The sequence below is a fragment of the Cavia porcellus genome, unplaced genomic scaffold (genome assembly GCF_034190915.1).
Source record: "Cavia porcellus strain 051 isolate PalLab524CR breed Dunkin Hartley unplaced genomic scaffold, mCavPor4.1 scaffold_10, whole genome shotgun sequence".
In the NCBI taxonomy this organism is placed as follows: domain Eukaryota; kingdom Metazoa; phylum Chordata; class Mammalia; order Rodentia; family Caviidae; genus Cavia; species Cavia porcellus.
Window position 1 is genome coordinate 72,830,278 of NW_026947493.1, and position 72,089 is coordinate 72,902,366.

At 36.0% G+C, this 72,089-nt stretch overlaps 1 protein-coding gene across 3 annotated transcripts; it reads right to left on the reverse strand.

The window, feature by feature from the left end:
• Positions 1-3,542: 3,542 nt before the first annotated feature.
• Rnf19a (ring finger protein 19A, RBR E3 ubiquitin protein ligase) lies at positions 3,543-54,634 on the reverse strand. Of its 3 annotated transcripts, none has more exons than XM_003479858.4 (10): positions 54,397-54,634; positions 33,531-34,297; positions 23,111-23,319; positions 18,089-18,233; positions 17,143-17,305; positions 13,982-14,096; positions 13,383-13,544; positions 8,003-8,216; positions 6,656-6,799; positions 3,543-5,880 (listed from the first exon to the last, which is right to left on the reverse strand). In XM_003479858.4, exons 2-10 carry the CDS (start codon positions 34,109-34,111, stop codon positions 5,193-5,195), a joined length of 2,421 nt encoding a protein of 806 aa, XP_003479906.3. In that variant the 5' UTR covers positions 34,112-34,297; positions 54,397-54,634; the 3' UTR covers positions 3,543-5,192. The 3 variants fall into 3 exon arrangements, with proteins under 3 accessions (XP_003479906.3, XP_063113690.1, XP_063113689.1); XM_063257620.1 differs by lacking the exon at positions 54,397-54,634 and adding an exon at positions 54,063-54,184; XM_063257619.1 differs by lacking the exon at positions 54,397-54,634 and adding an exon at positions 54,042-54,063.
• Between the last annotated feature and the right edge of the window lie 17,455 nt (positions 54,635-72,089).

Genomic DNA, 72,089 nt, shown 5'->3' on the forward strand with positions numbered 1-72,089 from the left:
GAGGGAGCAACAAATTCAAATGCTTCTTCCCCACAAAAAGACAAAACATGAAAATTCACTGGTCAGGAAAATATAAAACCAGATAATGGCTACTACTTTATACTCAAAAGTTTAGAAAAATTATCAAGCCCTAATAATACCTATTGTTGAATAGGAATGAGAAGACTCATGCATTATCAAATTATAAATTGTGACAGCCTTTTGGGGAAGAGATCTGGTAACCTCATTAACACTGCAAATACAAGTTCGCTGGCTTAGCCATTTGATTCCTATTAATCTATCACCTATAATTAAAAGCGCCAGAAAGTAAGGACTTGGTGGACTAGGATGTTTCTTACAAGTGTTTTGTCATGAGGAAACAGTTAAACAAAAAGCTAACACCATAAACAGTCATCAATATGTGAATATAAGCAGTATACAAATGAACTGTGCATAACTGTATCAACATGGGAAGAAAAATATACATTCTACAACAGTCATTTGCACTGGCCATTGGGGAGTTTAATGTGGGTAAAGGGAAAAAGAGAAAGGGGGAGAAAAAAGGAAAAGAAAAAAGGGAATGGAAAAATGAATTCTTTTGTGGGACACATATTCTTCAAAAGGCTTTCAGAAGTAATCACCTCTAAATTATCAATTTACGTTACCCCCAAAGCATCCATGATTTCCCTTTATCTACTTGTATTACGTTTTCTTTAAACAAGCAAAAAGATATAATACCCCCAAAAGCAAAGTTAAAATGCCTGTGCCTTACTTTTCTCTTAATGCTGGGACAAAATACCGGACACCCAAAATTGAGGAAGGAAAGGTTTACTTAGCTCACAGTTGGTGGAGTTCAGTCCATAATCAACAGGCCCCAAGGCAGGGTGCCATGGCACAGGGGCAACACTTCCAGGTGGCAGAAGACAACAAAAGCAGCAAAAGGGGTGAGAGCAGGCCTCTTCTCTCTCATATTTTAAGCAGGCTACCACTCCCTAGGGTGGGTACAGCACTCACACCCTCCCTGCCCTCCTCTGGCACAGGATGAGGATGTTCACAAAGAAAGATTCCTGGTTCCCCTGCCGGAGTTGCTTTATTAACTGATTAAACTTCTCAAGTTGACACAATATATCAACCATTACACCTGGGCTATAGGAATCCTGAAAAACTATGTTCCAATGGCTATTGCTTATTTTATTTATTTATTTATTTATGTGGGTCCCAGGGATCAAATTACCAACCTTGCACTTGTCAGGCAGGCACTGTGCCACTGAGCTATGTCCCTGGCCCTATCACCTATTTTAGAACATTTAAAACCATACTGTATTTAATATGAAATCCTGTTAAAAAGTGACTGCCTCTGCAAGTACATTTGTTCCAAATAATGTACTACTATGGGAAGAGACAAGCCTCCAACTCTTAAGTCACAAATATCCTCATCCCCTTTACTCAGTTATTTCATCCCACCATAGCAAGTTTATCCATTCCTGCCCTCAAAAATCTAGAATTTCTTTAAGATTTAGAAGTTTAACTAAGAGACCCAGCAGGGGTAGTGGCCTGTGTACAATATAAAGGGTGAAAAGAGGCTTGTTCTACCCCATTTTACTGGCTGCTGCTTTCAAGTGTTACCCTGGTGCCCTGCCACTCTGTCTTGCAGGCAGCTGATTATGGACTGAAACCTCTACAAACTGTGAGCTAAGTAAATTCTGCATTGGGTGACAAACATGACTGTGGCCATCTTTTCCAAAATTGTAGAACAAGTTAAGTTTGTGACTTTTAGGTACCACTGTGTATGTTTATTATTTTTGTCTTTCTCCCAACTATAACAAAGTCAGAATGTTTATTTGGTGCCATGTTGTATTTCTATGATCTTTGATACTTTGCTGAATGCATGGCTAGAAGTAACAAAAATTTTGACTAGCACATGAAGTACATATCACAGTGATTCAATTAGAACTGTTTGCAAACTCACTATTCATCTATTAAACAATGGTTAACAAAAACAACAACTCTAAGTTTAACAAAGTCAACGAATTGTGAACATGTATATATGTTATGTTTTAAGTTTTTTGAGAAAGGGTCTCGCTATGTAGTTCAGGCTGGCTTTGATACTGGAGATTTAACTCACAACCTTGCACTTGACAGGCGCTTATACCACTGAGCTAAATCTCCAGCCTTCAGGATGGCTTTGAACTCACTTTGTAGCCCAGGCTGACCTCGAACTCAGGACTTCTCTTGCCACAGCCTCCTGAGTGCTGGGATTAAGACGTGTGCCACTACGGCCAGCTAACCCTAACTTTTAATAGCTCACACTTAAAATGAGGGAAATAATCAAAGAACATATTTCTAAGGGAAACCATATGAAAATGTGAGAATATTAATGACTCTGAGTAGAAATAAAAAAATTTATGGAACAGGAGTTTTTATTTTGCCTATGTCATATTGGAACTATTAGCTCTGATGGTTTGCAACACTTTTTTGTTTGTTGGTTCAAGTCTACATTTTAGTTAGACAACATTCCATGCAAAGTTAGTATCTGCAAATTAATCCCATTTCCAACATAAATAAAAGTGATAAACTATGCAAACAATATAAAACAATATAAAAAGCTGGGAATGTATACATTCAAGAGAATCTACCATAGGATATACTATCAGAATCTTGTTGAATCTTTTGTGATTTTTCCATACGGCAAAGCAGACAGGGTTTTTAAAATATCTTAAGTGACTTATGATTTGTCTTGAATATCCAGAGGATTTCTCTTGTTGTAAATAGTGGAGATTTAAGCTCCAGGAGATAGCTTGGTCCTTATGTTAATTGTCCTAAATTAATCTGAGTTTGAAAGATCCATAGATGAAGGAACTTTTGAAGCCAGCTGAAAAGTCTAGATCATTTTTAAGGGGAGAACGAGGTCCCAACAGAAGTGGGGCCAGTGGCATAAAATGAACGCGATGACTTCCCTCACAACACCTCTTTTGCTGTATTTCTCCAAAGATCATTTCACTTTCTAATTAATCTTTACTCCTTTAAAGAAATGTCACGAAGACAGTCAATGTATTTGCACAGAGAGTTTTCATTAGTTACGTACCAGGAAAACAAAACAAAACAAAAAAACCCACTTACACACTTCATAGAAGCTACAAGAATGGATTACTATTTGTTTGAATTTTAATACCCTCAGTTTCAAAACCCAATTTTGCTAGATGATTGTCTTAGTCTTTTAAGATCTTTTTACTTTTCTAAGACAGAAACTTATATATAATACTGATCTATTTTCACAATTTAATGACAGGCTTATTTTACTCAAGGTAAATTCAACCAAATGAGTTTTAAGAATGAATTATGTTGATATAAAACATTTTCTTTAGGAGGAAAGCAGAAATTAAACATGAAGAAAGGATAGTTCCTGACATTTCTGAAAAGTTTAGCAAGTGTTTCCACTTGGGCTGACACCAGAGGGCAGAATCAGCTAGTGGCTTGTAATATTTATGAATATTATTACCACACTGCAAACAAACATTCTTGTTTTTATAAAAACATTTGTGCACACACGCAAAAGGCAGCAATACATTAGTATTTACATTTATTTCATGTATGTAGTTTAACACTCATTACTGAACAAAACTGGAATGCAAACAAATATACAAATACCATAATAAGCATTATCAAATAAAAAGAGCTGGCACTAGTGTTATAAGCATATTAATGGACCTGGTGAGGAAAGTGATGGAAGATTTGCAGCCAGTATTTCTTTTTTTCCAAAGGAAACGCTCAGTAGCACCATAATGGTAATACTTAAAGAACGCACAGGATGGATCATTTTAACTGCCATCAGTGAGGTTAAACTGCTTTAACAGTGATTTATACAGGAAGTTAACAGTACAGGCAGTATTTTGGCCAACTTCTGCTTATGTCAGCTGAACATCTTCCATAAACAAAGCGAAAGTATATAAAGCCAACCATTCACGAACCTTTCATACTTGGTACAGTCTCTGCACCATGCTTTGATTTCATGGTTGGAAAAGATACAAATGTGTTAAAAACTGAGGTTATGTAAAGTTTTTCACTAAAGCCTGAGCATGTCTTTGGTAGGCTAATACTTCTTCAGCACTGTTATTAATCACATTCATTTTACTTATGGCCTATATTTTTCTATATAATCAAGGGGACTAGACAGGACAATACAGATAGCAATACAGCAAAATCTTCCTATCAGTAGGCCCTTGCCCTTAAAACTCGGTCTATCCCAAAGGCACCAAGAATCAGTAGGGCACAAATTTCCCCTTAATAAAAGGTGACTTGTTTTGGTTAACACTTACAACCAAATGGTATTTTATTCTGCTTTTTTTTTTTTTTTGAGACAGTCTTGCTGTGCAGTTCAGACTGGCCTTGAACTTACTTTGTAGCCCAGGCTTGTCTTGAACTTGCAATGATCCTCCTGCCTCAGCCTCCCGAATGCTGGGATTACAGGAATGCACCACCACACCTGGATATTACTTTACAGTTTTATATATCTTACTTGTTGTTATCAGTACACTTAATTACCTACCTTTACATTTTTCTTTTAAAATGGCATCAACAATGTTCAAGATAGAGTACCAGATATTTCTATTTCAAAGTTGTGCAAAAACTGCCGCAATGTTGCTCAATGTGTCTAAGTATCCAATGATTACAAAGGGCTGCAAGAAGCATTATGTATTTGCATTGTGTAGGAAGAAAAAAAAAATGAAATTTTAGTCCAGTTACAAATAGAAATGTTACAGATAGTATCATATACTGAGAGTAACCTGATACATTCTTTTAAACATATCCCTTAGTGGTTTCAATAAAATGTCATTAACCACTTTTCCCTAGCCTCAAGTTTTCTTCGTAAGAATGCTGTAGAACTGCATTAATATTTTATATTGATTATAAATTAGCCAAATTTCTAAGTACACAGGTATGTGCATCAAGCAATGTTTTGTGATAAGCACACAAAACATGCTTTATTCTTAAGATTTATTTCTCTTATAATAATGCACTTTTAAAGCCTTCATTTCATAGTTTGGTAATTAAGATTCGTATGAAATACAATGCTTTGCTGAACACAGAAAATTTATCTACATTATGATTATGATAATGGCGTTTGCTGGTAACTTGAAATCTTAGTCACAGATAATTCAACCAGCTCCATACAAGCTTGTGCAGTGGTAATTATTTTTGCAGCATTTATGGGCCTAAATTTCAGTCTGAATTGCAACTTTTAATTCCAATGTCTGATGTGAGTGGTTGTTATTTGTTTCTTTTAGTGCATCACCAAAATACAAATCACCATTAGGTTTTATTCCACTGTTACCATGGTCTTCAGCAATATGACTCTGCTGTGGTACTTCTGAGCATGAAACAGTTTTAGAAAGCAGAGAAATGCTACACTGATGTGGAGAATTTTCCAGACGGTCATTTTCTACCTCAGGAAGAATGTTAACAGTAGCAAAGCGGGTATGATAATCACTGGAACCATGACTGCAGGAAGTTTTCATGCTTTCTAGGTCAGAACAACTAAATTCAGAAAAATGACTAGAGTGGGAATCTGCTACAGATGGCACACTGTCACTGAGGGATGGCGCCTCAAATTCACTTGAGTTCGTGCTTTGTTGTTCTAACAACTGTGCATCCATGTCCTCTCTGGTCTCGTTTATCTTCATGTTACCTTTTTTCCTCAATTTGCCACTTTTTGATTTTTTTCCTGCTGTTGCTTCTTTGGACCACTTGGTGGTGCTGGATTTACCTTCAGGCAAGCCTCCGGATGAACACGCATGGCTCCGGGTAGCACTGCCATCGTCCACACTACTGCTTCCACTGTTGTGCCTGAACTTGGATGGCTTTGATTCGATATCAACTTGCACCTCCAAACTGTTGCCTTCTCTGGAAGAGAAGAGTAACAATTACAAACAATGTCTAGTCTGCTTTTATTTTTATTCAGATGATAGTAAATGCGAAGAGGTTTGTGCAATACTGGATCTCTTTCATACTAGGCAAGTGCTTTACTACTGGGTTACATCTCCAATTTTTTTTTTCCTTTTTGGAGACAGGGTCTTGGCTCAGCTTGCATAGACTTTGCGATCCTCCTGCCTCAACCTCACTACTAGCTGGGGTTATAGGTGTCTACCAGCATGCCCAGCTGGGAAGGAGTATTTGTATGAAAAATCCAAGAATATATGTAAAACTTGTCAGGACATGTAAATGTAGGACAAATCCTACTAAAATAAAAAGTATATACTTCAGGACTTTTAATGATTCAATTCTTCTTAATAGTAGTAGATATATTTATTGCTTATGCTATAATAGGTATTTTGCCAGCTCCCATTTTTTTGATACAGTCTTACTGATAAGATATAAATACCACATTTACTTTCCTAAAGTGCAAAATTCCATGGTTTCTAGTTTCTTCAAGATCTGTACAATCATCATTAGCTAACTTCAGAACGTGTTCATTATCTCCAAAGAAACCCTGCACTCATTTTTCCCTCCTCCCAGCTCAGGGCAACCACGTCTACTTTCTATCTCTATGGATTTGCCTGTTCTGTACACTCCACCTAAAGAATTTAGCAGTTCATCATCATTATTCACTGGAAATGTCATCCAAAGAGAGGAATAATTCTTTTAAAATTAAAATACTTTGTAACACAATTTTCCTTACTTGTCCAGGGGGATATAGGAATTCAGAATGGATCCTGCCATTGCTTTGGTGCTGGCATTATCACTGACCGTTCCCAGGCTGACTGTGCCAGACTCTCCACTTAGACTGTACCGTTCTTTCTGTACATCTGCTTGTACTTCCAACCTTAAAGGGAAAGGCATCAGGTCAAAACCAAAATTATATATAATTCAGCACTACCATAATAATATGCAATTTTAAGTAAGTCACTTAAGAACCTTGGTAATAAGAAACCATTTTAAAAAGCTATTTTTTGTTCATTCCTTCTGATTTGATTATTCAAATTCTATTCCAGCACATAGGACAGTACCAGTCATCAAACAGAATGAGAAAAATTAGCTGTCTGCCAAGTGAGGCAGTAAAAGAATAACACAAAAAGGACACAATGACCTTAACTTAAATATGCACCATTATTTTTTAGTCAGCATGTGGCATTTTATTAAGTTTCAGAGCAAAAACACAATCATAGTACATTATCAACCATTAAACAGGACAGGTCAGTGAAATGAAAAAATTCTATAATAAAGAAGGTTCTACAAATAACTTCTGACTTTTTATTTATGCATTTCTGCAGTGCTTGGGATTAAACCCAGGGAGCCGTATATGCTAGGCAGGTGCTGTACAACTGATTTAAATCCCCAGCTCACATCGGATTTATTTTTAAGAGATAATATATGCCACTAAAATTAGGAGTTTCTGTTCGAATGCAAACTAGCAACGAATTTATTTTTGAATTTGGATGTTTTTCTCTCCATTAAAAAACAAGGCTAACGAGTGAGGAACGTGAATCAAGGAAGGAACAAAGGACGATAAAGACACGTTAATGTCTTGTACTTATCTATATGGTTGTTGCTGAGATTCTGTGAAAAGTGACCTTTCCTACCTCAGGACACAGGTCAACGAATCTGGCCCCAGTTCATGCACCTCCTGATGTCCCAATTCCTTTTCCCCAGGCTTCCTCCAAAGTCCCATCTAATATTTAGCTGCTGACATTCCAGAAGGAAGACCTGAGTAAGCATCACCTAATACTGAATGAAGCAGCCCAGCATCAACTGATTTAGCACATAAAAATCTGACACATACAATGAACAATTGGAAGAACGCTATTTGACTTAAGTTGTTGTCACATAATGGGTATACTGTGACAGAAAATTCAAATAGTAAAAATCTACTGTATCTTTTGTATGTGTTGTATCTATTGTTAGAAATAAATTTCATTTTTAACATTGCTAATAGAATCATCACCAAGGTTTGTGTTCAAAATTCTCATTTAATTAACATTCTATACTTAACAGGAGATAGAAATCAAGCAAGGCCGAGTACTCTTACCTGTTAAAACAGTTTACCATGGCACTTCCTGACAGACTCCCTGTTATGCTCGCTCCAGCAAGGGCCATGGTGCTAGCTGTTTCACTCAGGTTGTCTCGAATAGCTCCTATTCGATCCATGTGGCTTCCACTTGCACTCAGACTGCCAGTCAGGCCACCAACACTTCCCTCTCCTATGCTAGGGTTGTGTCTTGCTTCTGCTACTGATGTTGTGTCTAAATGTAAACAAATTAAACATGAAAGATTATTCATTTCACCTTCTTGAATTCTTCCATGCTTTCAGACAGGCTATTTTTATAATGTAAAAACCACACAAGAATAGAAAAACATGTAGGGAGTCAAGGACATATAACTACGGGCTAAGAGTAAAGAAAAATACCTCAGAAAGTACAGCTGGAAGAGGGATTTGTAGTCACTATTTCTTTTAATCCAGAAGATTTAGGAATTCTATAGTAAACTCATTATTGAAAAAAGCAGTTGATTTTGTACAAAAACAACATGACAGTTTTCAATAATGGTATTATCTGAAGATGATCTTAAGTCTCTGGAAGAATGGGTCAACTACTGGCTTCTAGATAAGAGCTCAGTCCCAACTGTCTACTAGCTACTACATGATTGGATAACGCCGACAGTACTTTTCACATGTTTTGTATGGAACAAATCATACAAATTTACTCATATCAGTACTTGAGTTCCTATTAGAGATCCAACCATATGGTGATAGAGGTTATTAAACAAAAACAAAAATAAAGGAGAACAATAACAAGTGCATGCTAAAGTACCATTTTATACAATGTAATCAAGAAATGCCTCTTTGATAAGGTAACACTTATAGAGACTCAAAGAAGTGAGCCAAGAACTTATCTGGAGGAAGAGTATTCAGGAAGAGGGAGGTGTAAGTTTAAAAAGTTAGAGCAGGGCAGAGCTAAAGATGGTGGATCAGTGAGCAGCAAAATACAGAGCCTCCCTGAGAGAAACAACTCAGATGCCAGAATAAAACATCCTGGAGAGGACCAGACAGAGGGAGACAGATCCTTCTGACCCAGGAAGTAACTAAAGGGAAGAGCTGGTCCTGGGGCTACCATCGGAGTAATTAAGATTAGCGGCCACAGTGCTCTTGCTGAAGCTGCCCATCGCACCGCAGTGGCTTGCTGGAGCCACAGTTGCACTGAAGTATGGGGTCAGCAAGCCCAACAGAGAAAAGAACCAGTGTGGAGACCTGCACTAACCCATCGTGAGTGCTTGGAATAAGACCCTCCCATGGGAAAGAGGCGACCAACTGGAAGACATGTTGAAATCAGGCAGGATGGGCATGAACAAGGAATGGCAGTGACTTCAATTTGTTGCTCTCTACTGAGAGCAGATTGGTAGGATCTGCTTGGCCTGGGTCACGCCCCTGGCCAGGACCCCGTAAGTCGTCCCAAACCAATTCTGTATGTGTGGCACACACTAACACGGTGAAAGCCCCCGCAGGTTGATTGGTTCGGCAGGGGGCAGCATACATCACCCCTGCTTGCACCTCAATGACCAACAGCAAACTGGAGAGGGCAGAGATCCCTAGCCAGCATGCATCAGAAGAACCATAACCAACAAGGAAAGGGGATGGGACCTCTACTATACATCTGTATGGAAGAAACCAAAAACATGGCAAGAGAAAAAAATAAGAAAAAGCTTCCATTCCCAACCCTGAGAATATTGATCCAGTAGTAGCAAATACAAAAGAGATTGAGACCAGCAAACACGCAATATCAGACATGGCATCAGTGGATATAAAGCGATATCTTCATGACATCATAGACGAAATACTAATTCAAGTAAAGCAAGATATAAGAAGATTAACAAAAGAAATGTTAACCATCTCTCAACAACACACAGAAGACTGGAGGAACACAAAAAAAAAAGGAGAAAAATGTTTCATGAAGAATATAAAAAAAACCTAGAATACATGAAACAGATTCAAAGAGATTACCAGGAAATGAAAAACTCCATCAAAAGCTGGAAAAATTGCCTGACAGAAACTAAACCTAGATTAACAAAACCTGAAAATAGGTTTGCAATGTCTGATTGTGAAAGGAAAGATCTCTTAAAAATAACAAAGAAACAGGCAGGAATAATACAACGGCTAGAAGACGACAAGAGGATCTGTAATTTAAGAATAAAAAAAGTTGAATGAAGAAACAGGGTAATTACAAAGGCTATTCACAGAAATAAACTTCCCAAGAATAGAAAAAGGAAATGATATTCAGATGTATGAGGCATATAGAACTCCAGCCACCTACAACCCAAACAGAGCTACACCCAGACAAATAGCAAGATCCCAGAAATCCATTACAAGAACAGAATATTAAAAACATCAGAGAAAAGAAACAGATCACCTATAAAGGAAAACCCATCAAAATCACGCCAGACTTCTTGACACAAACCATAAAATCAAGAAGTTGGAGCAAAGTATGTCAAGCCCTGAAAGGAAATAACCTCCAACCCAGGTTGATGTACCCTGAAAAACTGTCTCTCAAAATTTATGGAGAAACAAGATGCTTCCATGACAAAGAGGAACTGGAGGGATTCACGACCACTAATCCAACCCTACAAAAAATACTGAAGGACATTCTAGAAGAGAGAAAAAAATACCAAGATTTCAGGAACAGTGGTAGAGAGGCTTCGATGACTGATAGTATCAAGTCTGAGAGTATAGGCAACTATACTGAGAATGACAAGATTCACCAGGATACCCACGCTGGTTTGATTATTACTTTTGAAGTCTTTTTTTTTTTTTTTTTTTTTTGCTTTTGAAGTCTTACAATGTCTCCAATGTTCTGTTTTTATTAATACTTGTTATGTACTGCTATATTCAGTTATACTGTGCCTAATGACATAGACAACTCTATTGAAGATAACAAGAGACATCATAGTAACCATTGTAGATCACCTTGTATTGTGGTTTTATATGACTTTTTTGTTTCATGTTTTTCTAAGAATTTGTTTTGTTTTGTCTTACTTTGTTTTGTTTTTTCCCTCTAATACAGAAAAGATAGATATACATGTAGACTCATGCATGTACAGAACTTATAAACAGTTTATGAGAACTGATTATATAATGCATGATGAAATGAACAACTACTCTGAAGAAAAAGACACATTATAATATCCAGTGCTGATTTTGCAGCATCATGATGTGAAATCCAGCAATACAATTATTCTTTGTTCACAGTGATTTTAGTTTGTTTTGTTTTGTTTAATTTCAACATATAGTAAAGGTATGGACAGCTATTTTGAAGAGAATGAGAGACACTATGACAGCCATTGTTCACTTCCCTATTGTCTGGTCTTGAAGACCTAAAATGACTTCATCATCCTGTTCGGACCAGTTTTATACTATGTTGTTTCGTACGAATTCACTGTATGTGAAGATATGGACAACTATTTGGAAGAAAACAAGAAACAGTCTGATAGATAGTGAAGATTTCTGATGTCTTGCTTTAAAATTTATGTTTTTTACATTGCTTTCTTATGTTCTGTTTTGTTGTGTTTAATTTTACCCTCTTTTTAAAAAAAAGAGCAGAAACAAAGTTGGCATCCTTGAAAATCAAGGGGGGGTGGTATGAAGGAGGAGGGTAAAAAGAGGAGTTTGGAGACACAGTTAGGGTATGTCATATGAGGTCTTATGGGCCATAAAAAGGATTTTGGATTTCCTCCCAATTCAGTTATAAATCATTGAGAAAGAGTGAGCATAAGAAACATATGACCTAACTTCTGTTTTTGAGAAGTAACCAAAGCTACATTTTGAAATAGTAAGTGAAAGCTAAGAAACGGATAGATCAATTAAGAGACTATAACAGTAGTGGAGAAAAGAGAATAGTACCTTGGAATAATGCAATAGCAGTGGAGAGGTTAAGAAGTGGTTGGATTATGGTTAATATTGAGGGGTGCAGCATAACTGCTGATGAAATACAGGATATGTAAGGGGTAAAGGGAAGTCACTGTAAGTGAACATTTGAGACTCGTGACAGAAGAACGTTACTTACTGAGGAGAAAATGACGAGAGGAGAACAAGTTTTAAAACTTGGTTATAGCAAATTAAACCTGAAATTGTTGGGGGCTGGGGATTTAGCTCAGCGGCATAAGCGCCTGTCTTGTAAGCAGGCAGTCGTGAGTTCGATCCCCGGTACCAATAAAAAAAAGGAAAAAGACAAAAACAAACAAAAAAAACCCCCTGAAATTGTTGACATCCAAGGGCAGAATAAAAGGGAGAGTTAGATATCCAAGTTTGAAGTTTAGGGGAGAGCCCAGTCTAGATGTAAATGTATATGTAGCCTATGTATTTTTTAAAAAATTCACCTTATTTTAAAGAGATAAAAACTTCAAAATACATCAATCAGGGTGTATTTTTTAATAGATGAGATCACATAAGGAGGAAGTGTAGATAAGTAACTGAAGTCCTAGATAAGCCCTGGGAAAAATCAAACACTCAGAGGTTAGGAGAAGAAAATGAAACATCAAGTAAGACTGAAAAGAAGTAGGCAGAAGATATGATTAGAAGTGATGTCCCAGAAGACAAGTGAAGGAGGAGGAGCAGCACACGGCCTACCCCATCAGGTACACTATTATATTAATATGAGGACAAGAACTGACCACTGTATTTGGTGCCATGGAAGCCACTGGGACTCTGTTTTAGTGTAATGGTAGAGGGAAATTCTGTAGCAGTAGGAACAAAATTCTGATTGGAACTGAGGTAAAGAGAGAATAAGAAGTAATAAAGTGGCACTGTTTTTTATACATTTGCCTGGTTATTTTCCTAAGACAAATTCATGTAACAAAAATTGTTGCTATACAGACATACACTTTTTAAAAAGCTTATTAACTAATACCACGCTGGCAATCTACAAACATCTTTTTCTTAATTATTGCCACGGTTATTGTTCTAATTTATGTTTCTTTGACTAACACTAGTTTGAAGGTATTTCTGACTTACTAGCCATCTGCATTTATTCTTTTAACTGATTTTCTCTTCATATCCTTTTGTTTAGATTTTTAAGACATTACATTCTCATTAGAAGTTAGGTACCAAAACTATTCCAACCTCTTTCTTTTCTTTTCTTTTCTTTTTTTTTTTTGTCTTTTTCATTTTTATCGGTACTAGGGATCGAACTCACAACTGACTGCTTGCAAGGCAGGCGCTTATGCCGCTGAGCTAAATCCCCAGCCCCTATTCCACCCTCTTTCATCCAGATAAGTTCCCTTAACAGTTAATTTCTCATTGCTGTTCTGCATGAACATTATTAGGTCTCACAAAACAAAGCAAAGAAAATTCTGTTATCTATGGCTGCCCCTACTTAAAACTATTAATGAGCATGATTTCTTCCTTTGTTTAAAGCACTTACCTACAGCTGTGTTGGTGCCACCAACATTTATATCATTTTCATCATCGAATTCAATCCTCACTCCTTTTCCATTGCCTGCTGAAACTCCACAACCTCCACTTCGGCACAGAGAGATCGGAACAACGCCATAGACATAAGCTAACATAATAGGAACACCAATGCCTAAAGAGAAATTAAATGAGTCATAATACACAAAAGCATGAACTTTTAGAAAGCCTTTTTGAAAGAAGGAGATAAAGTGATAGGCTTCTGATTCGGCTGGAACACCTGCCAAAAGTGGGTTTACCAAGCTAAGAGTACACAAATTCCGGGAGGGAAACAGATAGCACAGAGGAATGTTTTTCTTTTTCAGTGCTAGGCCTCTGAATTGTATGGACTGACTCTTGGCCACTAAAAATTTATCACATACTCTTAAGTCTCTAGTATTTTTAACCAATAGTTACCGAATGAGAGACTTTTTATAGGCTCAGCTGAAATTACCCTTAAGCAACATTTAAAATTTATCCCCCTCTTATTTTCAACAATACAGTATTTTAAGGGACCCTTCCGACAAAACTTCTTGAAATGTGGGTAATACGTATTCTGAAGTGTTTTCTTACCGACAGTCACTGCAGCTACTACTGGAGACACGATTACAGACAACGTTACACCACCTGCTATGGCCAGATTCCGTTTGTGCTTTGAAACATCCTTGCCTTCGTATCGATTGTGAATCTTGAAATAAAAATACAAATGAGGGTAGGGTATTAAAGAGAAAATATATTACATATTTCATTTAGATGAAACAGACCTACATGTGCTAGAAATTCAAAGCAATTTCTCACATAATTTCATAATTGAATGTTCTAATTCAAAATAAACCCATTACTGTTCTGAAAAGTCTCACAAATAATTTCTTTCTTAAAATACATTTTTCACAGGAAGACAATGATTCAATAGATGTTACTTTGTGTTAACTTTGAAAAGGTCCTTGAGTAAAAGAAGGGTTTATAATTTTATTTAAGAATAGTATAATGAAAAAGAAATTAAGAATATTATTTGCATCATAATTATGGGTTGGATGTTTAATAAAATACTTTTAAGAAATTCAGCAAGTCACAGGTTTCTTCGTAAACAAGATTCCTTAAATGGCAAAAATCAGCCCATAGGGGTAGTTTCCATAATCTTCTTAAAAAATTGACCTTAAAAAGTAGTGCTACTAACAGAATTTTTTCTCAAATCTCTTTTTACACCAGAAGAAATTTACAGAATATTAACAGGTAAATCAAAATTCTGAGCTCTCATCTGCAGTTCAAAGTAAATGGTACAGAGAACAAAAGGAGAGTAAGTATTGGTCACACCAGGACAGGTCATATCCTTCTATGGTACTGGTGTTAATAAACAGAATTTAGTATGATTATATGAACTATGGGAAACAGCTCAGCATCTTTTTCTCAGGGATTGTATGAGCTAAAGCTTACTAATAAAGCATATTTCCTCATCTGTTTCAAGAGACATTCAAAACGGCTTCAAAAGTGTACAGGCAGTCTCTTAACACAAAATACTTGTTCTACAAATACTATTAAAGACTATTAAAGACAAATAATAAGGGGCTGGGGATTTGGCTCAGCAGCATAAGCCCCTGCTTTGCAAGCAGGCAGTCGTGAGTTCGATCCCTGGTACCGTTAAAAATGAAAAAGACAAAAAAAAAAAAAAAAAAGACAAATAATAATAAAATAATCTATGAATATGTGGTTATTCAGAAGCTGTAAAATACAATGTTGATTAAACAGTAAAAAGCAGAAGTGGGGAAGTACAAAAAGCATGTATGAGACAAGGAACATTTCTACTGCCTTAGTCAGAATCCTGTTGCCAACACTAACTGTATGATCCCAGGGAATGGGACCCTGCACATCTTTACAGACTCTGCGTAGAGTGCAGATCTTCCCAAAGCCCTTTTTATCTTCTTTTAGTACTGTAGCTAATTCTTGCTTACTTCCATTCCTCCTCATTCCCACTCCTAGGAAATTGATACAGAGTAATACAAATCATCCTCAGGCCAAAAGAGCAGACTTGCAGAGGCAGATCGTCAAGAGAAGGGAGGATTTCAGAACATTTCTCATCTTTAAGCATCAATGTTAACTCAGTGATTATGTTGCTTCATTATTTCTGGTTCAACTTAATTGTTTCTGTTTGCTATTTTTGCCACATCTTCCATTTTTAATTACAAAAAAAGTCTCAGCTTTTGGGCACTTCGTTGACTTACTAGGTTTCCATGACTGGTTTGGATCTCTAAATACCGTAAATCACTGTTTCATCAGCTTACAGCCCTTAGGCACATTTGAAAAAAAGCATCTTGTAACTGCACCTGAGACAGCAACAATTCAACAAATAATCTCTGTCTACAAATTATATGTAGGCATGAGCAGTGTATCAGTTTTTCTTTCCTAAGTATCTGAACAGTTTTATTTAAAAACAAATCTTGCTTTGAATAACATGAAAAATTATTAGCTTCTATACTCATTGGAGATCTTTTAAAGTTCAAGTTTATGTACATAAAACCTTCTGAAATACACATCTGGCTTGTGAGTGTCTATGTTAAACATTAGCCCCAAAACTGATGGTTTTGGTTTGTTTTTGCAGGGCTGGAGATCTAACCCAGGACCTCCTGGATGCTATTCAAATGCCCTACCACTGAGCTACATCCCAAGTCCTAAAACTAATTTTTAAAAGATATTGTATGTTAGTATGTTTCTGATTATAAAACCTGTTAAATATTAAAAAAAATTGGATGTTACATGAAAAAGGATCTACCTTTTCTTGAGTTTGGTCCCAGAAATCGCAAACAGAATTAAAGGAAGTAAATTTAAGAGAAACAGAATCTAATAACATAGTAATTTTCTGACACTAGTCATCTGACAACAGAATAGACTGCCTCATGAGTTGGTGGTGTCTCTACCATTAATGTGTCCAAACAACTAAACTGAAAATTATCTGGGATCTTACAAAAAGAATACTCATCTGATTAAATTTCAGCTCATTTTGCTGTATAACTGAAGACAGATTACATATGCTTTTCTAAACTTCACTGTTCTATCACATAAAGACTAAATATACCTAGTTTGCTACAAGGTATAAATGAGTACATAAAACATCTTCAGTTCTCTTTAAAAATTGCTATCCTTTGTTCCACTTCAGTACAAAGTTCAGATTAGATAATTTCTGAAGGCTCTTTTAAGTTCTGAGAATTGCACTTCATAAATTATCTCATTAATATGTCAAAAAGAATCATTTGCCTGTGTAATGAAGTATAATTCAACAATCAGTAGTGTGTTTGACCTCAAATTGTTTCACTCTACAAAGCAGTGTGTTTACTAACAGCAGTAATACAAAGGAGGAAAAATGCTGAACAATGTAGAAAGAATGAAAGCACTTGCTATTTTTGCTTGAGGGCATGTGTTAGCTACCAATTTTTATTTAAAAATCTCACAGTCCTGACTTTCCCAGGATATACCCATGAGAAAAATGTCAGTATGCCAGGCTTTTTAATGCAAATGTACTAGTTTTTCCAGATAGTTTTAAAACAAAACTGCTTTCCAAGCATACACAGTGGCCTGTTAGAGGTATATTAAACACTAGAGGTATATTATCTTATGAAAAACAGTAATCTGTTTATAATGAAAAAACTAAAAAGTAACTTTGTCTAAAAACAAAGAAAGGAAAAAAAATTAAAGGGATATGCCTAAAGATTTAGAATAAGCTAACAAGTCTGCATTTTTACCTTCCGGCCAACATACACAGGAATGCCAATAATCATTGCAGGGATAGCAATGCCTGCTATTAAGGCGATTCCTACAGGAGCACCAACAAGGGTTCCCAGCTGCCACAAGATTTTCTTCTTTCGGCTCCAGGGTTTCTTCCCCCAAAAAGTACACCCTGATGGACTAACAGGAAAAATTGTAACATAAAATAATTGTTGCAAAACATCACAACCAATTAGTACAATACACTGAAGCAATGCTTAGAAGAGGAAACTTCTCATAGTTTCCTTACCTTTGAATTCTAAGTTCATTTAAAAGCCAAAAAATGAAGATTCACTGTAAGTTATATTAACAGAATACTGATATCTGGGATTCAAAATTTATCCTTAGTACTCAATAATCTTCAAAACCTTAAGATAACTTTTACGAATACATTAATGTAAGACTCACTTACTTTATCCCTGCTTTAGATATAAAATTGTATCTGATTATATCATAAACTCACTTTGTGGCCTAAATGAGTAAATACAAATATGAGAAAATTAAATGGAAATATTCATGATTTACTATAATTACACAAGATACTAAATACTAGCATTCTACTTCAGCTAAAAAAAAAACAAAAGGAAACCTCCATCTCCTATTTTTAATTTTTATTAATTCCAAATGGCAGCATAAATTGGGTGTGGTGACTGATACCTCTAGTGAGAGGCTGAGACAAGATGACTTCCATTCCTGAGTTCCTGACTAGTCTGAGTAACAAGTGAGACCCTCATCTCAAAACAATAAAACAAAACCCCGAAAGACTAATAATCTGGTACCACTTAAATTTATGTAAGTACATCAAAATTCAACTTTTTAAAGTATTTTATCTTGTGTTTAGAAGTGCCTTTAGGATACTTTTTCCAAACCATCTTATAATATAAAATCGTATTTTCATATAAGTAACTCCCTTTATAAGCTTACCTGAGATAATGTAAATCAGAGATTTCTTTCATACATAACCAACAAAACTCACAACCACAGACAGCACACGTCATGTGATTGCAACTTCCATCATTCATCTTTATTATATAGGCAGCACATCGAGGACATGGCTTTATGTCATCAGCTATTGGGAACACAGAAACATGTGTTAAGTACATAAAACTGGTCTAAAAATAATTTCTATTGTATTTTCAATTGTAGCAAAGACATTAATCCTACACAGCTTCAGTCTGCTATTTTTTCTTTCCTTCTGAAAAGGAATATACTTAATTTTAAAATTTTAAGTTGTAAACATTTTTAAAACATAGAAGCAAGACAAGACGATAACAAAAGAATGAAAAGAGAAAGGAGAACCAAGAACAGCCCAACCCAAAAGTTTGTCTTGTTCGGAACCCACAGCTATGTTCTTTTAGCTCTTGGTTCCTTGGCTCTAGAACTTCTCTGATTACTCCACTTAAATGCAGACATTCTGTATGCTATTCCTTCAGTGAAAAGGGTGTAACAACCGCTACAGTGGTAGCTCAATTTAGGAATTTAATTCTTTCCATGATGCTGGTTGGAAAGCTGATTGGGTAAGAACTAAACCAAATTTCCCTATAAGGTCAACATTGAACCTAACCACTGAATTTGATTTGGCTGTCAACTATCTTTGTCCTTTTTATTCATTTATCGAAAATCTTATTAGTATATGTTCTTTGTACAGTTAATATGGTATTAACTTAAAATCAAGTGGCACATAATTTTAGGAATCAATGACAGCTGGGAATAGTAGCACATCCCTGTAATCCAGCAACCTGGGAGGCTGAGGCAAGAGGATCACAAATTTGAGCCCAGCCCAAGCAACCTAATGACCCTGTTTCAAAATAAAAACTAAACTAAACTAAACAAAATAAAAACTAAAAAAAAAAAAGTGGGGTGGGGTGGGGTGGGGGGGTGTTTGCTGGTGGTATACCTCAGGGTGAAGGCCATGTACTCAGTCTCTACCATGGTGGTGGTGGGGAATCAAACAATTAGTAACAGCTATTTCAAATTATACATCTATGTTAAACTTCGACAGCTACTTAAATAGCAACCTGTGATTACTTCGCTATTACTACTAGCCAGTTACACTGTCTAATTATAAATACAGTGCACATAGCTTTAAAAATATATTTACTTGCTAACCAGTGAATTTTAAGTATTATTCCAGTTTCTTGCATCATAAGCACTGTGGTATATTCTATTTTCCTTTCCACAAATCTATGGCCAATACTATCTCTACTTTACCAGTGAATTTAGGTTTCTTCAGTGCCTCTTCTAGGGAGAATTTGAGCAGTGATCATGATCACAATTAGTATTTTAACACCTCAAGCAATTTTAAGCAAATTGTAATTTTTATATAGCACACAAATGACAATTATTGAAATATAAAAGTTAAAAATATCTGTAAGTTATGATTTAAAATAACATAAAACCTGTACTACAAAATTTAAAACAGTAGAACATTCAAGAAAAATACTGGTTTTTATACATAAAACAGTATTTAGTATATCAAATAAAAGAAATGCTAATTCTATTTGCTTACATATCTTGTTGACAAGCTTCCTGACAGCTATCTCAACTAGAGGTGGGAATGAAGAGACTCCAAGTTTGGCTCTGAGTCTACAATCTCTGGAGCAAACTGGAAGGTATCAGAGGTAATCTCTCCATTCTTAATTCTACAACAGCCTTTTTAATAACTAAGGTTAGAATGTTTAACATCATAACCATGCATTTTTGATACATATCGGTTTATACGCACCCAAGATTCATTCTCCACGTACTTATCTATAAAAGGCTGTTTTATTGGGGAGTTTTTTGGGTACCAATGATGGACCTCAACAACCTCCTGCTTGCCAGGAAGGCACTGTGCGCTGAGCGATACTCCAGCCTTGTTTTTTAGTTTTTGTGAAACAGGGTCTCCCAACGTAGTTCAGGCTGGCCTTGAATTCACTATGTAGCCCAGGCTGGCTTCTAACTTGTGGCAGTCCTCCTGTCTTAACTCTCCAGATTGCTGAGATTGTTTGGTTTGGTTTGTATTTTTCACACAAGGTCTACATAGTGTAGGCTGGTCAAAACTCACTATATAGCTCAAGCTGGTCTCAAACTCACAGAAATCCTATTTTAGCCTTCTAAATGCTGGGATTACAGACATTAGCCACAATGCCCAGTCTGAAAGGCTGCTTTGTTCTCTTTCCTCAAGCAAGTAAATTAGAATTTACTGTGCACATTATATATTTCTCTCAAAAGTTTTATACTGCAATAATTCTAAATGAAAGTGTAAAGGATTACTTATTAATTATCTTCTATTTCTCAATAATTAATTATGCCAGTTTCATGTTATTAAAAAAAGTTTCCCATTACTCTTAAAAAGTGTTTGGCAAGACTTCTTTTTGATTACAATATTTATGTTTACCTATAAAATACAGCCATTGCCATTTTAAAAAGAACAGTTTATAAAACACTATCTTAAATGTTAATAGCCCTTTTCAGTTAGCATGGTAGTATGAGACAGAGGTGAGTGGGAGTGAATTAAATGCATCTTTACAAGAAGGGAAAATAACTAACAGAAATTTTAAAGATAGTTCATTGAAAATGTAACTATAAGTGCATAAGCTTCGTAATAACTATAAGAAAAACTTTCAGATGGATGCAATACCATCACAGTTTAAAGATGAATATAAACACTATAAATTATTTAATGGACCTTGTGATTAAGCACACATTTATCTTCAGTGACTGATTAGAAACTAACCAATTATTATACCATCAATTACTGTTACAAGTGCAATGAATTTTCCAATCTAACATGGTAATGGTTTACCAAGATATCCAGAATAACAGTAATTAGTAATTGCTCACTTTCTTTTTCCTCAGGTCTATAAGAAGGCAAGTTCAAATTTTAGATTTTTTATAAATTTCCTAATCAGAGTCATTTGTTCTGAAAGCTTTGATTTTTGAAGTATTGTAGTAGCTTTAAGAATGTATATACTGTAATAAATTTTATAATTATGTGATGAGAATTTTAAATAAAAAATGAACAAATACTAAATGAGATTTAGTTTTTTAAAAACAATCAACATAGCCAGAGATTTAGTTCAGTGGCATAAGCGTCTGGCAAGCACGAGGTCATGACTCCAATCCCTTGTACTCAAAACAAAAAAAACAAAACAAAACAATCAACATAGGGGGTTGGGTATTTAGCTCATTGGTGCAGTGTCTGCCTGGCAAGAGTGAGGTCTTGAGTTTGATTCCCAATACAAAAAAAAAATTCAATACAGGAGTCTATATTTATTTCAACAGTGCTACTTACTATGTGCCTCAAATCTTTTTAAGCGTTTCTTTTGGAATTCTTTCAAAGCTACTTTCTATATATATATAAAATCATTCTCATTACCACATAGTCACATTTTACTTTGGGTAAACCCTAAACCAATATTCATGTTTCAATTTCATGTGACTTTGGCAGAGTCTTGGCTCTAAAGAATTTTTTGGTCGTCCCTGGATATCTCAAAATAAATGAAACTGGAATTAATTTGGCAAACTCTAAAGGATATGCCAGTAAGGCATTCCGGGTATCACTGCTGACACATACAGAAGTCCTCCTGTAGCAAGACCAGTGTCTGTTTGGATAACGAATTCATAACCTTTATTTGAAAAATATAAAAGCTGTATCTGTATTTTTAAAAATTTAATAGTGGTCTATATGTAGTCAAATCTCCAGCAAGTGGCGGTGGTTTCCATTTTCCTATTTCCAGTGACTAGAGCACTTGGTATAAGCCAGAAAATGTTTCTATTCTACAAACATAAGCATTGTTAGTATTTTCATTTTAAAGATGAGGCAAGTAACTGGTGCAAGTCTCACAAAGAATAAGTGGAGAATGGGAATCTGTACCCCGGTAGTTTGATCCAGAGCCGTGCTTTCTTTCTCTACGTGCTCACTGTCTTATAACCAATAAACACTCTACCATGCTGAGGGAAGATGGATGTCACTTCCAAAAGAACCACTCAGTGGTTACTGTCCGCTCTTCTGAACCCAAACTTAACACTAGTAACTTTTGAGTTCTACCCAAAATCTTCAGGCAAGGAAAGGAAAAGCAAACAAGAACAAAAATTCATGCACATAAAGCAGGAAATGTTTTTATACAATAAAGTTGAAATAAGACCTTTTTTCTTTTTGCTAATAGTAAAAAATATATACCAATGTCAATACACCACTGGTAGGAATGCATATTATTTCTTTACAAATTTCTGCATTTCTAAGTTTTTTTCTGTCATAATTATACAGACATATTTTTCTAAAAATGACTGGATTCCAATAACAGAAATCTTGCCATAGAAAATATTAAATTTTTGAATATTTAAAGAACATTAGTATGTTCTAAATTTTCAATTCTTGAGATCTGGGATATACATCTTGTTCATGTGAGGAGCCCTAAGTAACTTTTAAATTTTTGGCAAAAGACACCTTCTAGTTCTTGATGTCTTCTTCACTAAGGTATCTTTTTATATCCTTGATCCTAGAAATGGGTATCTAAAACAAAAAATGTCATTTCCCAAAATATTTAAATAAAAACGACTTCAGTAAATAATTCAAAATTTTAATTTTCCGATATTTACACAATGAGAAATAATCTAAAGGTAAGGGGCTATAATAAAAGTAATATTTTACTAGAAATATCTGCTAAGTTTCACATTAATATACCTTTATAAACAACAGATTCATGTCATCTCTGGCATCTGTTACATAAATAATCATAACATTTTCTTCTTCTTTTGGACAATAAAAATTCTTTCGTGTTAGAAGAAGTATTTTCCCTATGGGAAAGAGTATTTCTGGGACAGAAATGCATTTAAAAAACATAACTTTTAAAGAAGAGGAAACAGGCGTTAACACTAACTGAACACTTAAAATTGAGGTAATTAGGTGCCTTGCATGTGTTAAATATTTTATTAGAAAAAATAAAAATCAGATATAAATACCTGCTGCTCCAGACTCTTGACTGTAACTAATGGATGAAGAGCGTATAGTTCTCAGACGTAAGCTCTGGGCTCTCTCTTGTCGAGCAGCATCACACGTCTGGTTGGGGTGCCAAATCTGCTTACAGTGATAGCAAAACTCTGTCCCACAGCCTTCTCGCCCACAAGTTAATTTTGGACAACTGGCACATCCAAATGCTATCACAGCGTATCTTTAAAGAATAAAAAGTAAGATTTAAAACGTGACATAACGCAAGAGCTATTAAGTAAAAATATCTGACTAAAATATTGCTCTTGGAAAACTTTCTACTTATGCATTAGCAAACAGTTATAAACCCTGACACCATCTTACCAAAATATAAGTGTGTGTGTGTGTGTGTGTGTGTGTGTGTGTGTGTGTAGCAGTAGTGGTAGTGACGGTAGCACTGGGTTTTCTACCCAAGGCCTTCAGTTTAATGATATCCATAGCACCTTGTTTATTTTGAGACACAGTGTTGTTAATCTGCTAAATTACCAAAGCTGGTTTGAATTTTCGATCTCCCTGCCCCAGCTTCCTGAGCACTGGGATTACAGGAGTGCACTACCACACCTGGCTGATTTTATTTTAATGAAACAATTTTATTTAATCAAAAATTTGTATACCACACAAGGCAGAAACTTAAAATGTAAGATTCAATAGACTCCAGCATATTGACAGAGTTGATTAATTTTTAACTTCCAACATTTAATTTTTAGGTAGGACACTAAACTATATTTTACAAAAAACGTATTAAATTAGTACTGCATATATACAGAAAAGACTAGAAATAAATACACAAAAAATCTTAACAGTGGCATTGGGATTTAAAATTTTCTATTTTATATAGTTCTGATTTCCTGTAATTACTTCTTTTAAAATCAGAAAAATTAGAAAAAATTAATCATTTAAAACGAGAATGAATCAGCTATACTTCTCAGTTAATGGCATACTGTGCTAATTTACAAGTTCTGTAAATTTAATTTATGCATAAATTCTCACACTGTTCTAAGCTGCTGATAAAAAAAACGGTTTTTGGTGCCAATATCACCTTCTTACCAAAAAGAACAAAAATTATTAGTTTTCGGATTAGGCACTGTTGCACATGCCTACAGTAGTACTTAGGAAGCTGAGGCAGGAAGATGGGAAAATTCAAAAGGAGTCTGGGTAACTTAGTAACTTAGCCCAGACCTTATCTCAGAACAAAAGATTTAATAATGGGCCAAGGATGCTGCTCCAAGTGAAGGCCATGGGTTCAATCCCTAGTAACACAAGCAAACAAAATAGTATTAGTTTAAATGCTTCTGCTTTAGATGAAAGACCAAAGCCAGCAGTTTTGTGACTAACTCTAATACCTACTGTAAAACTTTTTCACTTGAAATAAGTTCTGGGAAATCCTGGTATTTATCCCAGAGAAATGAACATTTTTGTACAGGAATGTTCATAACAATTTTATTCAGTCGCCAAAAAACAGAAAGGGCTCAGATGTCATTCAAAGAATAAATGGTTATTAACCAAACTTTGGTGCATACATATGCACACAAATGCATACATATGGACTACTCAGTAAAAAAATCAATTACTGACACAGCTAACAACTTGCATGAAGCTCTGGAAAATTATGCTGAGTGAAAAAAGTAAACCTCAAAAAGTTACAAACTATATGCTTCTATTTATATTAACATTTTTGAAATGACAAAATTTTAGAAATAGAAAATAGATTACTGGCTGCCAGGGGCTAGGGAAAGGAGAGACTGGAAGAGAGGTGGGTGTTCTTATAAAAATGCCATCAAGGATATCTGTCATGATGGAGCTGCTCAGCACCTTAGCTATGATGCGGGCTATGCAAACCTACACGTGTTACAACGTTATATAATTAAGTACTTCTAAGAACAAGTAAAACTGGGGATATTTACCTAAAATTAGTAGACTGTATATATCTAATGCCAATACCCTTGTATAAGTGATAATTACATCGTGATAGTATACAGGGTATACAGGATCTCTGTATTACTTTTCTTAACTACATGTGTGCCAGAATTACCTCAGTGAAATGTTCAATTAGGAAATTTCTAGGGGTTTCTAGTTCTCTTTGAAGACAGCAACAAACAAATCCTCTCTATATTCAAGAGGGTTTTGTATGCAACACAAATTTCCTTTAGCCTAGAAATTTTGGGTAGTTTTCAGCGTTCCTCTTAACACCAGCAATAAAATTTAAGTAATAACTTTAGATGAGATTTTACCAAATATCAAGATAATCTGTAAAATTTTAAGAAGCAGGAAGTTCCTTAATTTTTAGAACTGCTGCTTCCTTAAGTACCTTTCACCTTTAAAATTTAAACTTTGTATCTTAAATTTTATTTTATTTCTGATGGTTAAATCCTCTAATTACCACTTTGTATCACAGATGTATTTAAGCAGTATTGATGCAGAAGCAATTTAAATAAACACAGGGTAATTTAACAAATCTTCATTTTCCTGAACCTTAAGACAGCTTATTCACTATAAGCCCACAAAAGACACTGCACTCGATTTTCTATTAGTTATGACACAATTAGTAACTATGACAAAGTCTGTATGAAACAGTAATTTCAGTGAAAAGGAAGTGGCATTTTCTTCTAAATCTCTGTTTACTGAAGGAAAGAGGGAGAAAACAGAGAAACCAAGAGAATGCAAAGGACAGTGTGAATGAAGGGAACAGTGCCAAGACCAACAATTTTTCTTAAGTCAGTCATCATTTATAATGCCCAAAGAATTAGGCAATTGATGCAAATTACATTTTTACCACTTACTACTCATGCAACTTTAATGTAAGCTGTAATCATCTTCCCACACATAAGTTTTCTCATACATAAAAAGGGATATACTGAACTTTAGACTTAGTATTCGGCCTAAATCATGAGCTTTGGCCTTGGCCTTGAGAAGTCTATATGAACAAGTAAGCACCTCAGTTACAGTGCTAGTATACTTATACAGTGCTAGTGCTTCACTGAAGACCATATGACCATACAATTTACTATCATTTCTGTAACAGTAATATACGCCATTTGAATCGAATTATTAGTGTCTGAGAACTCACGGAAAAATAAATATGAAAGGTTCTTGCCCTAGTATAAATTCCTGTACAGCGATGGCAGTGGTCTAACCTGGCGAAGGCCAGAGCGGGACGCCAACCACTGCCGGCTTCTTCCTCAGCCCTAATTGCAGCTCCGCTTCCTGTTTGCCGCACAGAGAATCCTCACACGTCATCAGTATCCGCCCATGCGCCACTTCCCATCAGGGGTCAGCACATAACCCTCTGCCTCTCTGTATCTGGTGGAAGGAGGCAGCTGGGCAGCCTTGGGTTGTGTGCTCCTTTCCACGTCCTCAGCTCAATAAACCTGCTCACTTTGTACTTTTTGCTTCACTACTGCTCCAGAAAACTCTTAACAAAACACTGGTAAGTACTCTTAGTCATAACAGAAATCTTTCATGTGGTGAAATTTTACTTAAGAATTGAAGTAAAGTGCTATAATCTTTAATGACAGTTGGGAAAGCCAAATTTAACTAGATTTTATTTTCAAATAGTTACAAAGAGAAATAAATTTACAGTTAACACCCAAGAGTGGCTTAACTAGATAAATTTAGGAATACAACCCTTTTGAGCAAATAAATACTTATAAAAATATGACACAGACTTTAAAAAGCAGGATGTCAACTCTGCCCTTTTGAGATCTCATGACAAGGTTAAGTTTCAAAATCCAGAACACCATCAAGTATGAAAACATTAGGGGTATAGGAAGAAAGCTGATGACCTAAACACACTTTCTTCTCAACAATCAAACTTCAGAACAACTCCATAAATTTCTTTATGATGATTTTCTTATTGTTTTGACTCTAGAAACAAGCTTACTGAAAATGACTTATAGATGAACAAGAACATTATCCAAATTTATTCTGGTATTTTCTTCCAGTATTTTTTCTATAAAATATATTATAAAACTTGATCTTATTTGCGTATCTTATAAGTAAAATATTAAAATGAAGTTATGTGTAATTTTTAATATGCATAGATAAAATACTTATGTAGAATTGTTAAAATAGGCAGTATAATAAGTGAATCAAGTTGGGCACGGTGGGACACACTCGTAATCCTAGCACACAGGAGGCTGAGGCAGGACTGAAAGAAGTTTGAGGCCAGCCTAAACTATGTAGCAAGACCCTGTCTCAAAAAAAAAAAAAAAATCTATTATCTCTATATACAGATATATCTCCATATACAGGTATCTATCTCAGAAGCAAGTAACTGACAGTGTACAGAAATTACCGTTTCTATATTATGCCAAATTTGCACTTACTATTTGATCACTAAGTTTTAAAAATAAAATTTGTATTTTTTCCTGGTATCTCAGAAGTTGATCATACTATAATGGTGATACTTGATTTTGGCCTCTGAAGAATACTGAGTTGTCAAAGTGTGGCCTGGAGGAAGTAAGAAAAGTACCAGAAATACCAAAATTAATTATCTATTTAAAGGGAAAGGTTAAGTTTTACATTAAAATAAAGAGGCTCATGTTTCCACTTTCCAAAAGTTATGATCATTGCAACAGAAAAGCAGTAACTTACTTCACTGATGCACTTCTGAAAAGGTCTAGACCAGGGATGGTGTGTAGCACCTCTTAAGAGCCGAGTGCGTACCCAAACTGAACCCAAAACTCACTTATTTATTCCAAGTGCTAATGCTGCAATTAAACTTGAATACTGAGGTTTTTGTTTAGAAAAACTTACATATTAATATTGATTGTCTTAGAAAGAAATAACAATGCCATAGGTTCCCCACTACTGAGGCATATCTCCTGGTTCCTTTTTTTAAGATCTGCATCTTTCAGAGAGATGCATTCTATTCTACTTACCACTGCATGCTCTGGAGAAGGCTATAGCTGTTCAGAACTGCCCCAGACTGACTTTAGAAGTCTTTAATTTAGGTATGAATCATTATTAGCATTCTGGCTATATCTAAAGTTGCCTTCTTTAGTCAACTAATTGGTCCTGTGTCTTGTATTTTAACCTGATACTGGAAGAGGGTTGTGAGAAAGAAATGTTATTTTTTATTAATAAAACTCTACCAAAAATTTTAATATCAATTAACAATGTTTGGTGCAAGAGTTATATATACTGAATTACTTGGTGTTAAGATATACCTTTGGGTCAGTTTTATGGTTAGGAAAAAGAAATCTGGAAGAATAAATTCAATTCAAGCTATTGACTCTTATAATACTTTTATGAATGGCTAATTTTCAATTGTCATGAATTACAACTGCCAAAACACAAATTTACTTATTATGACTCTATACGTAAAACCTGTTTTCTAAGTTACATGTACTTATTTCCTGTAGACGAAACCAAAGGTGGGTCTTTGATCTGTGTGAAATTTGTAAAAGGTCAGCCTACAAAGCATTTCTGGAATGTAAAAAAATGGTCAAGCTATGGCTAAAGCTCTTTGTAGGTATTAATTAGAATTTTAAAAAGTAAGTTTTTCCTAAGCAATGGCTCCATTTTAAAAAGACCCATTAAGAACAATATCCTCCCCCACAGTAAGTTATCATTGAGAGGCATTTAAGACATAGAGTTTTAAACCAGCTCAAAGCAACACAAACTCATAGTTGACTGTACCACCTTCAAGTATATCACTTGTGTTTGGACATATAGTCAGACTGGCTCATCTAAGAATTTTTTACAAAACCTAAAAGTAATTGGTGATTACAAAGAAAAAACAAGGTTTTTTTTTTTTTTTTGGCCTTTAAAGGTTCTAAGACATTTACATTAACTCCATATCATTTATAGTCAAAGTTCCCCACAAAGTAAGAAGTACTCTTATGAGATAACACTGATTATGTGTGCTTGTGCTGGTAGAAGGGTGGCCATAGGTAATGACAGAAATTAAAATACCTACTTTTTGCTATATATATCCACAATGGACAAATGACAGTTCAGTATTTCTCTCCAAGACAAGTTGTATGTTTTCTTTTTTTTTGGTGCCGGGGATCAAACTCACACCTGCGCGCTTGCAATGCAGGCAACTTATGCTGCTGTGCTAAATCCCCAGCCCCCCAAGTTGTATGTTTTCTCATCTATTCCCTCACAGCATTCTTCTTCCTTGCCGTGGTCAAATTTTTCTCTGAACCTTTAAGAACTGGTGTGGTTACAAGTAAGTCAGCAAGTCTCACTCTGGTTAAACCACAGCACATAGTTTTAGCCTCTAAACTTCTCAAGAGTTTTCACAAATTAAACTTATTTAAAAGTTTAATCTGCCCTGCTCCTCAGAAAAACCAGAAACCTCCAGAGATCTCAAACAGAAACCAGGTCAGTACTCTTTTTCTACTTTGAGGCAAGAAAAGTATTTCTAAAGGTGTTAAACAACCTTTTCTGTTTTGCCATTTATATATTGGTACTGGGGATCAAACTCATGATCTTGCACTTATCGGGCAGGCACTTGTGCTGCTGAGCCTAGCCCACAATATGTCAAACATAGAAAATGGTCATACTGTTAAGTATCAAATGGAAAAGGAAAAAAATTCATAGTTCCACATCTCCCATGAAGGTGAGGTTGGGAGGAGACTCAGCTGGGCACAGTAGTACCCACCTACAATCCCAGCTATCCCAGATGTTGAGACAGAAGTCAGAGACTTGAGGCCAGTCTGGGTAATTTAGCAAGATCCTGTCTCAAAATTTAAAAAAAAGAGGGCTGGGGATTTAGCTCAGTGGGACCGCACCTGCCTTGCATATTTGAGAGTCTGGGTTCAATCCCTAGAACAATGACAACAGAAACCTATCACGTGACACAGGTTAAATCTGTACATATACACATGATACTGGCACCATGGCCATGCATTTCTGTGAATGATTGGCAAATATATATTCAGATATTTACTTATGTTCCTTATGCCTTACTTAAATAATGAAGTTTTAATTAAAAAAATCTTGTAAGTATTTAAATTAAATATCTGAAAGATTAAAATTAAAATAAAGGAACAGGTATAGCCTGGTAAGAGACAGCATACCTAGCATGGTTAACACTCTGGGTATGATTCATAGCATTGTTAAAAAAACAAAAGAAAACAAGAGACAATATTCAGGAAATGGAGATAAGGAATAATAAATGAAAGGTATAAGAAGCTTATTGTATCCTAAGAATTTTCCTAGCAATAACATTAAGAATGGATCTTTGTAACAATGTAACATTAAGAATGGATCTTTGTAACAGGGCCTCAAAATCAAGTTTGTACATGTTCATCATAAAACTGATTTTTAATTAGGGCTCACAAAATGGTCTATGTTTCAAAGTGTAACAGACAAGTTTTATGTAAGTGGGTGAGGTTTTCTATGTAATATCAATATAAAACCTGTAACATTAAAGTTTATAAAATATGTATCCAACTTGGAGAACCAGCATAAATAATAATTTATAAATAAAAGTTGCTGCTGTTATGTATTTTCAAAGGCTACTGACAACTACCACACTAAAAATGAATGTATAACCAAATAAATTAAGAACAATTCTTTGTTTGGTACTGAGAATTGAACTCATGATCTCGCACTTGCCAGGCAGGTGCTTGTGCCGCTAAGCTAAATCTCCAGCCCCAAGAACAATCCTTTATTAAACTGATATATCAAGTGGTTGTCTTCAAAATCTAATTTTTGAAGTATATTATTTTATATTTTATATGTGCTAACATTTAAGTTATCCAAAATACACAGAATACTGAACCACCTTACTTTTTTTAAACAATGAAGTCTCAGTAAGAAAATGTTAAAAAATATCCCAAAGAATGTTACTGAAAAATTTTAAATATTACCAGGACATAGACACACAAACGCGTTTATAAAGAGTAACAACAATGAGCACCATCACTCACTTGTCACACAGATCACTTGAACACAGTTGTTTTGAGGCCAAAGTGAGCAACTTAAGTGAAATCTCACCTCAACAACAACAACAACAACAACAAAAGTCCCTCTATCGCGCAGGTCAAGCACATTAACAGTAGCATGATTCTCTAATTCAAAAGCTAAACTGGAACACTTAAAAAAGAAAGGCAGTGGCATTAAAAGTTATACCAGAATAATAAACACGAACTTATCTTGGGCAAATCAGAACCTATGGTCACTTGATTTATCACTGGGTTTCGAAGTTTCCTGGTTGTCCCTTAACATTCACATCCCCTTGTTCTTTTTTTCTTTCTTTCTTTCTTTTTTTTTTTTGTCTTTTTCCTTTTTATCGGTACCAGGGATCGAACTCACAACTGCCTGCTTGCAAGGCAAGCACTTATGCCGCTGAGCTAAATCCCCAGCCCGTTCTTTTTTTCAAGAGGTAACCACCAGACTGTATGTATTTATTCATTCTACTATTAATGAAAATTTGTGTATTTTTTGTGTGCTATTATGAACATTCTTAAGTGTATCTCCTACATAAAGAATTTGTCTAAGGTATTTAGGAGAATTCTTCATTGTAGAGTAAATGCATATTTAAAATTTTAATAGCGTGTCATTAAGTGAGCTAATTCATTTATATTTTCTTTTAATGTTTTTCCTTTTATTTATGTAACAATTTTGTAACCTGTTTTGATGTTGTTACTATGTTATATATGGTGATGGCCTAATTTTCTTCCCCCTCAGATAGCTAATTTTCACAATTTTATTCGTTGCATACTCAATCCTGTTTTGGTTTGGCATACTTTCCCTAAAACCAAGTTCTTATACAAACTACATAGTGTTTTAGGATTATCTATTGTGTTCTCTTAGGTTGCTAAATGTTGACTGTCCATCCAGCACAAGAGAATACACAGCTATTTATTAATCCAAAATTTAGTGCCTCTAGACTCTCTCCTGGCCTCAGGTTCTCAAACATAAGCCTCCTTTTTCTTTGTTTCATCACTTTCAGATTTTTTTAAAAAACATTTTTACATGTTTGGAAAAAAATTACAAAGTACTTCTTGTCCCCTGGGCTCTATGAAGGATGGCTGGAAAATTATACCATTTTATCTTTTCTCCTGAGTTTTTGCTATGGGAGTATTTATTATAACAACTCATGAAAACTTTCTTTTAACCTAAAATTTACTATCAAACTTAAAATTTAATTTCAGGAGAATGATTTACATCAGTGAAAATACTGTGCAGGGATTTATAGAATCACAGTGATACAATTATATCTAAATTGTTTTCCTAACAGGATAGATACAGTGTCTTCTTCAAGTTGTTTTAAGGTAAAGCTCCTTCTTCCCATTTTCTCTCATCTTTTCCTTGAGAGTTTAGCTCTTCGTGGCTCTCAGAGTTTTGTTCAGTCCTTATACTTGGAGACACAGCTAACCTTGAGCCAATTTACAGACAGTATCTTCTGCTACAAGTTCTTTACAGTGTAGGAGAGCATAATTCAAATAGGACACTGAACAGTAAGTCCTACACACAACTGATAAATTCATAAAGTATTGTTATTAGCATTTTTAATGCTTTCTATCACAAATCTTTAGTGGATGGTTAAGTGCTAGTGACATCTAGAAAAATTAGAACCTGTATATGTTAGAAACATGATTTTTCTTATTTAAAAGTATAAAATATAAAAATAAGATTATGAATATAGGTTTATAGGTTAAACGCAATTGAAAATTATATTACTCAACAAGCTTTAAAAATGGGTTTGTTCAAATGAGTCCTGAAGTTGTTATCTGATAAATTTTACATTTCAGCCTTGCCTCAGACTATACCCAAATAATCTAGAAATTCTAGGTTTTTATAAACTATAGTGTAGCAGTAGTACACTAAAGCTCAACCGCTTGTGGCTTTGACTATTCTTAAAGAGTATCTAATTTTTTTCTCGGTTTGGACAACTGAATATAATAAAAAGCATACACAGGGGTTGTTGTTAACGTAATAATCAAACACATGAAGTTATTTTAAATGTTGGGCAAATGGTATTTGTAATTTAAAAACTTGAGGTAAATGAAGCATTAAATAATCCCTACAGGTAGCAAATCTTAATGAGTAGCAAATGTTTACATATATTAACCTGAATGAATTACTCTGTGGTAAAGTACCTTTCCATAAAAGTCATTTATATATGACCTCAAATAAAATCTCTTACCATAAACTTGATCATTTCATCTATTATTCTAAAATAAAAATTCTCTAAGGGATAGGGAAATTCAATTTTGCATAGGGCTAAAATCTGTTCTCTATCATCTTACTTATCTTTCAGAAATGCTCTTAAGTGAGTATGTAATGTAGAAATAGCATAAAAATAAGATTCTTGCCTTTAACATCCAACACAGTGCCTAGCATGATTTTAGTTCTTTTCAGTAGTAACCAGCAAATTCTTATTTTATCCCTGCAGAAAAAAATTAATGCAAGGAAAGTCAGGCAATATTTTCTTACCCACAGTCTGGAGCTGGACACCACCTACAGTCAGGATCTGCGACAAGCCACCGTCTAAGCATAAATTCTTCATATTTTTCCATCAAGACATCATCACTTAATATCAAGCGAATGTCATGGGGATTAAACCGTTCCGTACATTCTGGGCAACTGATATTAACTCTACTTTCAGAGATTTCTATTCTCAGGTATTGTCGTAAGCAATCCACACAAGATCTATGATGACAAGTCATTATATCGGGAAATCTGTCTTTAGAGTGCCGCAAAAGGCACAGAGGGCACTCTATAAAGTCTCCAACTTGTTTGCTGATAGAAGTTAATCCATTGTCAGAAGAGGCATTTGTAGAGAAAACGGAGTTCTTATCAGTGCACATTTCAGAATGTATACTTTCAATACTTGCAATCCCATCCACCCCTCCATTTAGCTCCCTTGATTTACGTTTGTTACCCTTTTTCCTCCGAAACAGAGAGCCTATTGAAATTCTTCTTTTTTTGGGTGCTTTTTTAACGGAAGGCAAGCTTACAGATGAAGCAGAAGACTGAAGATCTCGATCTGAACCCATTTGCCGATGTAAACTCATGTCTAAAATGCGTATTAGAATTGAGTCAGGGACAGTGTCTACACACAGCCCTTCATTATACTTCAAAATAAATCCTATTTCTTGTTCTTGCAGTCAGATTAAGCCATGATGTATGAAGATCCTACTTGGTTCCTTCAGAGAATTCTTGAAAAACTTTGATTTATAGAAGATGTTATTATAGATGTCCTGAAAAACAAAAACCAAGATCATTAAATTGTATTTTTAGTCTACAAGTTTTTATAACTTACAAATTCTTTATGAAATTTCAAACACATATATTCTTTAATCTTAGTTTAAAAGGTAAATTTATTAGTTTAGAATATAAAATTAACACTGAACTAGCAATAACATTGTTTAATCTCAATAAAGATATGAACAAATCTGATCGATATAAGATCTTAGGTAAAATTTCTGATCATTATCACTTCAGCAATACCTCACAGCATTTAGGAGTTTTTGTTTGTTTTTAATTGACAATAAAGGATACATGCAAATACAAAGCGCTAAGGACAGTTTATATAATCTTGAAAAAAAAAATCAAAGAGGGAGAAGGGCTCTTCCACTGCCAGAACAATGATTTATTATAAAGTTACAGTAATTAAGACAATGTGCTATGTCACAAGGATTTATATAGAACAATGAAACAGAATATAGTCTGAAAGTCCCATATATGTGATACCTGATTTATGACAAAGATGACCTTGCTGAGTACTAAGAACGGACTTTTTGTTTTTTTAAGAAAAAAGTCCTATGTCTACTGGCTATTCATCTGAGACAATGGTTTGATCTATGGCTCATCTCATGTGTAAAAATCAGTACCAGATGGTTGACAGATATAAATGTGAAAAATAAAATCATGCAAACTTTAGGAGACAGCATGAGAGTAATTCAATGAAAAAAATTCTTAAATGGAATATACAAAAGTGCTAACCATAAAAGATGATAAATTGGACTACAAAGTCAAGAAAAAGTACCAAATGAATGGGAGAATACAAAGAACTAAAAAAGGAACAGTATCCAGAATATTTAAAGAACATCCAAATCAATAAAAGTAGACAACCCAACAAAAGTGGCCAGAGGATGTAATAAGTATGTACTTTACAAAAGGATACAAAAAAATTCCCTATCAGCAAATAAAACATTAACGCTACATTGAGAAACTACTATACATGCAGCAGGGTAGCTATAGTTAAGACTGATATTTTTATATGCTGTAGGACTAGGAACCCTCCCATACTGGTGATGAGAGTGGTAAAATGGTTCAACTTCTTTGGAAAGTTAACAATATCTACCAAATGTGAACATACAGAGAATGTAATCTCTTACCCAGCATTTTACTCCTAACAAATGAGGGCACAAGGCAAAATAAATGCATCAAAAGATATACATAACTATGTTCACAGAAATATTTATGTATTCACAGTAATATTTATTAGTCAAAATACTGTGAGCAATCTACATTTCCATCAACAGAATATAGATGTTGGGGTATATTCATGTTCTAGTATTCCATGAAGTAATGAAAATACTGCTTCACACACACACACACACACACAAAATAATGCCACAAAAAGAATGTGTCATGTAATTCTATTTATATAAAGTTCAAAGAAGGTAACATTAATCTACAGTGTTAGGAGTCAGGGTTATAGCTACCCTTAGGGGTAAACACAAAGAGACCTTTAACATGTATAGTGATTACAAAGGTATGAGATGTGACAGAAAAACAAAATAAATGTTTAAAAATTTTAAAAATATATTACAGTAAAAGACACATTAATTCCTCAGAATATTTTCCCTTGTTTTGAAAACACTTATCCTACCATTCTTGCCACTTTTGGAAGCAGTTCTGGAAGTTCTCTTTCTAGTGAGTGTCTTCAGTTGCATTGTTGTGGCTGCTTTGATATCTTAAATGATTCCAAACATTTACTTTTCATGGTCACTGTGACTATGAGAAAGAACCAGAAGTTGTGTGGTGAGTATCAGTAGGGTGGATATGGATACACTGTAATGGCTTTTTTACAAGCCCGTCTTTCTGTTGGATGAAACTTAATAGCAGCAAGCAATGTATGTTTTAATCATACCTCACAAAGACACGAAAGAGGTCATCCAGTGCTTCGAAGAGTGGCAAGAATGATGAGACAAATATGATCAAAGCAAGGAGTAGTAGAATGAGGGGAGATTAACAGCAATGTATCTTTTACTGTAATATGTTTTCATTTTAACCTTCATGTATATTTTGATCACGTTGCATTACGTTCATATAGAAAGATGAGTGAACAAAAACTGCCAAAGATTATGTATAGTATGAGCCCATTTGTAAAAAAAAATAAAACCACATAGTGTTTGTTATATATAAAATACTGTCAGATTTATTATGAAGGCTTAGCTTACATGACTAAGGAGACAGAGAAGTCCCATAATAAGCCTTCATAATAAAGCTTTTTCTGTATGACTTCGAAAAGGACAAAATTCTTAGCCTACTTATCTAACCTCTTTTTTTTTAATAGTATTTATACCACTTTTAAAGTCAAGATCTCTGGGGTCTTACTTTTTCTATCTCTTAAGAAATGTTTGAGAAATTAAGAACTAGAAATGACCCCAAACAAAAGTGTTTCTACCATGTTAAAGCTATGTGGCATAAAGATTCAGTGAAAGTACAGACTTTACTGACTCATCCTAAGATATATTTAATTTGACACCATGTGTTAAAATTGGGTAGGAATGAACAATCTACACAGAGAGCATACCATGTTTTAAGAAAAGCTGTATTAGTCAGGGCCTTACCAAAATGCATTCATAAGGCAGTTAACTAAAGGATGCACTCAAAAAAGGTGTGAATAGTGTCAAAGAAATCAAATCTCAGGAAGTTGCTGACTTCAGAATGAAACAGCAGGGAGGGAGCCGTTATTGGAGAGTAGTTGATCAACAGTAGCTGATGGAATACCCAGCTTCTTTCTCCTCAGGACCCAAAATTTTGCCAGTGTCTCCCAAAAGCCAAATCTAAATCCAAATCTAATCAGAAGCCAACAAGGGAGGACAAATAAAACAATTCTTAGAAGTCAACCTCCTGAAGTACAAAGCAGGGTAAAGGAAGAAAAGGTAGGAGGAGGTTGTTGCTTCTGGAGGAGGCAGGACAGCCAAACTAACCCATACCAGATATATAGAGAGACCCTGGAAGTAGAAAGACTTGGCTCTGCTACTCTTAGTTATAACACCTTAGATAAGGTACATTTCTAAGTCTGTGATCTCCATTACAAAACATGGATGACCCCACCCACTTAAAATGTTCCAAGATTAATCTGAAATTGAAATGTTGAAAGTATCTAATAAAATCCAACATTGTACTAGATGTAACTAAAGTGAAATGTAAGATAAGCTTTGTATCCCTAGCCTAATACCTTACATAATATGTAGTTCATAAAAAGTGAGTAATAAATATTGGCTAAGTAAGTCAGGCTTTGGGGTTGCATGATCTTTATTATACAGCCTTTCTACAGCTAGAGTTTTAAAGTAGAAAAAAAAAAAGATAAGAAATTTTTATTCCACAAGTGCTACAGGATTCTTAACAGGTTAAATATCCTGAAATAATGTAACTTCAAGCATTACAGATTAAAATTACCCCTTGGATACACATTTCCTAACTGTGAACACTGTAGTAGCATCTAATGGCCACCTATGTGCCTAAAAGACTTATGACTCATAGGCAAGCACTTTAGAAAGTGAGAGAGATGAGTAAAAAGTCTACAGAACACTTCCTCACTCTACTTCGCAAAAGAGATTTCCAACTGTGGCCAGCGCACTGCATACATCCGTGGACAGCTGGTACTGTGGCTCTATAAGATCAACAACTTTTAATACTACTATGTGATTTTTAGGAATGTTTCTCACAACTCAGTTGTGTGGTATTTCAGTGCAGACTGCATACGGATAACAAAATGCTGTTTCAATGCAGTCCAATTGAAACCTGTCACATAAACAAGCACTTTACGGGTAACAGTATTTCGACCTACCTATACACGTATGGATAGGCATTGTTATTGAGCAGATACATACATTTTCTTACTTAATTATTAAACTTGGGTTTATTGTGTTATATCATAAGATAATTTAATAAGTTAAAATGGCTCATTTAGCAGTTGCAATATAGAAAGCACAAAAACACATTAGTTTTTTGCTCACATTATAGCAACATATATAATCACTAATACTACAAAAATTGATAGCTGGTTATTAATTTTTGGAATGCACACAGCTATAATCAGACATTCAATTCAAAGACAAATTTAATCACATCTTTAATAAACTTTTATAAGACCTATCTTCCTGCAAAAAGTATCCCTTACTTCTTAACCATGCCTTATTCACATCACTACTTTTTGGCAGTATGTACATTTGTGAAAGACTATTTTTAAGGAGGAACTACACGAAGAATAAAATTAGACAAAAAACTTCTGACAAGCACTTTGAGAACTCACTATATTGTACCCACTTCCATTGGACTAGACACCAATCCATCATTTTCATAAAAACAAGGACAAATATCCCATTAGTTTTATGTTTCTGCTGTCTTTTTCAAATGTTACAAAATATTTAAAAATAAAGGAAAGTTTTTAAAAACTTATATATCTTGTCTATACTGTATTACACATTTTACATGTGTCCCGAGATATTTCTTTTTCACTTAGTGTGGTCCTGGCAAGCCAAAAGGTTGGATATCCACAGTCCAAATACTAAATATTAGTGAAGAGTACTCAGTTTCTCTAATTCGCTTTTCTTTTTCAGATGTCTGGTAATAAACATAGCATGAAGCCATATCTACCAGCACTGTGGAGCAGCACAGGAAGAACACTAACTTCTTCCCCACCCTGTTACATCTTAGCAAGGAAGAACAGGGGTAGAGAGTTCCAAACAGAAATTCCTCAACTTCATTAACTTGGTTACTACTAGAGTCAGAAGCTTCAAGAAAGACAAGACTCTATGTTAGATGCTGCACTCTATATTACAAAAGTGTAACTTTATACTTACATCAAGATAGAAAGAAATGAGGAAAGGAAAATTTTAAAATTACACGTGAAATTGGAAAACCAAGAGAAACATTTGCCTTGATAGATAAGAAAGATATCTTAGGCCTTTTACCAGTCACTAACATTTACTTTTTGTAAACCACATATTTTTATCATGCTGGTACGTTTTTCCTTCCTACATATATGTGTATATGTTTATACACATGTTTTTATATATAGTCACAAGTATATATAAACATATATGTATATACTTGCTATCATGTCAGATACATCTTTTTTAAAATTGTATTTGTTTGTATGGAAACTTCATTGCACAAATTTCAAAAACATTTTTATGTGATCAAATTCACTTATCTCGGTCTAACTTTTGATTTTTATACCAGTCTTATAAAAAGCCTTGCCTGCTCCAAGATTGTATTTTTGATGAAATTCAAATTATCTATTTATTTATATCAGGAACTGTACTCACAACCTCATGCTTGTCAGGCAGGCACTGTGCCACTAAGCGATATCCCTGGCCCCCAAGATTATATTTTTAAAATTCTCTAATGTTTTCTATAGTTTTTAAAAACACATTTCAATTTATTTGAAAATCAGGATTAAGCTGAGATCAAAATTTTATTTCCAAATGGCTAGCTAGCCAGTCACTATAACACCAGTTATGGAATAATGATCTCTGTGCTACTTCACTCCCAGTGATTTGATAAGCCATTTTGCTAAGTGATACGAACTTCTAAAATAAGCTGTTGAAATAGATTAGGAAACTGTTTTGCTCCAGTTTGTACTACCACTAGCCCAATGTTTATTTTCCTGAATTCTCAACAACATCCTCTGTCAATAGTTTTTGATATTTGCTTATGTGATCCTTTCAAAGAGTAAACCTATTTATAACAATATTTGTCATTTTTGGCATTCTTTATTCCTTCTTGTGGATCTACAATTGTACCTTATGTCATTTTTCTACAGTCTCAAAGAATTTCCTTCAGCATTTTGTGATGTGCAGATCTCTTTAACAATGAACTATCCTTTCATTTACCTAAAACATGTCCTTATTTTGTCACTTAATAAAAACAGATATGTCTACTTGACAATAGAATTTTAGGTTGAAAGCTTTATCTTTTCAAGACTTTAGGTTCATTATTAAAGTGTATTCTGTTCACCTCCGTTTTTAGTAAGTCATCTTTCATTAATATTTTAATTTTCTTGTATTTAATGTGACTTTTTCTCCCTTGGCTAATATTCAACAATTTCTATTTTTCACCCATTGTGGTGATGGTCACCTATAATCCTAGTAGTTGGGAATCTAAGGCAGGAGGATCACTGTTGAGTTCAAGGCCAGTCTGTGCTATACACTGAGTATATACTAGAGTGGCTATATAGAGTATAAACTAGATAGTGAGATTTTGTCTCAAAGAACAAAACACAAACAACAAACAATTTCTATTTTTTATGGTAAGCAATTTGATTAATTTGTGCCAAGATGTAGTTTTCTTCATATTTAATTTATCCTGTTTTGGGTTCACCAAACTTCCTGGATTTGAACTTGACTCAAAATGACTAAGAATTTTGGGAAAAATTACTTATTTTAAAATCTACTGCCCTTTCTCTTACCTTTAGAATTACAAATTTTTGTATGTTAGACAATTTAACTTTAACCCAGTGGCCACTGAAGCTTTGGTCTTATTTATTTATTTATTACTGGGAATTGAATTCATCACCTTGCGCTTGCCAGGCAGCTACTATGTTGCTCAGCTATATTTTTTTAATCATTTTTTTCTCTATTCTTTGGCTGATTTTTATTAGTCTATCTTCAGTTTCATCAACTTTTCCCCCCGCTGTCTTCAATCTGCTGTTAAATCCATCCAGTGAAGTTTTCATTTTAGATAATGTATTTTCAGTTGCACACTGTTCTTGTTTATAGTTTTCATTTCTCTGACATTACCCATTTGCTCAATCATGATCATATCTCTCTCTTTATAACCTTGAAAATATTAGAGTTGGTTTAAAAGTCTGTCTACTAATTCTACTAAACTATTGGGAGGCAGTTTTTATAGTGAGCTGTATTTCTCTGCTTTTTCACATGCCTAGTAATTGTATATTATAAACTGCATATTGTGGATGATATGCTGTAGAAGCTCTGGAATCTCTTTTCTGAGAGCAAAGATTTCAATTATGGTATGGTAATTAACATCACTAGCTCATTAACTTGACTTTACACAGGCTTGGCTTTATGCTTTTCTGTAGCAATCAGAAATGTTGATAAGGGGGCTGGGGATTTAGCTCAGCAGCCTAAGCGCCTGCCTTGCAAGCAGGAAGTTGTGAGTTCGATCCCTGGTACCGATTAAAAGGAAAAAGACAAAAAAAAAAAAAAAAAAAAAAAAAAAAAAAGAAATGCTGATAAAAGTTCTCTACCTTGGTGGAAATCAAACATCAAATTCTATCTCCTCTGCAGAAGGAAAACGGCTAAAATTCCTAGTTTTTCTGCCTTTCAGCTATGATTTTCCTTCAAGATCTTTGAAATTGCCTAGTTGGTTTAGGAAACAATGAGTTATTATCATAGAATTAGGAGCTATCTTACTATATCACAACTTCATTCTGGAATTTATCCACTCAATTTCCAGCTACTCTGGCAATCCCGAACTCTACACCACAAATCATTAAGACTATGGCTTTCTGCTTGAGGTCCAGTTGCCTTTTGCTATATGGACTTTTCTTTATGGAGGATGACATACAATTGGGGAGGGGGTAATCTGGCAATTTTTTCCAAAGTATATCTTCTTCATCTAGGCTGTGAGATATAATATGCTTTAATCTGCATATATATATATATATATATATATGACATTGTCATAGAAAACTTTATCCTCAGTATACATTTGTGATCATCACAACATAACAACCATTTATTTGACTGCTTTAAATTTTTTCCTTTGCTCCATGCAATGTCTAAGTATTAATTTATTTTTCCTTTCAGCAAATATGTTCAGTGTCTATCATGTTCCACGTATTCTTCTAAGTGCTGGGTATATAAACTGAATGAAATAAAGAAGGCCCCTGCTTTGTGGAACTTTCATTCTAATGCATCTACTAAACTAAATACTGAACAGACATTTCAGACTACATCTTCTTTAGAAAATAGAGTAACATGAAGGACTTTGTAAGGACCTAAATTTTAATAAACTGCTTCCTCTTTAAGCATTATTATTATTTAAGAACTTATTGGGCTGGGGTTACTGCACAGAGCCTGCTCGGCAAGTGTGAGGATCTGAGTTCAAGTCTCCGTACCAATATATATATATATACATATATAAAACTCACAATTACTATTATGCTTGAGCATGTATGTTAGTTCCAAGATCTAAACAAATAATTATCAAAATCTAGTATAAAGTTTTCTTCTTAAGAACTATAAATACTCTTAGCAGCAGTCTGTTTTTCAGTGACAATGGTTTTTAATATTCTCACACTCTGGCACAGTTTAAACTGCACAAAAAGGAATCACTAGTTACCTAGCCAAATTATCTAGTATAAAGAATACTGTACTTACTTAGCTCATTGTGTATAATTTCAGAAACCCGTAATATTATCAATAGTGGGGAAGGCCTCAGAATTTGACTATTTTGCCTCTGCTTTGCTTCTAATATATTGTTTCCTAAGACAGTAAGTATGTGTTTTTCCATAAAACCTCCCAAATGCAATATAGCAACTCTGTCAAATTTAAATATGGCTATGTATAATTCAATGTAGCAGCTGACTGCCAAAAAAGAGAGTAACTGTCAGAAGCAGTCTTTTAATGAGATACAACTAGAAGCCATGTACTACAAATGATACAATCTATACAAGCTAATTTTGACCAGTAACTTTTATAAATCTGAACATAACTAACAGATGTTTTTTAAAGCATTAAATTGGTTAGATTTTCATACATGGCTTTTTCTGAACAGATAAATCATTATAGTTTATAATAATAAACCTGACTATTACTCTAAAAAGTTATTTAAATGTTTAAACTTCTTTTTGAAGTTATATCATTCCTAAACACTATACTTGCTTTTAAGACATGCTTAATTTGGAAATGCCACATTTTACTCTAATCTAGCCATTCCCCAGTACAGCTGAATTCAGATACTAAGTACAAGTGCATTTTGTGACCATAGTTTTTGTTGTTCAAGTAGTATTAACACAACAGACTCTGAAAACTCTATATAAAGAGTTCATTTTTCTTTATATGACCTGTCAAAGTAAATATATAATAGACAATAATGTTTGGAAAAAGATGAAAATACTTAAAAATAAAGAGTAATGTATGAATTGACTTCAGAGAAACCTATTAAAACTCTAATGTAATGCTAAATTATAAACATAATAGGTACATATGTACTAGTTAACAGGATACAATCACAGCTTTCAATAGATTCTCCAAGGAGTCCAATAAAAGGTTAGCTGCTATTGTTGAAATGTTAACAATTAACTTGTTAGTAAAAGTTAACCTTAGATCAGGTATATCTTTTCTGCTCTATTTGTAAGTACAAATTTTCATGTTTATGCCAATTATAAGCTCAATTTGAACATTCTTGTAAAGCAGTAAGAGCTGAAGTTATACATCTTTCCATAAGTTTTTGACAAACTTACAATACTGATTCTTAAGCAGTTGTCTCTATTTCATCAAACAATGAACATGAAGTAGGTCGATATGTCTCACATCTACTGAAAACAACAGCCACACAAATAATGGTTAAGCAACACTGTGTGTTCAAATATTTAATGTATTTAAATATAGTGCCATTATGTCACCTTCATACAAAATGGCAATTACCACTGAAAAAGATTTTCTTTATTATGTAGTACAAGGTAACTCAATAAACAATTATCTCTAGGTAAAATGTAACAGACATAGAGAGGAAAACATTAATGCCCAATGTGAAAGGCAATAATAGTTCTGGAACTACAGTCTAAATGCTTTTCAATTATTTAAGTATCTTCTTAGAAACAATGAGCACATTATATGAAGACTTAAGGAAATCTGGCTACTATGGATCTCTACCAAGTGGTTTGTGCTTTTGGGTCAGTATCACCCTTCCTCTACCATCTGTAAAACAGGTATAACATTATTGTGATAAGAGATGATGCTAATACGCTCATCCATTTCAAAAGGCAAAGATATTTCCCATTCTATCTGTAGTTAGGTGTAACCACGTAAGTAGTCCCGACCAATGCAATTTGTGTACAATGATGAATGTCCTTTCAAGGAGGCCCCCAAATCCTTAAACTTCCTGTCTACTCAAAGGCTAAGTGCAGTACTGTAATTTCTGTAGCTGATTACAAGCAGAACATAGGGAATGACATAACAAAACGCTGAAGGAATCTAGATACCCGAGTCATCTATACAGTTCTTAGATGTGAATGAGAAATACATATTCATCATGTTCCACCACGGGATTTCACAACTGTCTGTTTCAGACACAACAGGCTAATTATGTCTTGTCACCTTAAAGTTAGGAGATAAAATGAGGTAATAAAATTTAGGGTATCTTAGAAGGAAACGTTTTTTAAATGTTATACAAGTATAGGTTAATGCTGGAGCACATACTGAGAATAAAACATGAATTTAGGATTAAGTATATCTTGGGTTCAAGTACATTCTCTGAGATTTACAGTAGTTATATGACGTTGGATTAAATTATTAAAACAATTGTTTCAACTGTATAAGAGTAATAACACATCTGAAGTCCTAGATTACTACAGAGATTAAACATATAAAGAATTCAGCATAGAGTATGGCATATACATTTACTAAATATTAGCTATAATATTATAAACATCTGAGAAGATAACACAAATATATTTAGACCATTTACTGGATAAAAATGTTGGAAGATTATTACACATAAGATTAGAAATAAAATGTAACAAATGATAGGCTCTGAAGCAGTTTTTCCATCAGTATAGTTAACCCTTTGGAAGTTTGAAATACTTTATTATACACATACATAAATTTCGAGAAGGTAACTAAATTTGTCAGTTTTATTTGTTTATATAGTTACATATCTAACTGTGATTCTTTTGGATTAAAAATGGAAGTTTCAACTTAATCACTTCTATATAAAAAAGACAGAGATAGACTATTAATGTAGGTAAGAATCAGTTTCCAGGTATCAATTTCCACTTTTGAAAAGTATAAAGACCCAGATATACTCACTACCTTGATTTTTATGCTTCAGATACTTTTCATGATCTACCCAAAACAGAAAAAGATCAGAATAAATTATTCCCACACGACACAAAGTCTCCCAAAAGACATATTAACCAGCTTCACAAATATGTACCTGTTACATTTACCTAGTTAAGCCTTCATTGAGAGGTAAAATAGATAATGCATTGTGGTTTTCACTAGATATTCATTATTCAGTCCAATACAAAAATGTAGGCTGCTACCAAAAAAAAGTATTATTCATTCTCTTCTCCCAATTACAAAAGAAAGAAAGAAAGAAAAGAAAAAAAGATTTAAGCCATTCTGGTTAATTTCAGGGCCTCTTTTGGTATGGGAAAGGTACATCTGGGAAGTGGCAGGGAAAGCAAAGTGCAAAACGCCAGGCACATGAAGTACCCTCAGTACGTGCAAGTTTTTACATAGGTGTTTTAAAAAGTAACATGCTGTCAAACAAATTCCTCAACTAAAAAAAATTTTTTCCCTCAACTGGTTTAAAATACACATTACTGCAAATCAGTAGAAGGGAAATGTTAACCTAGTATGAGATCTTAGTCAAGCATATCTACTTTGAATTTCAATTTGCTTATTTGAAAGCTAAAGTGCTAGGTGTGGTAGAGCACACTTGTAATCCCAGCACTCAGCAGGCTGAGGCAATAGGATCACTTCCAGTTTGAGGCCATTCTGGGCTACACAGTAAATTCATGGCCATCCTGAACTACATGGTGAAACCCTGTCTTTAAAAAAAAAAAAAAAGGAAAGAAAGCTAAGGGGATTAAGACCAGATAGTGCATAAAATTGCTTAGTTCTAAAAGACTAAATTGGGCAAGGTGGCTCAAGCCTGTTATCCCAGCACCCTATAATGCAGGAAGATAGAAAGTTTAAGCCCAGCCTGGGCAATTTAGTAACTTAGGGAGATCCTGTCTCAAAATTTTGAGACGTATTAAAAGGGGATTGAAGTTGTAACTCAGTGCAGAGATCCTGGGTTCAATTCCCAGTACCACAAAAACAATCTTATTATATGTTATATATATAGTTTATTTTTACTAGTATATATGTATTTGTAGTATGTAATGTTTACATTCATCTTAGGAAGTATGTATATATACTTAACATACCTTAGTTTTTAAAATTCCTCTTCCCTTTCTTCCCTGTCTCTAGATCCCCTTCCCACGTATTCTTTTGTTTTTTTTTTTCATGTTTGCAACACATAATGATTTCATTCATTGTGAGTAGTTGCTACATGTACACATCTCAGTTTTTTCTATACCCTACTCCTTTCCTCCCACCCTCCATATACATTTAATTAAATAATTCTCTAAGGTTAAAAATAATTAAAAAATTAAAAATTTTAAATAAATTTTGGTTTTGTTCTTTTCAAAACATCTCCAAATTCTTAAATTAGCATATTCCTTTGTCTTATTATATTTAGTAGGATGAATATAATCTCTATAAATTGAATTTTTACCAAGTTTCATGATTAATCTGATTCTATTTTTGGACAATTACAAGTATTAGGTGTTTGGGCTAATTTTGTTCTAACTTTTTTTTCAATGCCGCCTCTCCTCATTATAAACTGATAACAGCACATCTCACTTCTCAAATTTTCGAGATTTGCCTCTTTATCATAAAGTACATAATGGGCAAGAAAGAGAAAAAAATCTCCAGTTAGCTACATCATCTTCTGTGTAAAATTTCATGTACATAAAGGATAGTGTACAACAGTCATAAAGCTATTTTTAAATTTTTCTTCAAATTATCAATAATTTTCAGAAGGTACAAAATCTTTTGGGAAACAAAGAGACACAAAAGACAAAAGACATCTGCTTTCCTTTGAACGTTCGACATTGATATTAGTCCCCCTAAAATGAGATTAAAATTTTAAACACAAAGGAAAATTACCTTATGGAAAGACAATCAGAAGAGTATTTTCTAAAGAAAACAAAAGTATTCAAATAATAATAATAAAAAATCATGAAGGTTTATCAGTGTTAATAGTTTTCTTGTTGAGAATTAAAAAAAAATCAACTTACCTACAATTTTAAAACATTCTATTACATTAGACATATTACTTAACTATTGACTCTTACAAGGCATCAATCTGAAGACCAATGTGAAAAGTAGTCATTCAAGTGGGCCTACTAACTTCTTAGGGTCTTCATTCATTCTGACCTATCAGATTAGCCTTTCTTAAGTCTGCTTACGCATTTCCATTGGTTTCCCAGGTAGTGAATAAAAATTTGAAACTTCACAAGGCATTCAAAACCATCTCTCCATCTAACCTTAGTTTCTCATAGTTCTCCTATATAAAACCCAACACTCTAGCCAACTGACCTGTTAAATATCTTAACAAAACATACATAGTTTCACCTCCATGAGTTTTCTTGGCCCCAAATACTCTTTTCCATCTTCTCTGCTATTTTAAAGAATTACTCCTCCTTCAAGGTCTATCTCTTATCTCCCTAAATCATTCTAGGTCATCAACTAAAAATAAACACTGCTAAAATTGCTCCATGCTTTTATACACAAGTTTACAATATTCTAAATACTTTGTCTCAATATTCTTTATTAGGAAGTGGGGGAAGAGTTCACTGAATGAAGAAAATCAAGCAAGCAATATGATGATGATTATGATTTTAAATATGTCATCAGTATCTCAGAGAAAAAGTGCCTAAGTAAAGGCATAAAAGAAGTTAAGGAGCTAGGTGGAAATCTCAAGAAAAAATACTCAAGCAGAGAGAACAGACATTTCAAAGGTTCTACAGGATTATGTCTGGTAGGTTTAAGGAACAGGCAGGAAGCCAGAATGTGACCAAAGGGAAAAAGCATTTATGAGATAGATCAGAATGTTATGGGGCCAGGTTGTATGTGATCACTGATCACTGTAAGGACTTTGGTTTTCAACCTAAGCTAGATAGTGAAACTTTTAGGGGCTCTAACCAGTTTAATATCTGAGTAGTATAGAAAGGATTATCTTGGCGTTGAGAACAGATGGATGGAACAAGGGCGGCTAGAGAATAGTGTAAAAGTCTATAGCAATAATCTAGGAAACAGAAGATGGTGACTTATTAAGTAAAGGTGATGAGTGTATGCTTCGATACATGTTTTAAAAGTGGAACCTAACACTTCTGATGATCTGCGGACTGCTGGAGAATTTTGATCTTATTAATCAAGGCTGAAACTATCAGACAAAATGCAAGAGGTGTAGAAAGAACAAGTTTAGGGAGGAACCAAGACGACAAATTCATTTTCAGGCCTTTAAATATGAGAAGCCTTTTAAAAAAAAAATCTAGATGGAGAAATGTATCCAAATACATGTTTTGACTGGTTTTGAGCTCAGGGGAAATTATCTGGCCTAAAAAATGGAATTTGGGAGTTGTTATATGAACATAAATGAAATCACCAGGAGATTTCACCAAGGGAGTAAATACAGAAAGGTAAAAAATAAACCCCGTGGCATTCCAATATTAAGACATAGGGAAGAAGAGGAAGATTCAGTAAAACAGACAGAATAAGTGGAAAGGGGGTCATTTAGGAATTATACCATAAAAAGATAAAACTGATTAGTCTAATTCTTCTCTAAATGTCAACTACATATAAAACAATGAAGAGCAAAGTAAAAAGTTGGGAAAGAGAGGGAGGAAATGACAGGAGTGAAAGTAACATGATGGACAGAATGTATTTTATAGGATATAATCTAGTAAACCTGTTAAGACGAGAAGGGATTAACACACTTCCTCTGGCAGTTCTAAGAAAGGATTAGAATTCTAAAGGAAGAGCTGTTTAGTCTCTGCTAGTTATGATGTATGATATAAAGCAAGGATAAGGCAGATCTTTGGTTTACTGAAGAGTTTTTACCATATACTAGTCTCCTGTGGCAGTTGTAATAACAAATTATCACCTGCTGAGTGGTTCAAGCCATTAGACATTTATTCTCTCACAGTTCTGGAGGTTAGAGGTACCAAATCCAGCAGGGCTGTGTTCTCCTCTACTGTTGTATGGAAGAATCTATTCTTGGTCTCTTCCTGCTTCTAGTGATTATGAACTTTCCTTGACCTTGTGGTCACACCATTTCTATCTCCAGGAACACATTGTCTTCTCCTTTTCTGTGTAACTTTTCTTAAGTAACTTTCTTTGGCTTTTCCTTTTTTAAACACATTTGTCATTGGATTCTGAGGTTATCTAGATATCCCAGGATGATTTCAAGTCTCTAAATTAAACTGACAGTTTCTGGGGATTAGGGTGTAAACGTAACTTTTGGGGAGCTATCTTTCAACCCATGACACATAGCTCCTAGAATTTTTGCTAAGAACATCAGAACATCAGCCACATTTATGAAACAGACAATAGGATATTAATGTTTGTCCATATTTTTTTAAAAGTTGCATTTGTTTTAAAATTAATCATTATGTTTATAAGGAAATAGCTATTTATTTGGCTATGTGTAACCAGAAGCCTCTCAACTGCTTACCAAGTAGCCAACCTTGTCTGGAATAAAAGAATTACCATCACATACATCAAATCCCCCGAAATATCACACATCATATCCCCTGAAATGATAGCCTTTTCCAAAGACTGTACTTTACTTTCATCACTGACACTAAATATCACTGACACTACTTACTAGTCCCTATCTTCTCTTTCCAAAAGAATTTATTTCATGATTTTGATTCTGGATACTAAATAAGTCTCAATTATTCACATAAACAAAAAGGCCAGATTAGCTAGGTCAGTATTTAAATTGAAAAGAGATTTAAAATTTAGTGCATAAATTTAATCTACTCACCTCCCTGATTCTATGTGACAAGAATACCTTGTACTGATTCCAAAGTGGGAAGTAACAGGACACTCCATATGCAGTAGTTTCATGGGGACATACTTTTGCTTTTATATTGAGCCTTATCATGACAAATTACTATTAATAAAAAGATCTCTTTTGTCTAAGTAGTTCAGTGTTTCAAATGTATAATTAATTTATACTAATCCAATTAAATAGTCACAAAGCCATTTGGGGAGAGTTGTAAGGCATTCACCTCAGTAATTTCTTTGAAATGGCATACGCTGTCAAAAGACACATCAATCAAAGAAAGACTATCAAAAACAAAAACAAAGAATCTGGAAAAGAGCATTCATACAAAGTACCTGTAGCACTGCACTATCCAGTATGAATAAAAGAATATAAAATCACTCATTTATACATGTTGAAATGGTAATATTTTGAGTATGCTGGATTGTTATAAAAATTAATCTCACCTGTGTCTTTTTCCTTTTTAATACAGCACCAGAAAATCTTAAAATTACATTAGTGACTCGCATATTTCTGTTGGACAGCGCTGCTATCAAGTAATACACCTGACTAGGGACACATTTTGTCACAAATATTTTGCCTTTTTTCCCTCTTGGAAATTTATATAATAGGGACTTTATTCAGTTGGCAATTACTTATTCAATAGCTGTTAGGTTTAGGTCAAGTGCTGAGGCCTTAAGAGTGAACAGATAATAGTCCTGGCATCACAAATGAAAGCTACATGATCTCATTTGGGATCGTGCAAAAGAATAATTTAGAATACTTAAACATTTTGGGGAGCAAATGCCAATATTTGTTTTATAAATTACAAAACATAAATCCATAGATTTAGACTAGTGACCACCTATTTTTGTGATATATTTATAACATTAACCTAATAGTTATCCAAGAGCCTAGTACTATCACATTTCTAATAGCTTGTCCTGGCTTTTGCTCTAACTAATTTGCTCCCTGTTAACTGCTCACTTTTAGAAAAGTTCTCAACTGGCAACCAGCTAACTATTCTCATTATCAGTCTTAACTCTCATGGATCCCCAGAGTAGGGCAGAGGTTGTAGATGCTAAGTGCACATAATTTTAGGCAGTCAACTCCAGTTTTGTGGAACAAAGATTTAGTCAAGTTTCTTTTGGGTTCAAATAAACTAGGATAATTTCTGAACAACATTTTGGTTCATAATTCATACATAAACTTATTTGTGAGCTACAGTTCTACCCCAGTGAGACTTTCACATAACAACACTTCCCAAACAGGATTTCTAAAACAGAACTACTACTAATTAATAAGTGATTTTTAAAATACTAAGTAAAATCATCAGGGCAAATAATAGTTTTAAGGCAAATGGCATAGCTCTCAAGGGAATGTTAACAATAAAACAATCCTTCAGGTGTTACTGAGCAACAAAAAGAACAATACAGCAAAAAGTAGTTTTAAAAACTCCTTTATGAAAGTGAGTTTTTCTCGCTTTAATGCAAGTGTCATTGACGTATGACAGCTAATGAAAAACTAATGAAATACTCAAGTCTTAAACACTCAAAATGATTTTATCACCTTTTTTGGTTGAAATATCACCATCTGAGATACAGATATGACACTTATGACTGACACTGAACTGACATTTATGAATCTGAAAGAACAAGTCAAAAACAATTATTCCTGGTTGGTGGAACAAAATGCCTAAGTAAGGGAAATTTAGCTATTCTCCATAAGAAATGAGATTAACATTTTGTTAAATAGGAGTAAAGCCAAAGCCTTTTAGCTTTGACATAAAATCATGAGTCCTTTCACACAACTTTTAAATTATTACTTGCTATGAGGAGCTAGCTTGCCAAATACAATGTAATATGCAATCAAATATAAATTTAGAAATTCAACCTTTTTTTGGCCTTTAGCCCAAGATGGCCTAATTTTTTAAAATCTGGGTCTCAACAACAAAAAAGATGATAAAAGAGCATAAGTTTAGTTAGTAACCACCAGCCTGCATTTGATACAAATGTCACCTGTAAGTAATACCTAAAAAGCAAACCATTCTTTCCGATTCTCTGTATTACCTGAGTAAATAAGATAAGCGAGCAATTCTGATGTAAACATAACCAATTTATCACCACTTCACTCTGTGCCAAATACTTAACTAGGGACTTTTCAAGTTATCACAAATACCTCCCCCCACACCCACCCAAAATTTCAGAAAACTACATTTCTCAATTCTCTGTTCTCTTCAGATTAAAAAAAATTAAGTGTGTATGTATGCGACGAGGGGAGATTAGAAACCAAAGAATTTCTGAGACAAATCTAAATAAAAAGCAGAACCTGCCATAAATTACTCACGTTTAATTCCACCTAAAATAATTCACAGCGAGCTATCTCTTTAAGTCCATAGGACCTCATTCAAGAGAAGTGACTGCCAAGTGTCCTACAGTCACAGCCACAAAAATGTTGCTTTATGACTTATCTTTAAATAGAGGAAGTTCAGATTCTACTAAAATGCTCAAGTATCTTTAAAAGCAGATACTCATGTTAGTGCCTTTCCTGTTAGGTAAAATGCGATACAGTTCTATCCAGTCAGGTAAGAAGGCACCAAAAATTCAACAAAATTGCCACAAATATTTAAAAAGTTAAATTCTGACGCTGGCTAGAGGGCAGTAAAACAGACAATTCTTTACATTAACTCCACTGAACTGAGGCACACATACTCCAAGTGAGACAATGTTTCAGTGGCTACAATGTGTATAACAAGAACTGGTTTGTGTTTTGGCCCTTAAAATACAACTTTGCAGTCTTAAAAAATTAATCTCCAGTAAGAAGTCTGAGATATTGACGAAACTCTGGTTTCCAAATGAGAATTTTTCCTCAGAAAGACAGCTTGTGATGACGTTGAAGTATTTTTCATGGAACATGAGACGCAAACTTCAGTTACTTAATGAATGTTAAAAAGAAAATCAAGAAAAGACAACAACAAAAAAAAACTCATTTCGAGTTTTTGTATAATTTGGTTGAGTCCTGAATTACATACAACAAGGAAACATTTGAAAATAAGGTCATTAACGATTTCCAAATAGAGAAAAGTATTTACAAATGAATTCAGAGCTCAGTGTTAACATAAGCAGGCAAACACGGCAATGGTTTGAATTATAAACAGACGTGGTACCATATGCACTGAGACAGTTAATAACAAAACTGAAAATAAAACTTAACCATACCACCCAGGTTAACACACCCTTAATGGGTCACTGAATCTAGGTTAAAAAAAGAAACAAAAACCAATAAAAGACGGCCATGTTCTTACCAAACCAAGTCGAATGGAAAGGGGAAAAAGAAAAATTGCAAATATTTTGGGGGCAACCCATGAAGGGAAAGGACTGCTATGTGCTTCCCCTGTTTACTAACATTTAAAACGTCTTTCCAGCTGACACTTAGGCTTGAAAATTGCAGCGGCACTTAAGGCTGTCCTTTTGTAACGCCACCTAACAAAACATTCTGCAACCTCTCAAATAGTAAACACTAAAACGGAGCAAAGCATAGTCATATACTCCAACCCGCAGGGATCCAACGGGCAAAAATTAAATCTTTCTCCCTCCCATATATGGCGGTAACTACTCTCTTTTTTTATCTACTGCTCTAGTCTCGGGGTTAGGGAACCCTAAACTACTTTTCCTTTTTTGCCATTAATGGAAATGAGGGGGATGGCCGCGTGGAATCCAAATCCTGGGGCAAACGGAATGCAAAGAAGTGGTATTACTTGCGGGTGAGGCTTGGGAACACCCAGAGGGTTCGGCAAGAGGCAGACAATCCCACACGTACGTTCGCCAGGGCCCCACCACCTTCGGTGCGGGTGTGATCGGCACTCCCGAAGCGGGTGCAGCTTCTCCCCAGATACTCTGCTCCCCTTACCCACGGCGCCAGGCAGCAGACCTGGGGTGCGAAGTCCCCGGCTCGGACCGTGCAGCGAGGCCCGGAAACCGTCCCGTTAGAGCCGATTTCACCCGTCAGGAATGCGCTCCGCCCCGCCGCCGCCGCCCCTCGGCGTCCGCCCCGGGTCTCGCCCGCTTCGGGCCGGGGAGGGCTCCGGGGGCGCCGCCGTAGAACCCGGGCCAGCCTGAGCCCAAACCCGCAGACTCCGAGCCTGTCTCCGCCCCGGGAGCCGCGCGAGGCGGCGCAGGGCACAGTCCTGGGGTCGGCACCGGAGCCGCCCCGGCCCTCCCCGCCCCCACTCCCTCCCGGGCAGCCTCCTCAGGCGCCCGCGTACCTCCAACTCCTCCTCAGAGCGCAGGCGGCGGCGGCGCGAGGCTGCGGGGGCGCAGGCCCATCTCCCGGCGCGGCTGACGGGTAGAAAGACGGGCAAGGTGCCTCAGACTCGCAGCCGCGCCGCTCAGCCTCAGTCGGAGCCAGGAGCGCGGAGGGAAGGGGTCCCAAAAGCCGCTTTCGGCAACTCCTCCACGGATCTGGCTTGACGGCAGCTCCCGGGATCTAGCGCCGCAACTACCATTCTCCCCTCCCTGGGCCTCGCTGTCCCCGCCCCCTCCTCCCACTCCTTCCTCCTCTCTCCCCTCCTGTCCGCTCCCCGGACCCCGCCCCTCCCTGCCCTGCCCCGGCGCGCGCCCCATGCGTCATGGCGTCACGCCCACCGGGACGCGCGCGTTCGCCGGCGCACGTTCGCCCCGCACGGGAGCGCTCTCGCAGCGCCTGGGTGGCCGGGGGAGCTGCGGGTCCGCCCTCGTCTGGCGGGTATAGTGCTTATGCCTACCTTTCATCATGGCCCTGAGGGTGCTTTCCGTGGACAGGTGGGGGTGGATGGGCCACGCCCAAGGACACGGAGGCAGGGTCTTAGGACCCTATTTCTTGGCATTTAGCGTTACATTATTCATTCCTTTGTGTTCTCACGGTCACCTGCTTGATTGGCAGGCCCCGAGAGCGGAGCTGGGATGTACGGTACTTCAGTCCAGTACTGAAAAAAAGTAAGTCCTTGTCGATCTTTAATACCGCTGGAGGTACTTTAATTCAACTTAGTCTTTTTCACATCCCTTAGTTTATAAACCATCCATACAGTCTTTGAAATTTTTTAAACCTGTGCAGATCTTTCTTAAGCTGAATAAACAAATCCCTGATGGTCCTGTTTTTTTTTTTTTTTCTTAAAGATTTAAATCATTCTTCCTTGAATACTATGCACGAATGTGATAGATGCTGGACAAAATGTCCACCATCTGTTACTTAACTAAATATATCACCCTTTCAAGCCTTATTTTAGTGTGTGTCTGATTTAGATTAGAGACAAACGAAGGAGCATAGGCTTTTCAGACTACACTTGGTATCTTTGGTAACCCAGTAAATGTTTACTAATTAGAAAACTGAACAAGCTAGGCAGTTGAAGGTCTAAGTACCTCTGACCATGAATCTTGAAGGAAGTAACTATGGATATGTTTGTTTTAATTTATTGGAAGGTTTAGAACTGTTATAGATACCTTTAAAAGCTAGTTACAGGCTGCCAGCAATGTGATCTATGGGATAGTTTAAGCTTATGGATAGTACAAGAATAATAAGTTAAATAGATCTATGGATCAGTACCTATACAAAATCTTACCCTAAAATGTATCAACATGTTAAACATTTTAGCCCTGATGGAGCTGTGGTGTGTGGTTTTAAGTAAAGAAGTTCCACAGAATGAGAATGGTTTTATACTCTGTACAATTGTCATGTTTTCCAGAGATGCCTTTTCCAGCTTTTCTTGTCTCCTTGAAAGTTAGAGGGATTTTCTGCTCCTCACTAGGCCAACGTGAATCTATTAAGAAAGAACTTACCGAGCATTTCCACTTGAATCCCTGAAGGCTCTCCCCATCTCAGCCTTTGCAAGCTGGGATTTATTACCTTTCCCTTAAAGCTTATGCCTTCCATTCATCTGGACTCAAACCAGAATGTGGGATTCTGGTTCTTTAACCCCCACCAAACCCTGTTTTAAACCTTCTAAATATCCTGTGCTCTCTCTGCTATATCTCTCTTTGTTGTTAAGGTATCTTTTCAAGTTTGGCCGCATTTTAGAATCCCCTGCAGCACTGTAGAATACTCTTATGCACAGGCAGCGCCTGTCACTTATGTCAGACCCTCTGAGGGGTAGTGCTCTGCGCTAGTATTTTTGAAACTTCCTCAACTGATTCCAACACATAGTTGCGCTGAAAATCAGTGATGCAGTCTCATCATTTTCCATTGGATTAATGCAAAAACCCTTTTTAAATCCTGGCCTCTTAATTTTTAGCAGCATTCTTCATTATTTGTCTACTCTTGTCCAAATCATTTAACACCAGTGTATATTTCAGTGCCTACTGTCTTTAGAAGCATTGTTTATTGTTTTTAGGCACCATAATACAGTGATGAAAAAGACAGTACATGTATCTGCTCTTGTGAAACTTAACATTGGCAGGCATGGATGAAGGAAAACAAAAAGAAGAAAAGGAAATATGTTTTCCAGAGTGCAGTAACATAGATGGAAGCCAGAAAGACTGTTACTTTATTTTGGTCTAACTAAACTCCACTCCTCTGACATTTGAGCTGGGTTCTACAAGGCAAGAAGCAGGCAAATAAGTTAACAGGTGGGGAAGGCAGAGGAAAAGCAGATGTAAGAGTCCTAGCAAGAAAAAGTTGTCAAGATAAGGCAGCTAAAGCTGAAGCATAGCAAGAGGTACAGGACCATGATGTGGGGGTTAGAGAGGTAGGGACCAGGTTATTCAAGACCTGATAGGTCATGGAAATTACAATTAGAAATGTTTGATATGATGTGTGATAAAGCAGTAAGTTTTAAAGGACAGTAACATTGGGTTTAACTTTGAATGAATCACTCTGGCTAGTCAGATCATGGCAGGATAAGAATGTAAGTAGGGAGACCAGTTAGGAGGCTATTGAAATCATCCCACAGAAAGTGTCTTTGAAACAAAGTGGAGACTGTAGGGACAGAAATGCATGGTTTTGTTGTTTTAGAGATATAATCAGTAAGACCTTATGGAATGGAATAAAAGTAGGGAATGAAAACACGAATGAGAGATAAAATATTAGCTATTCATTAAGTACATACCACATGGACAAGCCCTATTCTGCTTTCTGAGTATTAAACCATTTAATTATTGTGAGAATCCCCAAAGGTAGGTGCTGTTGTTATTCCATTAATAAATTAGAATCTAAAGCTGGCAAGACTAGGAAACTCAGTTACAAAGCTGGTTTGTGGTGGAGCTAGGGCCTGGACCATTCATGCAGTCTGGTTCCAGAGCTCAGAACCCTTCCACACCTAACCAGACCCTCTCCATTGGTGTCACAGTCCAAGTGAAAATTTCTTAAGCTTCACTAAGCTCCTTGCAGTACCTTATATCCTCCTGTACTCCCCCACCCTAATTTTCTCTCTCTCTCTCTCTCTCTCTCTCTCTCTCTCTCTCTCTCTCTCTCTTTCTTCTCTTTCTTTTGAGGGAGGGCCTCACTATGTAATGCAGGATGGCGTTAAACTCACTCAGGTAGCCCAGACTGGCTTTGAACTCATGATGATCCCCCTGCCTCAGCTTCCTTACTGCTGAGATTACAGGCCACCCTACTTTTCTTTGTAGGTTCCACCTAACTGTGTAGCTGTCATTTGACCTAAAATGCCCACTCCCCTTTCCTATGTCTGGTTCATTTTACCAACTTGAATTGGTCCTCACTGGCTAAGTTAAGCCTCTTTGGCTCCATAGCAACTTTGTATTTTTTAAAGTTAATTTTAAAGAGGGTAAAACTAAACATAACAAAACAGAACAAAGCAGATCAGAAGAAAACAATGTAAGTGACACAGATTTCAAAGCAAGACAACAGGAGATGTACAATGGCTACCATGATGCCTCTTGTTTTCTTCTAAATAGTTGTCTATATCTTCACACACAATGAATTCGTACAAAACAAAATAGTGTAAAACTGATCAGAACAGAGTAATGAAGGTATTAAAGGCCTTCAAAACCAGACAATAGGAAAATCAACAATGGCTGCCATAATGTCTGTTGGTCTCTTCAAAATAGCTGTCCATACCTTCATGTATGTTGAGATTAAACAATAAAAGACTAAAACCACTCTGAACAAGAATAAAAGTATTACTGGATTTCACAGCATGGTGATACAGAATCATCAATGGATACCATAATGTCTCTTTTTCTTCAAAGTAGCTCTTCATTTCATCACACATAATATAATCGATTCTCGTAAACTTTGGGAGAATTTCTAGGCATGTATAAGTCTCTATATACATACCTATCCTTTCTGTATTAGAGGGAAAAACAAAACAAAATAGATTACTAAAAAAATAAGAAACAAAAAAGACAAATAAATAACAATAGCAAAGAGCCAAACAATGACGGGATAGATCTTCAAGCAACTTTGTATTTTACCACTGTCATTTTTTATTAAAGTGCTGTGTCAGCATTTGTAGGTCTTTCTCATTAAACTTTCAAGGCAGAGAGCTCGATCACTTACACTTAAAGGAGAGGACAAAGAAGCAAGCAAAGAAGTCTAGCTAGGCACATGTGCCATGTGGCCCAGGGGTGCTAAGAGATACAGATGTGAGAAAGAGCATAATCCTGTCCTCAAGCAGATTGTGAACTTGGCAGGGAAGTTGACATAACAAAACACTTCAATGCAAGTGTGATATAAACAACATATTATAGGGGCTGGGGATTTAGCTCAGCGGCATAAGCGCCTGCCTTGTAAGCAGGCAGTCGTGAGTTGGATCCCTGGTACCAATAAAAAGGAAAAAGACAAAACAAACAAACAAACAAAACCCACAAAAACAACATATTATAAAAGCATTGGTCAGGTATCACCATTAATTTTATCTGACGTCACTGGAAAAGATTTTACAACCAGAATGGTAGCTTGGGACTATACTCTCAACTGTTACTAATGTGAGTTGGGGAGGCAATATTGGGCTTTGCTTGCCCAAATAGACTTGGGAAATTCTCGCCTGGCACAGTTGAGCACTGGAATGTGCTACTTCTGGACCACTCAGCCTTGCCTATCTTTAAGTGATTACATGTACTGATTTCTAAGTTGGCTCAATTTTGTTTCCAGAAGAATCATTGATATTTCTTCTTATGTAGTCTCCTCCTTTTTTTCCCCATCTAGGACGTTTTAGTTTTAGTTCTAGCTATGAACTGTTGGGAAAGTTATGGAATTTGTGTGACGCATACTGCCAAGGCCAGTATGTAAGGCTGTGAAGGTTGTTCTTGTTTTAGGAGAGGGAAGGATTCCATGGACACAGCTCACACTGTACTCGGTGGCCCTGGATGTGCATTGCGACAGCCCCCACTCAGTGGGCTCACCCATCAAATGGAGGTAAAAGTGGTTCCTCCTCCATCAGGTTTACTCAGGGTGATATGGAAATAAGTACAAGCATAAGGCTTGGCTCATAGTAAATCAACAAGTGTTAGCTACTGGTACGTGGTAAAGGGAACCTTGCTAGAGTAGGCATTATTCCAAATATTATTATTATTTTTTTGTCTTTTTCGTTTTTATCGGTACCAGGGATCGAACTCACGACTGCCAGCTTGCAAGGCAGGTGCTTATACCGCTGAGCTAAATCCCCAGACCCCCAAATATTATTTTTAAAACAGGGTCACCTGGGTCCCTGCATGGGTGGTTCTTTTGTAAGAAACATACTGTGACCCTGGGGAAGAGACTACTTTTCTCTTCCAAATGGAGAACTTTGTTCACTTCATGGTGAAGTCCTTCAGGAGGCTGATGACTGAACATCTCTGATCATCCATCCAGCTCTCTTACTCCCTCACTCATCCCCTTTCCACCTTCAAACAGATCATCTGGTGCTGTCTCTTCTCCGAGGCTGGCCCACGCTGCTGTTTCTTGGGAGGAAGATTAGATCCATGAGGGGTTTTTAAGCAGTGTTGAGGGTGGCATTTCTCAAACATAGCAAGAATCATCATTACCAGAATTGCTTGGAGCACTTGTTAAAGTGGAATCCTGGGTTCCATCTCAGCCTAATGAAATCATTCTCATGGGACTCAGAGCCTGGAATTTAATTTTTAATAAGCTCTTATATGGCAAGTCATGCCACATGTTTAAGAACCACAGTTTAAGAGCTTCTGAAGTATGATAATACCCAACTTCAAGAAGTTTTCTTCCACTAGAGCTCTCATTGGGCTTCTCATAGAGTGTCAATGGGGCGGAGGGAGAGGGGAGTGTTTTTTCCTCTTCATGGGATTATTTGAAATTACTTATGATCTGATTTATCCCTCCTCCCAACCACTTGCCAGAAATCTCCCTTAAACTTTCCTTAACAGAGGCTAGATTCTCAAGTCACTGTTGGCCAATTTCTAACTTCGGTTTCTCTTAATTATCTTCCCTGTTTGGCTGATTCACAGGCAAGCTTACCCCATTCTGGTGACATGGTCCAGAAACTCCCAGGTCTCCCATCATGACAGTAGGTTAGACCTATTCCATGTTGGATAGAATCAGCTTGGCTCACGAGCTCCACGGTGGCAGGTTGTACTGGGGAACAGGATGTTGGTGAGTGATGTGCAATGACTCTCAGGGACAGTCACTTGTGGTAAGGCTTAATTATTAATAGTATCCCTTTTCATTCTCACAGGGTCCTAATATGATCATCCTAGTGACGAGCATCATGTCAAGGCTGACTGCTACACATTTTAGCCTCTGGATCATGCCTAGATCACAACCCTTGTCCTGCCTCTCCAGCTCCCAGACCCTTGCTGTAGCTCCTCCTCCCAATTTCCTTAATGAGCACACTTTGTTATAATACTTTGGGCCTACAAAAGCAAATACTGGGGTGATTCTTGCTTTGAACAGCCTGAATATATAATATTTGTATTTTTCTTCTAATGGAAATACTTTTTAAAATACAAGATTTATAAGAAAGAGTCATGGAACTTGTTGGTATAATATTTAGTCTCTCTGACAGTATCCAAAAAATATTTGCTTTGGTTTTAACACCTGGTATAGTTGCGTTTCCTTTGTTTATTAACCTCATTTGTTTTGGTCTTTCAGATACCTAATTGTGGGACTGACGGTATTTTCCTTGGCTGTGAGGAAGTTTTAGATCTGTATAAGTGGACTCCTCCTGGTCTACGTGTAAGATTTAATAGGATGTACCTTGTGTACTTAACTCAGTCCTGAATTAGGTCCTCTCTTCCTGTTTCCTCACTAGCTCCGGATTGAATTTTTCTGATGCTGTAGTACATATAATTGTAATTCTTTTTTATCATTTAAAAAATATTAAAATTTTACTAGTACATGTTTGCAGTACATAATGATTATATTCATTGTGGGGAACTGGTACACATACATGGCACATTCAATTCTTTGGTTTGTATCATTTTTGAAAACAGTAGATATTTTTAAACGTATGTATAGCTACCCACAAACTGGTATTGATTTCTGGTTGTATAATTGAAGGAGATTATATTTAAATTCATAAAGACATAATTTTCTCACAAAATGTCTTTACAAATGGATAGTAGTTTATTGCTTTAAGTAATGCTGGTTTTACCATTCTTCAGTGGTGTTATTATCTAGAGAGGGAAAAGATTCTAAACAAAAGCAAACAAGCAAGTGATTAGGTTAACTTTCAAGCTGGAACATTTTTAGACATGACCCAGAACCCTGATACCAAATACTGTAATGAAGAACACTCACTACCAGAACTGCATTAGCCTAATTAAATAGCATTTAGGGGTGGTCACAGTGGAATCTGCACTGTTAGAGAAGAAAAAAGAAGAGGATGGTTGGGAACACACAGCCAAATGATGGTGGCCCAGCAGTCTCCGGAAGCATGCATCCACGTGGTCAACTGTTCCTCCTGCTGCCCCTGATGATGTGGGTTCTGGAGGACTGGCTTATAGCTAATGTACAAACCTGAAGAAGAAATTCACCAGAGCCAGGCTCAGTGATACATGCTTATAATCGCAGCAGTGTAGAAGGCTGAGGCAGGAGGATCATAAGTTTGAGCCCAACCTGGGCAATTTAGAGACTTAGACCCTGTCTCAAAGTAATTTCTTTTTAAAGGGTTAGTAATGTAGCTCAGTGAAAAGGCCCTGAATTCAATCACCAGTACCATGCACATAAAATCATAATAAATCACTGAGGAACACATTTGACAATTAGTTTATTTTGGAGTACACATTAGATTCACAAGATAAATATTCTATGGATTATTTATTGAGTTATGCTTATATTGAGCATCTAGTTAAATCTGCTTCAAAACAATTTTAACACAAATGTATTGAGATCATGCCCTTCTATGGGGGTGATTCTTGCTTTGAACAGCCTGAATATATAATACTTATATTTGTCTTCTAATGGAAATATTTTTTAAAATATAAAATTTTTGATGGAGATTTAACTCAGTGGCATAAGTGCCTGCTTGAATTTGATCCCTGGTACCAAAAAAAAATTGTTTTTACAGAGAAAAGATGACAAACTCATTTGGTCTCTGTAAGAAGAGCTGTTAACATTTCTTATATTTGTACTATTTTGTAAAGTAGAAGAAATAACATTATAGCTGAAGTTTTGTACCTTCTACTTAATTTACGCCATCCCTAAGGTACCACCTGGATCTGTTTGCCTTTTTTTGGTGGTGGTACTGGGGACGGAATCCAGGGGGGTGTTTGCACTCAACTGTATCCTTGCTGCTGTCTCTCTCTTTCCATCTGTCTCTCTCTTTCTCTGTCTCTATGTCTCTTTCTGACAGGATCTTTCTAAGTCAGTAAATTGCCCAGGCAGCAGTTGAAACTTGCAATTCTGTTGCCTCAGAGTGTTGAAATCCTAGGCATATTCCACAACACCTGGCTTGCTTAGTTCATATTTTTATATTTTTACTTTACAACTTCAGTATGTATTCACAAATAACATTCTGTTGTTTTATGTTTGAATAAGGTATTTATTTATTTATTATCTTTTCCTTTCTTACTATGCAGTTTAGGCTGGCCTCGAGCTCACTTTGTATCCCAGGCTGGTCTCAAACTCACAATGATCCTTCTGCTTCAGCCGCCTGAGGGCTGGGATTATAGGTGTATACCACCTGCCAGCTAAATATGTTTTTTTTTTAAAGCAATGACTTTTACATAAATATCTGTATTGAATGGTACATTTAATAGTTCTTTAAAATAAGAACAACAAAAATTCAGCATCTTTTTAAAATCAAGATTTACTTTTGTTGGTGCATGGAAATCAAATTCATTCATTTTAACTACATGTCTTATGCATGTCTATTTGCACATGGAGGAGATTTTCTGTAGGTAGAAGCTAAATTAAACAAACACACTTTTACAATCTGAAAATACGATAACCACGCACACATGAACTGATTGTACTTCTAGACATAAATATTTAGTGAGTGAAGAAATTTGGATTCTCAGAGTCCTTCCTGTAAAAGGTCTAAAATGGTTAATATGAGAAAATAAATGCCCATGTATCAAGGTCCTGGAGGCCTGTTCTCTCATCTTTATAGCAAGACATTAAAAGTACTTTCTTCACAGTGTTTCTGTGAGGATTAGGTTTAAAAAAATACACACACATACACATGCGCGGTTTAGCACAATGTACACACTTAGAAAGAGCTTTGTGAATACCAGGTGTTACCAATAGTGTTATTTTAATATGAGTGCTTATTAGTCTTGATGGCTTTTATTTGGAGATAGTATATCACAAAAAAGTTTTTACAGAAAGAAAATTTTAATTTTCCCTGTAATATTATTTTTAAGAGTTTTATCTTTGTATTTCTTTTCCTTTCAAATTATGTTGAATATTTTTGGCAGAACCTCAGCACTGAAACAGGAAGAAGACATAAGGCATTTAAAGAAGGAGAAGAAAGCAGAGAAGAGCAACTAAGTACAAACAATCCCAGATGCAGCTGGACAGCTTGCTTTAGCAAGGTGACCATCTTTCCCCCTTCTCCCCCTGTCATCTGTTCTGTTCAATGGAGCTGTCACTCTAGGTCCATATATGCTAGCCAGGAAACTCATTAGCAGTTACCAAAAACAATTCTGTTTCGAGTATGGTTCCAATTTTTAAAATACCATCCACCTTTGCCAGGGGAATCCCATTAAAAATGTGTTAGAGGAAGACATATTTAAAGTTATTTCCTAGCAAATGTGGTTAGACCCCAAAATGGCTAATAGAAAGTCTGTGTGATATAAAAAGCAAGCAAGAGCTGACATGTAATAGCTTGAATATGTGAGCTGATAGATATTTAGAAGAGAGAATATAGGGCTTTTGTTAACTTGTTGAGATTCGTACTTTAGGATTTTCAAAAAAAAAATCACAAGTTTGAAGCTAAAACCACAGAGCAAGCCAACATTCCTCTCAGTGATCAAAGAGAGTAAGATTTTAAAATAGTTGGATAACTAAGCAAAGGAGAAAAATATCTGAAGTCTCAGGGCCAGAGATCTGTATTGAATTTCAAATTGTTTCTAGGGGTTTAATATCCTGTGATAAAAGCAAAAACTTGCACGATGTATCCCAAGGTCATGAAGAGAAGAGCTGAACTGTGATTTTCAGAAGACGCTACATGAAAGTTGCTATTATAATTTATTTTTATCAGGAAGAGGAGATTTTGTATAACGTTAGAAATATAGATCTACAACAGAATCAAATTCAAAGATTTTAATAACTAAAGATAGTTGATCATAAACAGGTGTTTCTTTGCTTTTCACCTTAATATTTTACTGCTCCATAGACCCACAAGGAAAATGAGGATTTTTCTTTTCCTTTTAAGTAAACAATGGATTTCCTTGAAATATACATTCTGAGGACTTAGGAAACCTGGAGGAGAGTGGAAGTCCCTTTCCTTCTCGTTTCCCTCCATTTCCTACCCTCACTTCACCCCCATCTAACAGTGAGTTATTGTCTTCTGTTAACTAGGTGTGTCTCGTATTTTTTACATTGATTTTCTTAAGTTAAAAATTTCCATTTGGGTATGGTGGCAAATGCCTGTAATCCTAGCACTCAGGAGACTGAGGCAGGAGGATTTTTGAGTCAGAGGCCAGCCTGGGCTACAGAGTGAGACCCTGTCTCAAAAAACAACCAACAACAAAAAAGAATTTCCAACCCATGAGATCTTAACATAGGAGTCTCTACTTTTTTCATGAAAAAATAAAACAAATAAAAGAACCTCATGGGAAGACATCTTAATAAGAAGTGATTAAAAAATTCAAAGAATTTCTTTTTTTTTTCTTTGTGGTTTTTTGAGACAGGGTTTCTTTATGCAGTTTGAGTTCACCTTGAGCTCACTTTGTAACCCAGGCTGGTCTCAAACTCACAACGATCCTCCTACCTCAGCCTGCTGAGTGCTGGGATTATATGTCTTTTTTTTTTTTTTTTTTTTAATTGGTACCAGGGATCGAACTCACAACAGCCTGCTTGCAAGGCAGGTGCTTATGCCGCTGAGCTAAATCCCCAGCTCCAGTACTGGGATTACAGATGTGAGACACCATGCCCACCTAAAAGAATTTATTTTTTAATAGAAAATTATATGGGGGTGGGGTGGGAGAAACACGTTTGGTCCTGAAGGCAGAAAACTTAAAAAGGTTAACAGGTCTTAATAGAGGGTTTGATTTTAAGGTCTTCCAAAGAGGCAAATGCATAATCATTCTAGATTTGTCTGTATGGTGGCTACTAATTTGCCTCTCTGACCTGGCCAGTCCCATGGTCTCTGATCCTAGTCAGATTGTGTCATCTATAGGCCCATTCATTTCAGTAAATGACCTCTGAACAAGAGGCTTCAACTTTTCAGTACTTGGGAATTTGACTGTAGTTCTCTGTTTTCAGCAGCTCCAAACCTCTAGCCTCCACATGCCTACCTCCGGGGTCCCCAAGCATAGCCTGTTTGAGTCTATCTTAGCCCAATTCTACAACACAGAGAACACACAAAACAAAACTCAATTAAGTGACAGATTTCCTAATCATTGTGATCAATTCCAATGTTGCAGAAAATATCGGGACACTTACAGGTGTGGTAAGTATATGTGCATTGTGCATATGCAGCGTACCTGTAGATATCCACACATTGATGCATTTATATATGTGACAATCTGAATAAATCATGATTTTCATAGATATAACACATCTCAGACATGTCTTTAACACATCTTTTTTTTGTCCTTCCTTTTTTAGTCATTTGATTTAAAAATTAGGTTACAATGCCAGACATGGTGATACATACCTATAATCTCAGCACTCAGGAGGGGGAGGAAGGAGGATCATGGTGAGTTCAAGGCCAGCATGTAATACTTGGTGAAAACCTCTCTCAATTCCTACCCAAGTCAGGCTGCAAGAGACAATATAAGACAGTCCACATCCGAACACTCATAGAATTTAGAATAGAAACTTAAGTTAATGCTTAGTCTGTTGCAGATCTACATGCTGCAAAACTGCATGCTACACTGGCCCAAAGACCTCCGAGGAGGCTGTGATCTCAGGACTTTGTCAGTATGTTCCTGCTCTCTCAGCTGACTCCACCCTGGTCCCATTTCCAGCTGGCCTCCCTCGTCCTCTTCTGTACACTCACATACTGTCTTACCCCTTTTCCATTCCACTCTGCTGATCATGACAATTCCCATCTTATTGCTTTTTCTGTTCTTGCTTCTGAACTTAGAAGGAAAGTGATTCAATTTTCTTTAAATGCATACTATCAACTAACCTCCGATTAGCAACCCTGTTGTTCATTTCTTTTTGATTCCTAAGCACAGTTCTGTAGCTATTTCCAGAATTTGCCTCTTCTTAAGGCCCACACTGTCTTTCTTGTTCATTTTATTCAATAAATACTAATTGAGAGTCAACAATATGCCATGTGCTGTGCTAGGCAGTGGGTATTACAGTAAGGAACAAAACAGATCCAGTCTCTGCCTGTGTTAGTACCTAAAATAAACAATTTGTAGAGAGAAAAGTTTATTTTGGCTCACAGTTTTGGAGGTTCCAGTCCATAATTGGTTGGCCCTTATGCTTTGGGCCCAAAGCAAGATGAGCCACCATACCATCTGGTGGACCAATTCTGCTCACCTCATGGCCAAGAAGCAAAGAGAGAGGAAAGAAATGAAGGGGTTAGAGTCCCACATTCCCCTCCAGGGGCCATCTTCCCAGTGGCCCAAGGACCTCCCACTAGGCCCCATCACTCAAATGTTCTGCCACTTCTCACCACAGGACCAAGACTTCAATCACACGTGGACCTTTGGGGGACATTTATGCAAACCATAGCACTACCATCACAAGACTTTCAGTCTGTTAACAGAGACTGGTAGTCCCTTTCCCTCTCCTGGTTGATTAAAGATGTCAGGTAAAGGAAATGGATGTTTCCCACTCCCCTTCACCTGTCCCTTCTCCATATCACGCTTCTCTGCCTCTTCTTCAAGTGTATCTTTCTTCTTATTTCACAAGAAGGGATGGTCTTATTTTCTTCTCATGAGCCTTTAAATTTATTCCCAATTTCTTTTGCATTATGGTTCTCAATAGTTTTTATTCTGAAATAGCTAATATTTTATTTATCTTAGTGTCCTTTAGACAGTCTTGTTAAATTCAAAACTGCATTTTTACTCTCTGATGGAAGAAATATTTAGTAAATTTGCCAATATCTCCAAATTTCAATTTGGCAGTTCCTTTGAGTGCTATTTTATGTTTTTTTTTTATCCTTTTGAAATTTGTGTTCTGTCCTCAAATGAGCAGGATGGGAGCCAATAGATTGCCATACTTGGATCTGGATTAAACATTCTGATGCGTGGGTTCTCAGGAAATATGTCAGTATTACTTCTTTTTAAATGATTTCATTTGGATTTTCTTCCAGGTACTTTTTATTTTGCTGAAAAGTCCCATGCATGTAGGTTTGACTTTTCAGTTTTTAACCTTGGCCTAGCTCAGAAATGCAAAGAAATACTACTTTCATTTTCTGGCCTACTAGCTTGAGTATTTTAGTGTTTTAGTGTTTATGACCACAACCTGGGGAAACCTGAGGGTAACCCTTAGGTCCATTGTGTTATTTTTCAGAAAGATGTTGCTAGAAAGTTTCCCTTGGGAAAACATCTGGTTCCTCCTTTTTTAAAAAAAATACAAAAATGTCATCACAAATACACAAAAGAAGTTTGGGAAGCTGATGGGATCATCCTTGATAGTTCTGTTTCACCACCACTCTCCAAAGAAGCATTTCTTTTTCAGGGGCTCAGGATGTGTGAGCAAAAAGCACAAATACGTATCATTTTAATGGCTGTACACATACTCTGACAATGAGCTATTTGTGAGAAAACTGAGAAATCAATCGTATCAGATAGGCCTTACCCTTGCATGATGGAGGTCTGAGTCCTACATCATAGAATTTGAGAGCTCAGTTCCTTTTAAAGAGAGGCTGTATTCATTCTTAAAAGCATGAATTTGGAAGGTGAGATGGAAGGGCAGTTGGTGTCCACTCTGGTACACTGTGCCTCCCTTTGTTTGGGTCAGAGAAGGGGCTTCACTTTTTATGCTGCCTTCTGCCGTACCCTCAGTGTTCCATTGCACATCCTCTTTATTGATCACAAATGGCACTTCTCCAGAGCCCCAAGGCACACAGGACTTCCTGGTGGAGAAATACAGATCCAGTGGATAGGCAAGCAATGTTGGAACTGAGAGAAGTGTAGAGCTAACTTGAAGTAAAGGAGCTAACTCCTATCAGGGACGATAAGCAATGGAAACCTCGTCTCTAAGGGACAGGTGAATCCTAGTTCACTTTGGAGTTTACATTCAAAAGATCTGTCTAAGGCAGGGGTCCTCAGTCATGCTTCATCACTTGCATTACTGCCCGAGCTCCATCTCCTATCAGATCAGTGATGGCATTAGATGCTCATAGGAGTGCAAACCCCACTGCAAATTCTTATGAGACCCTAATGTTGAATGGTTCCACCTCCACCTGTGGAATAATTGTCTCCCATGAAATTGGTTCCTGCTACCAAGAAGGTTAGGAAACTGCTGGTCTAAGGGGCCCGAGGCAGTGGATAAGAAAGAACTTCTAGGTACAGGCTTTAGCATTTCAAGGTGGCAAATGATTGTGCGCCTAATAGATCAGGGAAACCCTTCCAAATTCTGGAAGCACATGTAGCCCCATAAAAAGGGTTTTCTACTGTGTTAGGATTTTCTAGAGGAATATTACCAATACAACATATATAATTATAAAAGGGGATTTATTAGATTGGTTTACATAATTGGTAGTTTAGATAGCCCCACAATGGCTGTTTGCCTGCCAGACAGCCAGAAAAAACAGTAGCTGCTCATTTCAAAAAGCTGGAGGCTTCAAAATACGAGAGAGTTCAGGCTGTAATACAAGTGATAGAAAGTGGCAAACTCCAGTCTTTGTCAGAGGCTGAAGGCCTAGAAGAAGCTCCTAGGAGAGTCACTACTGGGAATCACCATCAAAGAGCTGAAGAAGCTGAATCTGATTTCAACAGCTGACAACTGTAGCAGCAAAAGATGCACACACTCAAGAAGAGTCAAGCTTGCATGCACAGCCAAGGTTCCTCTTCCTGCATTGTTTCATCTGGATTTCTAGCCTACTGTGTGGTGCTGCCAAATACATGGTGGGCCTTCGCCCCCAGTTTGCTGATCAACATGCTGATCATTTCCAAAGCACCCTCACAGACACACCCAGAAATATGCCTTACTGATTTCCTTGGTATCTTTAATCCAATCAGAATAGTGATCAATTTTAACTTTCACACATTTGCCTCTTGTCAATTGGACACCCAAGTTAATTTCCTTAAATTATACTGAATCTCCAAAAAGACAACAAGGTCATAATATAATGTAATATAACTGTCTTGTTTACAACCAGAAAACATATTGATCCTTTACCCAGCATGGAAAGCAAACTTTTCTGAGTGATGCTAATTCTTCTCCTGATAATCCATAACTTAAATACTATATTGTAGCTTTAACAACATTTAAATATGGCATTAAGCTAAAACAAAAGTATCTGCTTAGTGTTTGTATATACACAAACATATATTTAACAGCGTAGGAAGAAAATGCTTGTGGCAATTATATTCCTCATGTCCATGACTGGTCAAATGGTCATAGCTGATACATACAATTACCTTTTTCTACTATCCATTTTGTATTCCTTTGGGCTTTAGCAAGCATCTTAGGGTCTTTGTTCTTTATTCAGAGGGAGACCCACAATTTTATTCTCAAGAGGCCTGGGCCATTTATCATCCTGCCTGGATGGGGTTGCTTTAGTTTCTCATTGATCTGAGAAATAGGATATGGTAATACTAGTAGATAGCCTAACAGATCTCCTATATTCTCATACTTGTACTTAACTTCCCTATAAAGTAATAGTCTAATTTCACCTTGGAAGTTTGAACTAGTCAGACATTGCAATGCTGTAATTCCTTTCTTAGCTTGTTGACTCAGAAACATGAGGGTAGCAAAGTGGCCAGGGATATGTCTTAACCTCCAGTTCAACAGAATTATTGCTGTGCCTGCTGATAGAGGCATCCCCACATTCCCTCTTGAATTTCTAAGCAGACAGAGCAGAAAGTCATGGAAGGAGGAAGTAAAAAAAATTGCTAATGGATCACTCATTGTAGTAGTAGTGAATACCATTCCCATTTTCACCCCTTGATTCCTGGATCTGTAAAAGAAACAGTATGATATATTTGACAATGGTTCAGAGCAGATACAGTATTCTAGAGAACTTTTCCCAAGCCTGGCAATTTCTTACCACCTAGATAGCACTGTCTTGTGAAAAGATTATTCTGTTCTAACAAGCACTGCTTTTGGATGGTGAGGAATATACTAAGACCATTAGTAATGGGATAGCAAACAGAAACACTGAAATGACGTCCAGGATTTAGAGGCAGATTTATTTTATATCAACAGGCACTGATTGAGATCCTTCCCAAAATATGAGGCCCTGAAGGCTCAGAGAGGAAGGTTTTTATGGGATTGCATAGGGAATTACAGAGGTATTTGGCTATTTTTGATTGGTTCTTACAATGTATATCAAAATGACCAGCTATGCATCACAGTGACCCGTCACTTCAAGAAAAAGAAGCAGCCACAACTGCAACAAGAACTATTACTCAGGCAATTAAGAAACTGCAATACACTGGCTGGGGAGGTATATTTTCTGCTACAGCAACATGAATGTGAAATTATTACCTTATTTCTTTGACTGGAAAGTGAGTTCCTTGGTCAGAAGCATGGAATATCATGACAGTGGATAAGGCATTCTGTGGATTTAACTTTTTTTTTTCATTTTAATGAGAATAGGACCAAGCAAAATAAAACAGAATAAATCCAATCAAAACAAAACAGTGTAAGTGATACAGGGTTTCAAAACAAGGTAATAGGAAATCAACAATGAGTATCATAATATCTCTTGTCTTCAAAATAGCTATCCATACCATCACCCAAAGGAAAATCAAACAAAACAGAACCAATAAAAACAAAACAATGAGCACAGTACAGGACTTCAGAACAAGATAATAGTAAATCCAAAATATCTATCATAATATATCTAGTTATCTTTCAAATAGCTGCTCATGCCATCAGATATAACAAAATCAAATGAGACAAAATAAAATAAAACCAATCAACCAACCAAACAAACAAATACAGGACTTTAAAACAAGATAATAGGGAATTTAACAATAGCTACTACCTTCAGAAAGAGACCCCCCATAGATGCTCACTGTGTATTATTGTCCTCTGAACAGATAATAATACTACTAGCTTTAGGCCTGCAAAGTCAATGAAACACTAGACAGTACAAGGATTAAGTTGTATTTTACTTCAATAGCTATCATCTGAGCCTGTGTTTCTCCAGATCAGCCAGTCACTCACAGTGGTGGTGGTGAGGACCTTGGCTCTTTTTGTCTCTTAGTCTGTGTGCTGGGAGGGGCTGGTGTCCAGTTGTCCTTCCCATGGCCCACACATAGCACTGACTCACAG

Coding starts and splice junctions, on each gene's coding strand:
- Rnf19a (XM_003479858.4), bottom strand. CDS start 34,111: ATGAGTTTACATCGGCAAATGGGTTCAGATCGAGATCTTCAGTCTTCT. Junction 23,320..33,530: donor TGTCCAGCTCCAGACTGTGG/GTAAGAAAATAT, acceptor TATTCTTTAAAG/ATACGCTGTGATAGCATTTG. Junction 14,097..17,142: donor CTGTGTATGTTGGCCGGAAG/GTAAAAATGCAG, acceptor TTTTATTTCAAG/ATTCACAATCGATACGAAGG.